Genomic DNA, 58,707 nt, shown 5'->3' with positions numbered 1-58,707 from the left:
TGTCAATTCTCAGAGTATATGAAGTCGTTAAAGCCAGTGTACATCTCAGTTTTCCTTATATTCCCTTCTTTCCCAATTTGGTATCTGAAATATGTTAACACATCAAATATATAAATAAATGACATGAAGTATCTTAAAAAGATTAATCATCCAAGAACTTTTGCAGGGATATACCTAATTCTGGATACTACTTAGCTGAAATTCCAATAAAATTCAAACAAAATAGAGGCAGCAAAGATAAACTTTCCACTTCATCAGAATTCAGGTACTTTTAAAGAAACATGTCTTCTGTAAGTATTTATTTCTAGGTCTTCATATTTCTTTTACTCCCTGAATTGCTTATTTATTTAAACTTCAATCTTGTGAATAAATAAAGGACAAACTAGACTGATTACCTACTATTCATTAAGATATCTGAGATCAGAATTATGATTTGGTCAATTGCTATCCAGGAATAGATATGTAAGCTGAGGAATTAAATAATAGTGGTTCAGGGACAAAAAGAGGGAGAAATTCAGAAGATGAAGTGCTGAACACTATTCACCACTACTACAGTGAGAAGAGTATTGGCTTTGGACTTGAGGATTTAAGTTCATATCTTTTCTCTAATTCTTCCTACCTATGTAACCTTGAATAAGTCATTTAATTTCCATGAGCTTCAGTGTCCTCATCTATAAAATGAAGGGGCTGAACTAGATTGTTTCTGATATTCTTTCCATATCTAGACCTCTGAACCTATGACCCCTTACAGAAAATATTTGGAAATTTAAAAATCTTCTAAGGATGACTCTCCTTTGTCTTCATTGAATTATGAATGGATAAAAGTATTAATAATAACATTACTAACATTATTTTCACGCTTTATAACTGGGAAAGTACATTTCAAATATTCCACCATTTGATCCTCACAAACTTGTGGGATAGATGCTATTATTATTCTCATTTTACAGATTTTGAAACTGAACCAAATAGTAGTCCAGGATCATGTAGCTAGGAAGTTAGACCTTTCAATGAGTCTTCTTTTGGCTCTTCTGAGAATCACTTTTATCCTTTTAAAATGGATCAGTGCTGACTCATTTATTTTCTAGGACTTGCTTATGATTTCCTGGAATAGAACAAATAAAATCACAAATACATATAGTGCCAATGGTGAGATAATAGGGACACAAAGGCCAGAAATTATATATATATGCATAGAACAAAGAATAGAACAAAAATCATTCAATTGCCCAGTTTTACAGAGGTGATAGATTATGATTGGTTACATTGAAGAAATTGGGCATAGTCCCTACATGCTAAGAAAATCTTCTCTTTATATCTCTAAGGAATGTTTTTTTAAAATTTTTTAATAATAGCTTTTTATTTTCAAAATACTAGCAAAGATCTTTGAAAAACCTTGAGTTCCAAATTTTTTCCCTCCCTTCTCTCACCTTCCTTCTCTAGAGAGCAAGTAATCCAATATAGGTTAAACATGTGCAATTCTAAACATATTTCTACATTTATCATGCTGTACAAGAAAAAAATCAGTTTAAAAGGGGGAAATTAGAAAGAAAAAACAACAGGCAATCAAACAACAACCGCAACAACAAAAGTGAAAATACTATGCTGTGGTCCACATTCAATCTTCATAGCTTTCTCTCTGGATGCAATTGGCTCTCTCCATCACAGATCTATTGGAATTGGCCTACATCATCCTCATTGTTGAAAAGAGCCAAGTCCACAACAGTTGATATTCACATAATCTTGTTGCTATGTATAATATTTTCTTGGATATATTCATTTCATTTAGTATAGGTTGATGTAAGTCTCTCCAAGTCTTTCTAAAATCATGCTGCTTATTGTTTCTTACAGAACAATAATATTCCATTATATTTATATACCATATAGTTGTCTGATTATAAGGAATTCTCTTAACTTCTCTCTGCCTCAATTTCCTCATCTAAGAATAAGGATGATAATAATAGCACTTACCATGATCATTGAGAGGATATAATTTACGATATTTGAAAAGCAATGTAAAAGCATTACAACACTATATAAATGTTAGTTGTTATTATTAACAAATAAGCATAATCAAATTAGCTCAATTTAGTAAAACATATCCACACATTGTCCTCTTTCAAAAATGCTTATCTTGATCTGCCACTCTAAGCCTTCAATCTCTCTGTGGGGAGATAGCCTCTCTGGGAATTGGTATTTGGAAGGAGAACCAAAGAGAAAGATATCATAATAATGCTATATCATAGGTGGGAGTGGAAAGAAGAGATAGGAAGATTAGATGTGGAGACAGACAGTGGTTACCATGGAGAAGTGTTAATCTCCACATGGCACCATTCTAGCTCAATAGAGCAAACATTTATAATTTTTCAAATAAAGAAGAGCTTCTTAAACTTTTTCCACTCAAACCCTCTTTCCCCAAGAAATATTTACATGATCCTAAGTATACAGTTATATAAAATATATTTCATCTTACATAATAAAATATAGGTACATAAAATGATAAAATATATGTACATAATTTATTTTAATAAATAAAATAGTATGAATAAGTAAATAATAAACTAAATTAGTAATAATAAATTATAGATATATAAAATATAAGTCAAATATTCACTGATAATAAATTATATTTTTGTGACCCACACACTCAGTTATATGACCTCACAGAGGGCCATAAATTACAGTTTAAGAATCTAGGAAATAAAGCAAACATTTATCATGTATCACATACTTGACAGAAGTTATCATGTTCCTATTAAGACTGAGCTTTTTTATATTGAATATCTGAAATTTCTTTAGTCTATCCTCATGTGGAATAATTTCTAGTCCCTTCACTATCATGATTAATTTCTTTGGAAGTTCTTTTTCAGTTCCTAAAATATGTTAACAGAAACTGAACATAATATACCAGACATGGCTTTCTCAGTAGTGGAAATATTGGCATTATTAACCGTCTTCTTTGGGTCCATATGTTGCATTAATTTCTTTCTGTTAGTTTATGTTGAACTTTTTGTCCTCTATAACCTTCAGATTGTGGGATTTTTCACATTAAAAATTATCTGACCTTTTTTTCCCCTTATCTCCTCACAAATACATTTGCTTTATTGAAGCCAAATATTATGTTGATATTACATTTATTATTATTGAATTTCCTTTTATTAGGTTCAGACCATGATTCAACTTGTTAGATTTGGCTGAGATACAAGTTTTGCCACCTGACAATATAGCTTTCCATCTTAAATAAACGATTAATGGAAAAAACTACCCTGACAAGAAGGTGGGCTATCATGCAAGAAAATAAATTCTCTTTATCACACAAAAACTAACTGTGTGATCCTCACAACTTAACCATTTTGTGTTTTATTTTCCTCATTTATAAAATTGAGATTATTATCTCAATCTCCCTAGCACATAGCATCTATCTCCCAAGGTTGTTATAATGGTAAATTCAAATAATGTTTCAAAATATTTGAAAACATTAAAGAACTATATAAATGTTAGTTATTTCTCATATTAAGTGGCATGGAATCAGCTGAACTGGACCAGAACTGGAGGGCCAAATTCCTTACTTGCCACTGTATTATTCTCTTTTTAATATTTTGTACTATATTTATGCACCATACATTGTGCATACCCTGTGACTAATAAGTCATAAGGGGGAGAAAAATCCTGCCTGAATTTCTGAGTCATGAGTGGAAGTAACTGTTGATATTCCATTCCCATTGGGACTGGTAAGCAGGAGGTATAAATGCTAGTGATACCAAGGTCTTTTGGATACCAGGACGAAATCCAAGCAAGTGAGGTGAGTGATATTCTTCCTTCAGGAAACAGAGAAAGACTAGAACCCTTCATGGGCATAGTAAGTTAATGAAAGGCAAAGAGACAGTGGTAGAGGGTACTTGACTAAAAGGAAGAGATACTGGAAAGACTTAGAAGACAGAATTAGGAAAAGGAAAGTAGCAATGGGGTCTGCAAAAGTAATAGATAATAATAGCATCTATCTCCAAAGGTTGTTATAATGGTAAATTCAAATAATGTTTCAAAATATTTGAAAACATTAAAAATATTTGAAAACTATATAAATATTAGTTATTTCCCTTATTAAATGGCATAGAATACTAGAACTAGAGGGTCAAATCCCTTACTTGCCCTGTATTATCCTTTTTTTCATAATTTGTACTATATTTATGCAATTGAAGAGATCCATAGCATACAGAAATATGTTCTAATAAGTCACAATGGGGAGAAAACTTCTCACTGAATTTCTGAGTCATGAGTGGCAGTAACTGCAACAACTCCATTCCCATTGGAACTGTAAGCTGGAGGTATAAATGCTAGTGATACCAAGGTCTTTTGGACACCAGGACAAAATCCAAGCAAGTGAAGTGAGTTCTATATATTTCTTCAGGAAACAAAGAAAGACTACAATCCTTTATGGTCATAGGAAGTTAATAAAAGGCACAGAGACAGTGGTAGAGGGTACATGGTGACTGGGATAGCATAAGGATGAGAAGACAATGACTGGAAGGAAAAGATACTGAAAAGACTTAGAAAACAGAAGTGGAAAAGGGAAAGTAGCAATGGGGTCTGCAAAAGTAATAAAGATCACAAAAAAAATGATGAAGGTGAGTTCTCAAGAGATTGTCACAACATTAATAAGGAGCAGAACAATTTTTAAACTTGTAGGTTTTGAATCTGAGTTCTGTGCGTTTTTAATTTTATTACCAGCCTTAAACTGTGACAACTTAAAATCTAACTGGTAAATAAGCCTGAGTCCTGTGAAAATCCAAATAAAAATATAATTAGAATGAGTTCATAAGAGTATGAGAGTGACCTTCTCATATAGATTATCTTTCATATATGTCTTCTTGTGCTCTACCATTCTTATTCATGCCTTCCCATATTTCCTTCCAATCAGATTTAGACAATATGCTAAATTCTGTCCTCTAAATTGTTTTTAATAATTTATCATGTTTGTGTAACTCACATCATCTTTCTTTTTAATTTTATCTTTTATTCTAATATTTGACAAGTGTTTTGAAAGTTTAAATATTGACTACTGTTATTACACCTTCCCAGCATTCTTTTCCCCTCATTTATAATGTTTCCAATACCTAAGTAATTTATAATTTCACCACTACAAATATTACCTTTCTAATTTAGGCTGAGCCTCATCTTTGAGAATTGCTGCAGCAAAACATTTCCTAACCTTGCAACCAATATTATATCAAAGTACATTAAGTTGTTTTATTTTGTATATCACATTATCATCGTTACAGGACACCACAGTGATTTTTTTTCTGAGTCAGCATTTGTTTGATTCCATAAGAAATTTGAAAGAATTGTAATTGCTATAGAAGCTAAAGCAGGGACAGAATGGAGAGAGAATACTGTAGCTTGAATCTATGCCCACTGATCTGAGGGCTTGTTTATGGGGTAAGGTGCCGTTCTGTTCAAAAACAAGCAAAAGGTTCTTTGTATTGAAACAAGTACAGAAACAAATTTAACATGTATAAGACTTCTTGCCATCTGGGGGAGGGGGTAGAGGGAGGGAGGGGAAAAGTTGGAACAGAAGTGAGTGCAAGGGATAATGTTGTAAAAAATTACCCTGGCACGGGTTCTATAAATAAAATGATATAATTATTAAAAAAAAAAAAGAAAAGAAAAGAAACAAGTACAGGGAATGTTGAAATTCATGGAAACAGGGAAATAACTGGTTGAAGGAGCAGTCAGAATATGCACATTTATTGATTATTTGCAATATCATATGGACACAGATTATAGTTACCAAAACAATTAGAGTAATAATATCAAATATTGCTGACCATGACCATGATAGCTATAAGAAAGAAAATGATATGAAAAAGATTGAAATATGGTGAGAATTACCAAAATGTGAAACAGGTATGATATGAGCATATACTGTTGGAAAAATGGAAGCAATAGAGTTGTTTGATGAAAAGTTGCCACAAACATTCGGTTTTGTAAAAAAAAAAAAAAAAAAAAAAAAAAGCAATATATGTAATGAGCAATAAAGTAAGGTATACTTATATAAAGGGTCACACTGAAAATTTAACAATTGACTCTCACCATTTGATTTGTATGCCAGCTTCAGCATATAAGAGACCACTGCTGCTTGTTCCCTGGGTCTTAACTCATAATACTCACTAAGTTTGGGAACTTGCTTTATGGCTTTTATCTTGAGAAAGTAGACCTTGGCGATCACTCAAACTCCTTAAATAGATGTATCTTGTCAGTGATGTCACAGAGCAACATGAAGTGAGATATTAATTAAGAAGTTTGTTTCTTAGCTAGATCAAGGGCTATGTAACAAAAGAGAAACTGTAGTCTACTCTGAGTTTTATTTATCTTCTAAATTATTCCTGACTTGCTATTAGAGTCCTTAAAATATTGTGGTTTTTTGTCTATAATAGTTTACATTGACTGACTGCAACAAGACTTTGATTAAGCTTCCCATGACATGATCAAATCCCCTATTTGCAACTATATTATTCAATGTTCAAAAATATTAACTTAATCCTTATGAAACTGATTAGTTACATTTAAAACTTAGTGAAAATACTTAGGGATATTTGATTGAAACCCTCATACAAAATCAGGAGAAACACTCAGTTGTCTCCCATTTGCAGGGGAAGCTAAATTTTTCTAAGTGACACTATCAAATCAGTGGTGTGATACCACATAACAGTTTCCAACATTGCAACTTAGAACTCATTTATTATTTGATATGAATTTATTTCTAACATTATTTAACTTAATAGAAAAATTAAATGTGTCTAAAGCATGATAAAAGATAAGGTTTTAGAGATAAATAATCCAAACTACACACTTATGATGAAGGCTTGAGATATCTGCCATAATCCAAGAAGACTTTATAAATTTGTAGCCCTAGAATATTGGCTCGATGTTTTGGGATAAAACAATTCAACATTATGCCAGGCATATTTTGATGAGTGATGGATGCAACATTTAAACAAAAATGTGAGAAAGAAGTCTATCAAGAAGATTATCTATCAAACTGAAGGGCGTCAGAGCTATTGTACTCACTTCATTGTTGTATGCCTTTGAAGACTACACAATCTACCAGCACCATGTTAGGAAACTGAATTGCTTCCATTTGAATTGTCTTAGGAAGATTTGAAGATCTCCTGGAAAGATAAAATACTGAACCATGAAGTCCTTTCTACAGGTTGAATGCCAACCATTCAAACTCTACAGCAGAAAGTACAACTCTAATGGCTCAGTGGCATTTGATTGTCAAATGTACATTTGCCTAAAATCTATATGGACAACTTAATCTAGGCAAGCACTCATATGGAGTTCAGAGGAAGAAATACAGTGACTTTGTGGAGAACTTTGAAATATATTGCATGACATGGAAGATACTGGCATGCTGACATCAAAGAAGGCTCTATCCTCTATGACTAAAGCAGAATTGTGGTAGCTCATAAGAAACATGAGTTGTAAAATTTTAGAGACATCTATACTTGAAAGTTCATATGTCTGACCTATGATAAAGTCTTCTGAGCTAATATTGGTCTGATCAGTCAGTTAACACACTGTACCTTACCCCAACATAGTCACTTCATATTGGTCTTCTTTGAGAACAAAGAATAATAGTCAATCAAATAGATACAAAGAGGTGGGAAGTTTTGTATATGGAATAGCAAGTAAGAGTTTTACTGGAAGGCTGAGAAGGTGGAATTTGAGTCATATGGTGAAGGGACTTGACTGTCAAACAAAATAGTTTTTATTTTATCTTAGGAGCAATTGGAATATTTTGAACAAGGAAGTACCACAGTTAGATCTGTGTCTTAGGAAAATCAATTTTGAAATTATATTAAAGATGAAATGGATAAGGGAGAAACTTGAAGCAGGTTGACCAATTAAGAAACAATTGTAGTAGTCCAGGTGAAAGGTGATGAGAACCTAAAATACATACTGGCTATATAAATGGAGATGAGGATTTATGGCAGGAATGTTTCAGGAGTAGAATTAATTAGCAATTTCTTTGACACTCATGAGGGGCAAGAATATAGAATAAAGAATCTAGGATGTTGCAAACTTGTATTACCAGAATGTTGGCAATACCTTGGAAAGAAATGGTTACTTTAGAGGAAAGGGGAAGATTTATGGGGAAAATAATAAATTCTATTTTGGATTTACTATGTTTGCGATGAAGATGGAATAGTCATTAAAAACCTCAAGCATAGGCTAGGTTCTCATTTGTTGGTAATATTTTACAAATTAGCTATGGAATGGATTTCATGATTTGTCCTTCTCTTCATGATTTGTTGCAGGAAACAAATTTGCTAATTCCTTGTTGATCTACTATTGCTTTTTAGTGAAGTTCAGTTTTTTATTTATATTATGAATTTATTTTTTCATCATTTTTATTAAAGCTTTTTTTTATTTTTCAAAACACATGCATAGATAATTCTGTAACATTAGCCTTTGCAAAACCTTGTGTTTCAGTTCCCCCTCCCTTTTTCCATCTCCCTCCCCTAGATGGCAAGTACTACAATATATGTTAAACATGGTAGAAATATATATTAAATCCAATATATACTAACATATCTTTACAATTGTTTTGCTGTACAAGAAAAATAATATCAAACCAGAAATGAAAATAATGAAAAAAAAATAAAATGTAAGCAAACAACAATAAAAAGAATGAGAACAAACAACAGAAAGAATGAAAATGCAATGTTGTGGTCCACATTTAGTTCTCACCATCCTCTCTCTAGGTATAGATTGTTCTCTTCATTATTGAACAATTGGAATTGGTCTGAATCAATTCATTGTTGAAGAGAGCCATGTCCAACAGAATTGATCATAGTATAGTCTTGTTGCCATGTACAATGATCTCCTGGTTCTGCTCAACTCCCTTAGCATAAGTTCATGCAAGTCTTTCCAGGCCTCTCTGAAGCAATCCTGCTTATAATTTCTTATAGAATAATAATATTCCATAGCATTCATATACTATAACTTATTCAATTATTCTCCAACTGGTGGGCATCCACTCAGTTTCCAGTTTTTTGCTACTACAAAAAGGGCTGCCATGAACATTTTTGCACATGTGGGTCCCTTTCTCTCCTTTAAGATCTTTTTTGACTATAAGCCCAATAGAAACATAGCTTAGTCAAAAGACATACACAGTTTGATAACTCTTTGGGCATAGTTCCAAATTGCTCTCCAGAATGGTTGGATCTATTCACAGTTCCACCAACAGTGTATTAGTAACTCAGTTTTCCCACATCCCCTCCAACATTCTTCAATATCTTTTCCTGTCATCTTAGCCAATCTGAGAGGTATGTAGTGGTATCTCAGAGTTGTCTTAATTTGCATTTCTCTGATCAATAATGATTTAGAGCATTTTTCATATGACTGGAGATAGTTTCAATTTCTTAATCTGAAAATTGTCTGTTTATAATCTTTGATCATTTGTCAATTGGAGAATGGCTTCAATTCTTATAAATTTGAATCAATTCTCTATATATTTTTGAAATAAGGCCTTTATTAGAACCCTTGAATGTAAAAATATTTTCCCAGTTTATTGTTTCCCTTCTAATCTTGTCTGCATTAGTTTTGTTTGTAAAAAAGCGTTTTTAATGAATATAAACAAAATTATCTATTTTGTGATCAATAATGATCTCCAGTTCTTCTTAGGTTACAAGTTTCTTCCTCCTGCACAGATCTAAGAGGTAATCTATCCTAGGTTCTTCTAATTTGTTTATTATATCATACTTTATGTTTAGATCATGAACTCATTTTTACCTTATCTTGGTATACCGTGTTGGATGTGAGTCAATGCCTAGTTTCTGCCATATTAGTTTCTAATTTTTGCAGAAGTTTTTTGTCAAATAGTGAATTTTTATCTTCGAGGTGTCACATTGAAATATTCCCCTCTCCTTCTATCTACCTTTCGGGAAGGTCTATCCACAGGACCACTGAAGAAAGTTTTCCTATGTTATTTTCTGTAACATTATACTATTAATATCACTTTACAAAAAAAGAGACGACAATAGATGGTTTTTCACCAGTAGAAGTACCAAGGTTTCATGAGTGCTATATAACAATATTTGTAAATAAAAGATTTTTATCATCTTAGGTGAAAAATCCCTGGAGTGAGAAGAATAAGGAAAGGACATCTATTACTTGTCTGCTGTCATGGATAATTTCAATTACACTTTCCACCCAGATGTCATCATTTTGAAGGCCATCCCAGGCCTAGAGAAAATACAGTTTTGGATCTCCATCCCCTTCTGCACTATGTATGTGGTGGCCCTTGGAGGTAACTCCCTGCTGATCATACTTATCTGGATGGAGCACAGTTTACATGAACCCATGTATTTCTTCTTGGCTATGTTGGCTATGACAGACTTCTTGCTCTGCAACACCATCATGCCAAAGATGCTGGCTCTCTTCTGGTTCCAGGCTGAGTCCATTTCTTTTCAGGCCTGCATCACCCAGATGTTTTTTGTCATTTTCATCTTTGTCATGGAGTCAACAATTCTTTTGGCCATGGCATTTGACCGCTATGTGGCCATTTGCTTCCCATTGAGATATACCATGATCCTAACCCCATCTGTGATCAAGAAAATAGCAGGATTTTCTGTGGCCAGAGGTTTGGTCCTCACTTCCCCTTTTGTCTTTCTAGTTGAGCGCTTGCCATTCTGTGGGAACAATATCATTACTGATACATATTGTGAACTAACTAAGATTTCCAGACTGGCCTGTGCAGATATAACTGCCAATAATATCTATACTCTGGTAATGTCATTCTTGTCCACAGGTTTGGATGTGTTTCTCATTTCCATTTCCTACATGTTTATTCTTCGAGCTGTCTTCCGATTGCCATCCCGTAATGCCCAATTGAAGGCTCTCGGTACTTGTACCTCTCATGTTTGTGTCATCCTCATGTTCTACCTTCCGGCCTACTTAACAGTGCTGACCAGCCAACTGGGATGCGGAATCCTGCTGGCCAATCTCCATGTAGTTGTGCCCCCTGCATTGAACCCCATCATATATGGTGTCAAAACCAAGCAGATCCGGGATATTGTTATAATTAGGCTCTCCCGACTGGGCCTGTGGTGTGGTGGGGAAGGAGTTCAGGAAGACCAGACAAATTAAGCTGTTCTATGGGTGATGCTCTGGCTAGAAATGCTACATTACATCCAATTTCTGTGGAGATTGTAGTATCAAAGGTTATTCCTTTCATGTATATAATTGATTGTATAGACAATAATTGTACACAATAATATTCATTATAAGGAGGGAAGTTTTGATAGGAAAAAAAGGATCCTAGGTATAGATGAGAGTTGCATATCCATTAGAATTGATCATCACATTTTTTTGTTGTTGTGCACAATCTTTTCTCGGTTCTACTTATTTCACTTATCATTAGTTCATGAAAGTCTCTCCAGACCTTTCTGCAATCAGACTGCTGAATTGTTTCTTACAAAACAATAATATTCCATTATTTGATATACTATAACTTACTTAGCCATTCCCCAACTGATGAGCATCAATTCTTTGATTTACATAGAACTTGAGGTCTACTAAGAACCATAAGGTCTTTTTCAAATAAATGATTATATAGCTAAATTGTACTGTGCTTTCTAAAGTCCCCACACTGGGGTGCCAAAATATACTGTCTTGTGATAACTGCGTATTTAAAATCAGCCGGAGTCAGGAATTCAGGTTAGGGGAAAATCTTCAGTCTTTATTCTCAGTAGAGGTGAAGAAGGATTGCAATAGCAATATGGCCAGACAGGAAACCAGCTTGCAAAGGAAGATTGGAGGTGAAGGGCAGTCGTGATAGCAATGTGTGCAGCTGTGACAAGCCGCCAGCCAGCAGTCTTTCTTTCTGCTTCCCTTTTCCCTGCCCTGCCTCTACCCACTAAAAACGTCATTTCCTATACAACACATCAGGACTTGAACAAAGAGTGGGCAGGGGCCATTGTTTCTCCAAGCTTATATATTAATAGAGTATGGTCCAATTACTATTTAGCCTCATGTGCTTGGGACCTCAGTGCATCAACTCAAGTCTCAGCCCATTACACTGTCTGAAATAGCTCTCTGGAGGATCTTAGGACCAGCCTGAGTCCTTGGTTTTAGTGGAGGAGTAATGAAGTAGGGATCCCACAAGGATGGTCGAAGATGGTGTCTGTTTATTTCAAGTCCTCTCAGCCCCTAAATACCTTAGTATAATAACATCATCACTGCACACTGCACAAGTGCTAACTATAAGCACCCTGCTATTAATATGCAAATGCCTCTCTTTACTGTAAGTATCCCTGCTTCAAGTACAACACAGGTGGTCATGCCCCTCCTGACTTCTCAGGAAGAGTGAGATGCCCCAAGAGAAGATGAAAGCCAAACCAGATATAATCATCAGATTCTCTCTGGGCTCAAGGATTTTATACCTCACCAAGAGTTCCCTCACTGTCTGTGGCTCTCCATGATAAATTTCTTATTCTGTACTTATATAATTGAATTTCTAGAACCATATTTTCTTAAACAACTCCCTCTTACATAAGTTGTCAATGCCTTTTATGATATAAACTCCTTGAAGACAGAGACCATATTTCTTTTAATATTATATTTCCAGCACCCAGCATCTAAATATCACTTAATAAATGTCTTTTTTTTTAAAATAACTTTTTATTGATAGAACGCATGCCAGGGTAATTTTTTACAGCATTATCCCTTGCATTCACTTCTGTTCCGATTTTTCCCCTCCCTCCCTCCCCCCCCCCCCCCAGATGGCAAGCAGTCCTTTACATGTTGAATGGGTTACAGTATATCCTGGATACAATATATGTATGCAGAACTGAACAGTTTTCTTGTTGCACAGGGAGAATTGGATTCAGAAGGTATAAATAACCCGGGAAGAAAAACAAAAATGCAAGCAGTTTATATTCATTTCCCAGTGTTCTTTCTCTGGGTGATAAATGTCTTTTAATTCATTCACTTATTCATTCATTTGATCTTTTAACATTGTATCATATTGGATTCAGTCCATTGGTATCTTTTGGATCTTCATTCTATTATCCAATGTGTTAACGCTACTAAGTGAATGAATATACAGATAAGAATAATCTTCCCAAACTATAAAATAATTAAATGGCCTGTCTTATTAAACATTGAATTCTTCTTTTTTTAATATTTTAATAGTATTTTATTTTTCCAAATACATGTAAAGAATGTTTTCAACATTCACCTTTGCAAAACCTTGTATTCCAAATTTTTCTCCCTCTTTCCCTCCCCCCTTTCTCCAAGACAACAAGCAATTTTAGTTAAACATGTTAAACATGTGCAATTCTTTTATACATCTTCTAAACAGCATTTCCATATTCGTTATGCTTCACAAGAAAGATCAGATCAAAATGGGAAAAACATAAAAAAGAAAATAAAAGCAAGCAAAGAAGCAAAAACCAACCAAAAAAAAAGAAAATACTATATTTTAATCCATATTCAAACTCCAAAGTTCTCTCTCTGGATGTGCATGGCACTTTCTATCACAAATCTATCGTTTAGGATCACCTCATTTTTGAAAAGAGCCAAATCCATCACTGTTGATCATCAAATAATCTTATTACTGCATACAATATTTTCTTGATTCTGTTCACTTAGCATCAGTTCATGTAAGTATTAGACCTTAAATCTTTTTTTTTTATTATTATAGCTTTTATTGACAGAACATATGCACTGGCAATTTTTCAACAATGACCCTTGCAAACACTTCTGTTCCAACTTTTCCCTTCCTTTCCTCCATCCCCTCCCCTAGATGGCAGCCAGTCCGATTCATGTCAAATATAAACATTGAACTCTTAATCACTGAAAAGGCTTCCAGCAGTGGCCAAAACTTTTTTTTTTTTTATTTTGGAGGGCAACATTCCTGATTCTGTTCTGAAGAGGAAATCTTAATTTCCTGTATTGAAGTTCGATTCTTTTTAAACAATTACATGATAGAATCAGATTGTTAGAGCCTATGACTACTTTCCCTATGGTCCAATTACTTCTGTTTCCAAGAAACCTACTCATTTGATGGAATAGATTGAGAACAATCCCTCATAAGGAAGGAAATGTTAAAAGTTCTGATTTCACTTCTAGCTGAGACAAGAGGTGGCTAATGAAACTTCATCTCCTAATAATGGCGATATTAGCCATGAGATATAAACACTAGAGACACTGAGCTTCATTGTCATTGATAACACTATCAAGAAGATTATCTTGGCTGCCATTAAGGTAAATAAAACACTTGTCTGAAGAGAGAAGAGACAGACTGGAAGCAGAAGGCAGATGAGCCTTTAGCAAATAAAAAAAGAATGGTAAAAGGCTGATGTGGAGAGGATGGTGGTAATGAGAATGAGAGACACTGTTAAAGATCACAATATAATTAAAAGAGTAGAAACACAAAATGGGGCAACTAGATGGTGTAGTGCATAGAGCACTGACCTAGAGTCAGAAGGACCTGAGTTTAAATCCTATCTCAAACACTTATTACTTATTAGTTTTATGATCTTGGGTAAGTCATTTAACTTCAATTTCCTTGCCAGAAAGATATTACTACATAAGGAGAAGGGCCTAATTGAACTAGAAGAACACTGATTCATCTATGGTGATACTAATAGTACTTGAAAGAGACTAAAGGTTTGAAGAGCTCCTGAAAAATTTGTATATGGACTTGCTAGGATTCTTACAAGGTACTAAGTCAGTGGAATTGATAGAAACAATAGTTATCTAATTTATCATGGTTCAGTATGATTGATTTAATCCTACAAGGAGATGTTATGGGCCAGAACTTGAAACAAAGTACTAAGTGGAATTGAGGAGACAATATTAAATCTAGTTTAGCACTGATTTAATCCTACAACAAATAATGGTTTCCTAGTGATATAATGATTGGTGTATACTCAATATGGAACATAAAAGGAGGAGCTGTCAGAGCCAGAAAGGACAGGCGCGCTAGAAGCTCTTGGAGGCTGAGACAGATTCATTCCATCTTCCACTTTTTTGCTGGCTGGAGACTGAAGCACAAACTTTTGAATTCGGTGGCTACATAGCCAATTATTGGGAGGGACATTAGGAGGGAGCTAGAGGCAGAAACTGGCAGAGGCAAAGGACTAGTGGCAGGAGCACTTGGAACCAAGGAGAGAGAGAGGCCTCTAATGTTGGAAGCCACAATCTCTAAGTGATTGGCAAAGACCAGCACTGAGATCAGATGTGCACAGCACTCATGCAGGAACAACATTTCCTTCTATGATTCTCATTAGTGGACTACTATTTCCTATAGTATTTATAATTGCTTTGATTGGAACTAAAACATTATCTAAAAAATCTGGTGATAAGCGAAATTTGGGCAAGTTAAGTAGAAATGATTCCACATGCATATTTCTGTCCTAATAAAACTGATCTCTCATTGAGACAAATGATAAAGGAGAGAACAGTATGGAAAGCATTGTCACTATAGGAGAGAATCCAAAGGTTTAGGAAATAATGGTATTTACCAACTTAGACTCAGAAAAGATCAGTATGTCTAGGAACCAAAAGATCGTTAAAGTATAACTAGGAATTGCCCTAAATGCCTATGTATATGGTTTCAAGTCAGAGGAATCAATCCATGGAATTGAAAAAAAGACATGAATAAACTAACAAAATTCACTGACGTTTAACCTTGTATAACATTTACCTTTCATTATTGGCTGTGTGTAATGTAATTAATAATTAACACAACCATAAAAAAACATACTCAAATATTAGTCAAATGTAGTAACATATAAAGGTCAATAAGTCAGACATATGTTTGAAGACTATGTTGACCTAAAGAAAAGTATATGATCATGATATAGTATAAAATAAAGCCTGAAGGAGCCTGAGAGAAGTGGGAGCATCACGTCCATCAGTTCCTCACTCAAACTACCCCACGACTCCTGTCTTCCTTTGACACTGACCTTATTCCTTCTGGTCAACCCCCTGCACCTCCTGCACAAAATAGTGAGAAGGGCCATTTTCCAAGCATATGCTAATAGAGTATTGTCTAACAAGTAATTAGCCTTAATTGCTCCATTCTCTAAGTGCTCTAAGTGCTCTTACTCAGAATTTCAGCCCTTTACAACCTAAACACCAGGTCCCATACATTGTAATTTTGAAGACGAAAGAATAGATCATTTAATATATAGATCCATGTGTCCAAAAACATAACATTCTACTTAGTAAAGTAACTCCTAACCATGTGAAAAGACAAACAATACTCTGATAGATAATAGAAGGAGTGCTCGTTTCCTTTAGGTGTTTGGGTGTCCATTTATTTTTCTATTCTGCCATAGAATATGTGGCATATGCAAGAGGTAAAAAGCCATTTAATGTATGGTTTTCTAAGTGACTTTCTGTGACAGCACATAGCTGATTTCCTTAGAGAGTAAAAAGGAGGATTAGGGCTGTTTTAGCGCAGTACAAATGCACTAAAATTAGTCTCTACCACTCTGAGTACTTCTCATTAATAGATAATAGTGGTCCATTTGTGATCTTTCTTTTGTCTAAGCTTCTATTGGAAATTATAACAGATCAATGGGCAAGAATTTAGGATAGAAATTCCATTTGGAGGCTATGCTCGATCAGTAATCATGCTAAAACACAGGCCTAGAAGCAATAAAGCCAAAGAGGAAGATGCTCCAAATAATGGAGGAAGGACAGTTGAAAATAGTTATGAAATATTTTTTGAACATTTCTATAGAACTTTGCATTTTCTGCAAATTAAGACAACTCTGAGATACCATTACACACCTGTCAGATTGGCTAGAATGACAGGGAAAGATAATGTGGAATGTTGGAGGGGATGTGGGAAAACAGGGACACTGATACATTGTTGGTGGAATTGTGAACACATCCAGCCATTCTGGAGAGCAATTTGGAACTATGCTCAAAAAGTTATCAAATTGTGCATACCCTTTGATCCAGCAGTGTTTCTACTGGGCTTATACCCCAAAGAGATACTAAAGAAAGGAAAGGGACCTGTATGTGCCAAAATGTTTGTAGCAGGTCTCTTTGTAGTGGCTAGAAGCTGGAAAATGAATGGATGCCCATCAATTGGAGAATGGTTGAGTAAATTGTGGTATATGAATGTTATGGAATATTATTGTTCTGTAAGAAATGACCAGCAGGATGATTTCAGAGAGGACTGGCGAGACTTACATGAACTGATGCTGAGTGAAATGAGCAGAACCAGGAGATCATTATATACCTCAACAATGATACTGTTTGAGGATGTTTTCTGATGGAAGTGGATCTCTTCAATAAAGAGAGCTAATTCAGTTTCAGTTGATCAAGGATGGACAGAAGCAGCTACACCCAAAGAAAGAACACTGGGAGATGAATATAAACTGCTTGCATTTTTGTTTTTCTTCCCTGGTTATTTATACCTTCTGAATCCAATTCTTCCTGTGCAACAAGAACTGTTCGGTTCTGCACCTATATATTGTATCTAGGATATACTGCAACATATTTAACATGTATAGGACTGCTTGCCATCTGAGGGAGGGGGTAGAGGGAGGGAGGGGAAAAATCGGAACAGAAGTGAATGCAAGGGATAATGCTGTAAAAAATTACCCTGGCATGGGTTCTGTCAATAAAAAGTTATTTAAAAAAAAAAAGAACTTTCCATTTTCAAAGGATGCATCTTCACAAGCACACTGTGAGGAATGAAATATATTACCATGATTGTTTTTTTTTTAAGATGAGAAAAAAGATGAGATTGAAAAACTTACCTGAGCTTAATCATTTAAACCTAGCATTAAACAAGCATTTATTAAGCAATTATTATAAGCCCAGAACTCTGCTAAGAACTGGGAATAGAAAGAAAGGCAAAAACATGGTCCCTGTTTTGAATGAGCTCATATTCTAACTGGGAAGACAATGTACCAAAAATCATATATACAAGATATCTACCATATAAATGGGAGGGAATATGTGTGTGTGTATGTGTGTGAGTGTGTGTGTGTGTGTGTATGTATACACACCTATATATAATAAATATAATGTATATTTCATGTATATAGTTTTCAAGTATAAGATTTCTGAATAGTATATAACTCGTCAATCTCTTATTTCTTCATCCTGAATCATTCTCCAAACCTTTGTCCAAATGAAAATGTTCAACATAGAAATTAAGTATATATTTTGTTACTATGCAAACATCTTCCAAATTGTAATTACATTCTCAAAAATGTTATTTATATTCAGTGGAAGCTATAAAATAAAGAAATATAAAGTCTTATAGATAATAGTAAACATCTTGCTAAATTATATCATTCTTACAGAATGAACCACATAAAATGCTTTTAATTTCTTTGTGTTTTGACTTTTTCACATGGAGTTTTTATAATCACTAATAAAATAAAATTATTTTTATGATTTATAATTGTAGTAATTGTAAAGATTTAATGAATAATTCTAAAATGATATTATTAATTAAATTAAGTTTTCCTGGGGATTTAAACAACCTTGTTATTGCAAGATGTTTGAAGAGCAAAAGCTTTGGGAATTACTAAATCATGGAGGAAAATTTAATTAGGGGCTTTCAGAAATTCAGAATGCAATCTCTAAGTGACAAGATGATCCTCTTCTTGGATAGGTTAAAGGAATTCATTCAATCAGGCTGCACTATATTCACTGACCACTAGAGGGTAGCCTCATTAATAGACATACTGACTCAATATCTACCAATAAAGATATGCACATTTATGTATGATTCGTGTTCAACATAAACACACATTTCTCATAACATACACTGTTATTCATTGTATCAGATATATATATAAGGTATATAAACTTTGAAGTCCAATGACATGTCACCTGTACACATGCTTTGCAATCTTGGACACTGACTGAGATAACACTTTATTATTATTATTATTATTTTTTAGATCTCTTAAGGTTTCCTTTTCAGCTGTCTGATACAATCAGAATTGTTCAGGGAATTCTGAACCTTCAGCATTGCCAGTCCTTGAGACTAATTGTGAGTGGAACACCATATCGTTTCCCAAGTGGGGAAAGAGTTAACAAACCTGATTTCATCTTTTCCTGTAGGAACCAGGACTCCAGAGAGCTTGCTTGCTTTGAGATCTCTCTTCTGAGATTTCAGGGAAAGAAATAAAGCATTTTGTCCTTTTGGCTGCAGGTCTTTCTGTGCACTTTCTAACCCCTTTGTCTCCTAGCCAAAGCCCCATGTACATCTCAAAACTAGGGCCTGGTAAGTATTGTCTCTTGGGTGATTAAGGGATATAATCACTGAAAAGAATGATAGCCAGGAGCCCCTGTGTTAAGTTAATGAAAGAAATAGGATCAAATCACTCTCTAGTTATTGGAAACGCCACTCTCTTGGAAAATATCTCCTTTCCCTTCTTAAGTCAATACCTACTAGAAAGAGAATCTAATGACTTTCAAAGAGTGGGAAAGCAGATGAAGGCTAAAGTCTGTGAAGGTCAGGGTTAGAGGTGGATGAGCACAATTGGAGAGTAAGCAAAAGGTAGCAATGGATCCTGTGCTCACAATCTGAATCTGTGTGTGTGTGTGTGTGTGTGTGTGTGTGTACTTAGCATGAACCTTACAAATTATCTCAAAGTTATAATGGCTTTATTAATGGAGCAATATTAAAGTTTTTTTTGAATGGCTTTAAATGGCACACATGTAGAAGCCACATGTTTTTCCTTTTACACTCTTGGAATCACTAGCCTTTTGGCCCTTGAAAATGTAGAGGCATTAGATTAAACACCAATGACAGGAGTTTCATTGGATGGATATTCTTCTGATATCCGTGCTCACTTTTTCATATTTACATACAGACTAAACTAGGAGTCAAAATAATTTCATCCAAATTCCAAGTCAGCTACTACTTCTCTTAAAGGAAATCACTTAACTTCATTGCATTTTTAGATTCATAGATTGTTAGCCCCCCTAAAAAAATAGCAGATATTTTGATGTCCTATCTCTTCATTTTATAGGATAGGAGGAAAAAATGAGGTTTCCAAAGAGTGAACTGACTTTTCTAATGAAGGAACAATTTTTTTGCTACATTCACAAATCAATAGAATCTAAGATTGATTATTTTAGTTATCTCATAAGGATATCCCATAAGGAGGCTAACAGAATAAGGCTGATCTCAATTTTTATATCGTTGGAATTGCAGAAGGATGAAAGAGATAAGAGAATGTTTATTAATTCACTCAGGTAGCTGAGTTCTTTCATTCCGGGATCGCAGAAACTCACACATAGATTGAACTTCAGTTTATCTAATCCATCCTATGTATAGACAAGAATCTTTTCTATAGCAGCTTATCATGTAGACTTCATTTAAAAAAGACCTCTTGGGAAAGAGAACAGACTACTTCCTAAAGCAGCTCTTTCACTTATTCTTTTGAATGGTTCTAATTATTAGGAAATAATTCCTTATATCAAGTTCCAGATTTACTACTTCACAATCCCTACCCATTCCTCCTAGTTCCATGCTTTTAAGCAAGTAGAAATAGGCTAATCTTCTCTCTATATGCTAGCCTACCATGTATTTGAAGATGGCTTTTATATTCTCCCTATATATCACATTTATCTTTTCTGGTTCCAAAGTAAGAAGATGACATTTTCTTATACTGACTCTAAATTTTGGGGACACATTCTACATTGGGTTTCTAAAAATAATTTGTATTTAAGAACAAAATAGAGTATTGTAAACTATCATTTGATTTTGCAGAAATGAACTCTGTAATTCCCAGGTGGGAAGGATTGTTCACTAGTACATGGATGATTATGATGAACATAAGGAAGTATTTGACCCTCTCAGAAATGGAAAAAAAGAAAGAACTCAAAAACACATAGGAATATGGAACATATAAAAGAGTTAGACTTTTTTCCTATTAGGATATAAGTTTGAAACATGTTTGGAAGGTGCTGAGAGAGAATTTTTGAGTCAATATAAAGAAAAATTTCCTAATCACCAGCACTATTTTAAAGAATAATAAAAATGTTGTTAATGGGTTCCCCATGACTGGAATCTGGAGATTTTTGGGCAAAGACTGAATGGGAAGTAGCTACAGGAAATTTTCTTTATATTTTAAGAGATTAGAACTTAAAAACATCAATGTTTGCTAAATGAAGCTGACATTTTCCAGATAATCTGAAAACATACAGGAGACAGGAAGTTAATGTGATTAATTAATCCACGGAACCAAAAAAGATCTACACTCTGAGGCCTTCCTCACAATGTTATTCTGTGAAGACAAAGCAAGATTTAAGCCTCTAAAAAAAGGTATAAATTTGGTTATTCACATCGTGTTCTGAATCTGAATATATTTCTTCTCTATCACCCCTAGTAGTTCATACTATATTTCATCACTCTTTTGATAATTGATTACTCCCATCTAAGAAGGGAAGATGGCTCTCATTCTTATACATGTCAAGACATAACCTCTCTCTTGACTTCTAATTAGAAGAAAGAAGGGAAAGACAGAGGGAGGAAGAGAGGAAGAAAGGAAGGAAGCAAATATTTAAATATTCCCTTAGTGCCAGTCACTGTGTATAGAAGTTTACAAATGTTATTTCAATTGATCTTCCCAACAACCCTGGTGTTACTATTATTTTCATTTTACAGGTGAGGAAACTGAGGCAGAGAGATTAAATAATTTGCTTAGAATAACACAGCTAGTAAGGATATGAGGATAAATTTGAATTCAGATATTCCTGACTATAGGCCCCATGCTACCTATTAATGGACAAAATTCCCTTCACTGACTCCAAATTGTCTACCAAAGGAGAATTATTTCACCAGACTTTCAAGCGTCTCCATCATTGAATTATTCTACTTTCTTCTTTAAAACAAAACATAATGTGATTTTATTTATTTGTTAAATATTTCCCAATCCATTTTAAAAAAGAATTTAACATTCATTTAAAAATTTTAATTTCCAAATTCCCTCCCTCCATCATTCCCTTACCTCTCCAGAAGGTAAACAATATGATATATTCTATCTATTTTCTAATTTAATTAAGTTCCATATAAATACTTAATATCTGGACTAAATTCAACAGTTCAACGATTCTCTAATTTGTCCTGTGCTTTCCCACCTACTTATTCATGTAGACTATCCTCCTCTTCCTGGAAATCATTCACTACATATCCCCTTGTATTAAAACCCTTCTTTCCAGGTCTATCTCATTAATCCTTTCATTCCCAAGTTGCAAATAATCTTTCCATGATCAGATTTCTCAGTGAGCTTTATTTAGATCGTCCTAATTATTGATTACATTTGGTCATATTGTAATTATTTGTATGTATGTCAACCCCCTTACTAAATTACAAATTCCTTGAGGGCAGGAACTATGTGTTTTTCACATGAGATAAAACATGAATGCTATGTATACTTCAAAGTACTTTACAGATAATGCCATTATTTTTCATAAACACATTTATGCTTTCCTCAAAACAATTCAGTGAATTAGGGAAAAAAGATATATTACTTCCATTTTTCAGATAAGAAGTGGGACTGTTTGAGGTTAAGTGTTTTTCAAATGATCATGCTAATCAGTGTCTGAGTTAGTGTTGAAGCTCAGTTCTCTTAACTGCAAACCCACTCATACTGTCTTTTTGTTAGTGTCCTTACATCTTCTTTAGTGTGGCATTTTTTCACATTGTGTAGGTTTATTTAAAAATGAAATCTTGAATTTCATTGGCAGTAACTGGGTCGGTGAAGTCCTAAGTAGAATTAATACAACATGTAGGAATTGCAATTCACAAATCATCTTGCTTGATATTTTAGTAATTAATTTGCCCCCTTTTGTAATTCTGATGAACAAAGCTACAGACACTGTAAAAAGAAGGTATTGAATAATTTTTATACTATCCCCAAAGAAATAAATCTTGTTTTCCTCTTCATATTATCCCCTTTGTTCTCTCCCCCAGTTTCCCTCATTGGTGGGCTTACATAAACCCTACACAGTAATATAACTCCTACATAGTAGAAACAAATCAGAAAGTTCAAAAATGTGTCTTATGTGACTGTGATATGTGAGGGTTCTTAGGCTAAGACTATGTAGATTTCAGTAAGTTATTGCTTGACTGCATGCTAGGATCCTTTCCACACACAGATCTTGAATCCAATATTTTTTTGTTATTTTATTTGTTATTTATTTATTGTTATTGTTTATTGTTAGGCTCCTCCTATCTCCGATGTGATGTTATAGCTAATAATACAAAGTAATAGTTGGATGAGGCTTACTTAACGACCTTACATATTAACTTGGTCTTATCTATGAAAAAATGTTTTACAAGAGCTTAGGTTTGTAAAACCAAGATGAATGCTAAGGGGAGAGCCTGGATTTCCTAGAATCAGTCAAGAGAATTTATTCAGGTAAGTGCTGACTGATTTGATAAGTGGAATACATATAATTTAGGTGGGGGGAAGGCATCTTTGAGAAGAAGAATAGTCACGGAGAATGCTTAGATATGGAAGATTCTCAGTACATGTCAATAATCAGTCATCAATTTGTCCTTAGCACTCAAGAGCCATCTGATCCTAGATGACAATGACCCTATTCAACATAAGCAACTTCAATTCAGCCCCCTTCACCCTGATGGGCATCCCAGGACTGGAAGAGTTCCATATCTGGATTAGTATCCCTTTCTGTATCATCTACCTTGTGGCCATTGCAGGTAATTCCATCCTGCTGTACCTCATCACCATGGAGCGAAGCTTGCATACACCCATGTTCTACTTTCTTGCTATGTTAGCAGTCACTGACCTTGTTTTATCTACCACATGTGTCCCCAAAACCCTCACCATATTCTGGCGTGGCCCTCAGGAAATTGCCTTTCCCAGCTGCCTGACTCAGTTGTTTTTCCTCCACTATAGCTTTGTCCTGGATTCGGCCATCTTGTTGGCAATGGCATTTGACCGCTATGTAGCCATCTGTTCCCCACTGAGATACACAACCATCCTTACCCCTCAAGTCATTGTCAAGATTATGGTGGGCATCTCCTTCAGGAGCTTCTGCGTTTTTGTCCCATGTGTTTTTCTGGTGAAGCGGCTGCCTTTCTGCCGGACACACATTATCCACCACACATATTGCGAGCACATTGGTGTGGCCAGGCTTTCTTGCGCTGACATCTCCATTAATATCTGGTATGGTTTTGCTGTGCCAATTATGACTGTGATTTCAGATGTGGTTCTTATTGCCATCTCTTATACACTTATTCTCAAAGCTGTCTTTCGTCTTCCATCTCATGATGCTCGTCAAAAGGCTCTAGGCACTTGTGGCTCCCATGTCTGTGTCATCCTTATGTTCTACATACCAGCCTTCTTCTCTATCCTTGCCCACCGCTTTGGGCATAATGTACCTCTCACCTTCCATATTATGTTTGCCAACCTGTATGTGGTCATCCCACCTGCCCTCAACCCAATTGTTTATGGAGTGAAAACAAAACAGATAAGAGACAAAGTTTTCCTTTTGTTTTCTATGAAGGGCACAGAGTAACATGGAACTGGAGACAGTAGGGATTGGGGGAAGCAGATGGAATTTTTGTATTAGAGCTTAAAAATCAAATTTTTAATTGGTGAATATAGAATGCATGCTTCCATTCTTCCAGAATCTATAGTGTCATTGATATGGTAACTCTTTCCATTCTTGTAGATCACAGCTCCTTGATAACTTAGCAAATGGTCTTTAACAGTTGCTGTGTCTGATTCATTGCTCTGCCACCAACCTGGTGGTTGAATGATAAGCCTGCCTGAAATCACTTAGGCTGACTTTCAGATAGCAGTTGTATAATCTATCATCAGGACCATTCTAGAAGCCTTTCTCACTTTTTATGAGTTCCCAGAATATGTATATTGCTGCAAGAACTTTCATGATCCATAAATCAGCTTCATATCATAATGTGGCTTCAAAGTAATACTTTAGGGAGCTTCCCAAGGAATAAGAATAGGAATAAAGATAGGACATGTGATTTAAAAATTATAGCTGTCCCATAAAGAATGGGCATCTTCTTGAAAGACATCAAGTCTATCTGCCTTAGTGAGAACTAAGACAACAGAAATGTCAGGAGCTTATCCATTTCACACAATTGGTAATAGCATGGAGAGTTCACCAAGACTCAGAAAGATAAATTTTCACCAAGACTCAGAAAGATGAATTTATCTAACTGTGTGGTTCTAAGGTGCCACCTAATTTCTCTGTGCTATCTTTTCCCCTCCTTAAAGTGAAATACTCTGCACTTGATATCCTGAAAGGCTCCTTTTAGCTTTCAAATTCACCATGTATATGTCTCTGGTATACATGTGGAGAAACCAGGAATTCAGTGAAGACCTGGATATTTCTTCTATTATCAATAGCAAAAGTTTTAGGACTGGATTGTTAGAGGAACCCAATTAAAGGCATTGACTTAATACAAGATGCTATAAGAGACAATTTATTTGGCCATTACAACAAAGTAAATATTTTATATAATTCCTGTCACTACAATGACACAAATATAATTGTTGTTTGTTCTTAATTTCAAAGAGGACCAATGACATCACAGAATGATGTTTTGACTTGCATGTGAGTTGGATTTAAATAAGACAGAATTGCATACAGTTGCCTCATTCTTCCAGAATCATCAAAGTCCAGTGGTGAAGCAAAATGTCATGACGACTGGTGATACCCTGGGATTCAGTGGATGACTCTAATGTGTATAACGCCTGACCAAGGTCTCAGAATTCTGTAGAACCTGCTTAAGTGTGGCTATTGGAACAAATTGATTTTACTCTCTATTCTACTGGGGAAAGTCTTTATATGCTTGGAACAGACATCCCCTAACTCACTATAATACTATTTGGGAAATATGAAGAGAGATAATGTAATACCAGAGAAACTGAGGCAAGATAGAGATTAAAGAGTTTTTAATATTTTATTAATTGGAGAGGTAGGACTGGGTAGGACTCTTGTCTCAAAGTATCCAGTGATGAATATGAGAATCCCAAGTCTTTTTATATCTTTTTCAAAGAAAGAAAGAAAAGAGCAGGAAGTTTTTCAGAACCATTTGGTTCTGTCAGGATTGAGGGAGGCTATAAATTCTTACTAGAAGCCAGAGTCAAGATGTCTGAATAAATAGAAGTAAAGATGTCAATGAAGTATCCAGAATAGTCTATCTTTTGGAATATTTTAGAGGAGGTAGTGTCATAAATTCTTGAGGGCAGAAGGAGTTAGGAGCCAGGAAGTCTGATCTCCCCCTCATCTTGAGTCTCACATTGACAATTTATAACTTTAGAACAAATGATCCTCAGTCTTAATGAACCAGTGGTGAAGTTTCACAACTAAGGGGATTGAAGCAGAACAGTTAAGGAAACTGAGGTAGAACAACTCAGGGAAACTCAGTCAGGACAATAAGGGAAACTAGTGCAGAGAAACTAAGGTAGAATAGTTTGAAGAGACTATGGCATAACAATAGATCTAGGCTTAGAACTATGCTTTTATTTATGTGTACCCCATATTATACTTATAAAATGACTTTTAAAATCCAAATATATGACTTTACATTTGATCTTATCAAATCTAATAACATTAACTTTGACTCAATCTTCTAGCTTGTCTGGGTCACTCCACTAGAGACTTACATAAGGTTGACAAACCCCTTTGAATGACTTACTCTTTTCATTCATCCATTCAATCAATCCATTATATAGGCCAGACCTATCCCTTTTATTTATAAAGATGCATGAGAGACAATGCTTGGCTGAAATCTAGGTAAATATATCAACAACATTTTCCTGTTCTATTAGCCATGTCATAAGAGGAATCAAGGTTAATTTGTCATCACATGTCCTTGATATACTTGATTTGAACAACTTTATTCTCTATTTATCAGTTTCTCTCTGTAACAAAATATCATAGCAAAAATTTCTTTTTGAAGGGAAATGTACAAAGTGACTTGGATGTAAAACAGAATTCACTTTTGTATTTGACTTTTTCTGAGAGATAAGAAGAATGACACACTTTTCATTACATCTCATTATCAAAATATACAGGATTTTTACTCTGAGATCTTGGTCTAGAATGTCTCTTCTACTTATTAACTATATAACCTAATTTTACACAGTCTCAATTCATTCATCAGTAAAATAAGGAAGGTAAGTCAAATGATCTCTAAACTGATTTTGGCTATCCAGCTGCAAATCTATGCATTCTATGAGTGAATAACAATTGCCTAATACAGAATACTTTGCTTTTAAAGTCCAACAAGAATATTCATTTTAACCATTTGCAAAGGCTCTTTCTAGACAATAGAACTATTAAAAGGGATAGGGAGTAAGATGAAGTGAAGCAGTGTTGGGGAACGTTATCTCTGCTTTTCCCTTGCTAAAACTTTCTGGGGTACTCTCTCTCATTACATTAATCTTTGAAAATAAAATCTGGAACCCATTTACAATAAATGACAAGCCTCATTTATTAATCAATTCTGGATTTAATATGGACCTATGTTTCAATAAGTGATATTCACTATTATTATTAATTATTATTATATTTCATATGATTATTATGCAGAATTAAAGTAAAAACTGTAATTATGTTATACAAATGAGATGCAGAGGAAGAATAGACACAGAGTTATTAGAGGAGGGAGGTGGACTCCTGGTTCTGAAAATCTACTCATATCAGGAATGGGTTAAATAGGCAACACTACATATATACTAAGAAGGGTATAGCACCTTCCAAAATCCATAAAAAAATAAGGGGGGGAGAGGAGGAGGGAGATGAGCAGATGGGGAATCAAGGGTGTGGGAAGAAGACAAAGGAGGGCTCCATTGGTGGGGGGAGATTAAGTAAGAGCAAGGCAAGTTAGAAACAGAATTAAAGCAAAAAGTCTGCAGGAATAGGAAAGGTGTGTGTGTGTGTGTGTGTGTGTGTGTGTGTGTATACATCTACATATCTTTACATGATTATATCCTTTCTTAACTATAGCCTGCTTGGGGTGGGGTGGGGATGAAAGGGGCAAAAAAGAATAAAGAAGATGCACTTAAGAGAACAAAAGAATAATTTACAAGGAAATAAAGGACAGATGAACCAAGTTATGGTACAACTGAAAAGAAAGAGCATGTAGAAACTTGATTAGAACCTGGAATCTCTGTTTATTAAACTGTTTCTGTAAGACAAATTATCTTCATAATGAAATGGTGAGATAGTATGTAGGGAATGTTAATTTTATAATCTACATTTTGTAAATAAGAAAAAAATGAAGCCTATATTTTTAAAGTGACTATAGAACAAGTCCCATAACTGAAAGAATAATAACAATAATAGAATGATGATGGTAAGTTTTTTTTTTTTTTTTAAGGTTTGGAGAATGCTTTCATATATTACTTCATTTGACCTTAATGACAATTCTGTGAAGTTCTATCATTAAATCTATTTTGCATATGGGAAAACTGAGGCACAGAGAGGTTAAATAACTTTTCAGTCATTCAGTTTATATCTAAGGTAGGATTAAAAATCAGTTTTAAAAAAGAAAAGAAATTTCTTTTAAAAAAATTAGTTTTTCCTAATCTCAAGAACAACACTCTATTCTCTGTGCCACCTACCTTCCATAGTAGCTAACTATTTTTTGTTTTTAACTCTGGGGCTTCTGATGCAGCCCAGTCTCCCTCATACCACATTAGGTTTTCTCTGTGTCAGCTGAGCTGAGACTTGTGACCGTATAGACACTTGCTACTGGTCCCTGCTTTTAGTAACATTCACCAGGTTGGCATCTTGATCTCTGGCTTCAACTTGGGAAAACTAGTCTCCTTCCATAATTGTCTATGCAAGAGTTCATCTAATTGACAAGCTGTTCTCTCCTCTCTAATCATCATGCCAAAAAGCACCAGGACTTTTTTAATGAGAAAAAAATCCCAATTAATTATCTATATTTATCTGAGAATATAAATAGATATCCAAGGAAAAACTGTGGATGTAATATACTACAATGTTCACTGAGAGTTTGGTTTTTATTCAATCTTAATATCTTTTAAATTATTACTTTTTGTCATAAGGCAAGTTTATGGTCTTTTGTATTTTCTGATGGTATCTAGCAAAATGAAATTGAATAGATAGTTTAATTTGTCCAAATCATGAAAAATTCAGATTATAGTTTTTATTAAATAATTTAATGTGCAATGAAAAAGCATTTGATTTTCTATGAGAGTAGTTGGGCTATTTGGTCATGGTTTAGAAAGAGGAAATGGAAACACAGAATACTAAAAGGAAGAGACTTGAGAGTTCATATAATTTAACTAATAATTGCACAAGGAAGATAAGCAAGATAGAGCACTAGACCTGGAAACAGGAAGACCTGAGCAAGTCACTAACATCTATTTGATTCATTCTCCTTAATTCTCAGATGGAGTTCATAATAACACTTACCTCACAAGGTTGTCGTGAGGATTGAAAGAGATGACCTATCCCTTCAGTCTTGTCTGACAAGTGGTTATCTGCTCATTCGGAAAAAAACTCCATCTATGAGAGGGGTAGACTAAACTCTTCTAATCCTACTTCTTAATTAAACCCATCCAACTTTTGGATAATTCTATTTGTTGGAGAGAAGTACTTCACTTTATTTATTTTTATTTTTTTAAATAACTTCTTATTGATAGAACTCATGCCAGGGTAATTTTTTACAACATTATCCCTTGCATTCACTTCTGTTCCGATTTTTCCCCTCCTTCCCTCCACCCCCTCCCCCAGATGGCAAGCAATTCTTTACATATTGAATAGGTTACAGTATATCCTGGATACAATATACGTGTGCAGAACTGAACAGTTCTCTTGTTGCACAGGGAGAATTGAATTCAGAAGGTATAAATAATCTGGGAAGAAAAACAAAAATGCAAGCAGTTTATATTCATCTCCCAGTGTTCTTTCTTTGGGTGTAGCTGCTTCTGCCCATCTTTGATCAACTGAAAATGAATTAGCTCTCTTTATCGAAGAGATCCAGAGAAGTACTTCACTTTAAGCCTAATTTGTAACTTCTACCCATTTCTCATGGATCTAATCTTTGGTGGTGATACCTAACATACTTAATTCTTCTTACACCTGAAAGACATTCAAATATTTGTTGACAGTTATTGTGCTTCTCTTTTCCCTTATCTCCCAGGTCTGAATAATAAAACAGAGGTGAAACTATTAACTTTTCTGGTTGCAGGTAAGAAATAGTAAAGTTTCATAAACATCAGCATCAGTACTGAAAACATTGTATTTGACCATTTAGAGGGAAATCTATAACCTACCAGTGAAACTTTTCTGGACAAGAAGAGTCAAGATGAGGGAAAGAAAACAAGACTGTCTTCTGAATGAGTTATTAAAAATCCAGGATAGTTAGTCAAGTGCAATGCCATCCCTTTGGGAATAAGTAATTCAAATTATACATTTAAATTGATTGACATGTAAAGATCCAGAAGTTCTTAGGCTTTTTCTCCAGTTAAGACATTTTAAAGATGTATTTCAAAATGTATAGAAATCAGAATAGTGCTGCTCATCATCAAGAAAAAGATTTTACTTTCCCTCTATAGAGTATTCTTCTATGTATGCTAGGCTGGCTCATGGACTTGAACAAAAATATCACGAACCAGAGAGTCCTTAGTAGCTTCTGTCTACTTTGTCTTTGTCTAATCATGGTACAGGCCTGTGAGGAAATAGGATGTAGGATAGCGCAATTTGAATTTTAAGCAGAAGTGTCCTGGGTCTATATAAGAGTAGGGGAAAGGATAGGAAATAAATGTTGATTTAGCACTTTACATGATCCAGAGTTTTTGCTAAATTCTTTACAAATATTGTCTCATTTTCTAACAACAATGTTGGAAGGCAGCTGCTATTATGATCGCAGTTAACTTAACAGTTAAGAAAATAGAGGCAGAAAGAAGGTCTGCACAACTGGGAAGGATTTGAAGATGAATAGGAAATCAAGTTTTTGTGAGTTTAGGAATAATGCACTATCTAATAATGCAACACTTAGCTGCCTTTCAGAAGGGTAGACTTGAGATTAGCCAAAGAAGATTCATGGATGAGAAAAAGAAACAAAAGATGCTAAAATTTTTAAGATTGATGGGAAAAGTAGTATCAAATGTATTTACTTTAGAATTTTTCCAATCACTGACTCTGATCAGAATCATTTCAGAAAGAAGTTTTCTCAGATTATTTTCAGTTTAAGAAGGATATACCAAAATGGTTAGTTGGGCATTGAACTCCAAGATCTCAAGTATGATACCAAAATCCAAGATGGTAATAGAATATGTAATCTTACACTGAATCCAATCACCAGTTCCAAATGAGCTATATCCCTTGATAGTGAGTAGAGTGGAAGATCATTCACCTTTGGTGAATTGAAGAGAACTGGAAAAATGCTGTCAGATTGGAAATGAGAATGTTTTCTCTATTTTTAAAGAATAGCAAGGATTAACAAGTTCAACCTATGTACCAAAAAGTTTGACATTAATTCCCAAAAATATTCAAGAAAATATCATTTATTAAGGGGTGATCATGTAAGGATTTTAGTGTCTAGCCAAGAGAAATAAATGATAACTATTAAAAAGGCCTTGCTACATTTTTATACATGTGGGTCCTTTTCCCTTTTTTTTTTTTTTTTTAACAATTTCTTTGAAAAACAGGCCCAGTAGAGATACTGCTGGATCAGAGGGTATTTTGATAGCCCTTTGGGCATAGTTCCATATTGCTCTCTTGAAAGATTGGATCAGTTCACAATTCCACCAATAATGTATTAATGCCCTGATTTCCCCATATTCCCTCCAGAATTTATCATATTTTCTTATCATTTTAGCCAATCTAAGAATTGTCTTAATTTGCATTTCTCTGATTAGAGCATTTTTTTTATATGACCAAAAATGGTTTCAGTTTCTTCATCTGAAATTGTCTGTTCATAACCTTTGAATATTTATCATTTGGAAAATGGCTTGTATTCTTATAAATTTGAATCCATTCTCTACATATTTGAGAAACAAGGCTTTTATAAGAACCTCTGGATGTAAAAAAAATTTTCCAGTTTTCTCTTTCCCTTCTAATCTTGTCTGCATTGGGTTTGTTTGTTCAAAAACTTTTTAACTTAGTATAATCAAAGTTACCCATTTTGCATTTCATAATGTGCTCTAGTTTTGTTTTTTGTTTTTTTAAACTACAAATTCCTTCCTTTTCCACAGATCTGAGAGGTAGGCTATCCTTTGTTCTTCTAATGTGCTTATAGTATCACTCTTTATGTCTTCTCAGCCCTTAAATACCCTAGTACAATTACATCACTACAGCACACTGAGCATGTACCAACTGTAGAACCATTACATTACCATATTAACTACTAAGTATATGTGAACTAGAAAACCGTTATCTCCTCAGTCACACTGAATAAACACCCTGCTGTAAGTATCCTTGTTTCAAGTATACTTTTCTCAAAGTTCTGTCCTCTACATCTCCAGCTTTCTTTTGTTTTAGAACACATGTAGTCATGCCCTCCCTGACTTCTCAGGAAGAGAGGTGAGCAACAAAGGGAAATGGGAAGTCAAACCAGATATTGTTGGCAGGTTTCTCTGGGCTGAAGGGTCTTACTTGAAACAGGTATATATAAATCCATTAGCATGAGAGGTATTACACAAACCCATTGTAATATAACACAGGTTAATAGTGATGTAACAAACAATATGAATCATGAGAAATTATATATGTCCATAAGTCCTAGAAGCAGGGTATATAAATAACATTCACACATACACCTCCTTTAACAGCCAAGAAGTAGTCCAAAACTTATCTATTGTCTATTACTTCATGTGTCAGGAAATCCAATGATTCCTGTAGGTTTTGAAGTCCTGCAACAGTCTCATTGACAATTTTTGATGTTCATGAGTCAATTTCCATACACATGGGGTTAACAGCCATGCTTTTTTAGTGGCACATGTAGTCAGAGATGGAACCACCAGATGTTTCATGGTCTTTTCCCTCTCTCTCCAATGGACAAGGCAAATATGGCTCATTGGCACTCATCTGATTCCTTCCCTATCTGTAGAGATACAAGCAAACCTTCTCCCCAAAGCAGTTAACCTGTCTGGTCCTTTTCATTCACCACTTTTTGGATTTCTCCACATCACCTGGTGATTAAAGATAGTGGAGCTGCTTGCACTGGACACTGTCCTTCCAGCAGGTTACAAAACCTGTCTGCCAGAGACGGTGAATCTTTATCAAAAATCAAAAAATTAATAGTATAAACAGATAAATTTAAAAGTTCTCTAGGATTACCTATGGTTCCCCTTTCTTTTGTTTTTAGAGGAGCATCTTGATTTCTCTGTTTCTTTTTTCTACTATTGCCTGTCCTTGAGGATTAAAAGGTATGCCAGTAGTGTAAAAAATATGATATTGTTCACAAAAGTGTGAAAAATATTTAGAAGTATATTCAGGTCCATTATCTGTTTTTATTGCTTGTGGCACATCCATAATTGCAAAAGCTTGTATAAGGAATTCAGTGACCACTTGGGCAGTCTCTTTTGCTGCTGGTATTGCAAAAGTTAATCCTGAAAAGGTGTCTACTACAACATAGATAAAAAACAGATGACCAAAAGATTTATAATGGGTCACATTCATTTGCCAAATTTCAATGGGTCTCAAACCATGAAGGTTCTTCCCTGGAGGGAGCGTAGGAACATGGAAAGGAAGGCAAGCTGTACAGGCTTTTACTATGTTGCTAGCTTCCTCTTTTGTTATCCCAAATTGCAAATGTAAAGCTTGAGCAGCCTGATATTGAGAATGAGATTCTTGGGCTGCCTGAAATAAAGAAGTATTGGCAAACATGATTAGAAGACTATCTGCCAAAAAAAAAAAAAAAAAGAAGACTATCTGCCTTTGAATTACCATAAAAAATAGGACCTGGAAGTCCACTATGAGAGTGAACATAAAAAGCTATAAATGGTACCTTGACACCTTCTTACTTGTTCTTGAAGTTCCTTAAAAAGCTGATATATATATATATATATATATATATATCACATATATATATGTATATGTATATGAAGCTACAAATTTTATTTGGCTTGTGGCAATTCTTTGTACCACACCTACTGAATAGGCCAAATCAGATATTATATTTATATCTCCTGGATAATAAGTAAGAGCTGGAATGGTTGCATATAATTCATTCTGCTGAGTGAACTGACAAGGACTTCTGACTACTCTTTAGAGTTAAGTCATAAGAGTATACAGCACAAATGTTATGTTTGGATACATCTATAAAGATAGTTGGTTCTTTAAGAGGAACCATAGAAACCTTTTCTTCAATAATCGATTGCCAATTATGTAATAGCCAGCTTATCTTTAATGGAGATCCGTATGTAAAATTTGGAGCTGTGGCCAATAACATTTGCCACTCTGGGATGGTTTCACAGCATACATTAATCTGTGCATTGGTATAACAAGTGTGTATCTCATCAGGTCTTATCCCAGATAATTGTACTACTTGCTTAAAGGCATTTAATAAAATTCTATTCACAAGCACTGGGTAAGGAGTAAAGCTTTGTTCTGGTTGTGCTGGGAGGTTCACCCACTCTATCACACCATCTCCTTCATGAAGGACTGCTGTGAGTGTCTCTTTCATAGAAAAAACTGATATTTCCAAGGGTTTTTGAGTAACTTTTTCAATCACATTGGATAAAGCCAGTTCAACTTCTCTCAAAGCCTCTTGAGCTTTTTTTGTAAGCTGCCATGGTGAGTTTAAAGTAGTGTCTCCCATGTCATACAATGCTTGTAATTGATAGGTAGTTAAGCCTAACTGGATGTATCCATTGGATATCTCCTATCAATTTCTGAAAATCATTTAAGTATTCAACTTCTCTGTTCTTAAAGAAAGCTTTTGTACTGTAAGCACCTTAGGATTTACTTCATATCCTAAATATTGAAAAAAGGAGCATGTCTTTGAATTTTTTTCTGCAGCTATATTCAATTTGTAGTTCCTTAGTGTTTCTCTGGTCTTTTATAGACATGCTTCTAACATTTGCTCCTCCGGTGCACACCCCAAGTTATCATCCAGGTAATATAATCACATAAGTTTTGGAAATGCTTTTCTTACTGGAGTAAAAGCAGCAGCCACATATATTTGACACATAGTAGGGCTATTTTTCATTCCCTGTGGCAGTCCTTCAACAGTACCCTTGGCTAAAAAGCTGTAGTACTCATTTGTAATCCTAACTGTTTAAAGATGTCTCTTCCCCATAGATTGATGGAGATTTTTTCAACTATAAAAGGAATAAAAACTCCTGTTTCACCTTCAAGTATCCATCTCAAAGGGGTAGCACTAACTTCAGCTGCTATTGATCCTCCTACGTCAGACATGTAGGTGTCTGCCTTAATCTTTGTCCAGTGACTGGGCCAGTAGGCACCTCTAATGACTGTATGATTTGCACCTGTGTCTACCAACCCTTCTATGCCATTTATATAGATAGTGAGCATAGGTTAAGTCAACTGACACAGATGCAGTCCAGAATATTCCTGGATTCTGTTGCTGCAAGTCAAAATCTGGATAAATATCACCAAATTGCCTATTAGGAGTATGTATCAGTACGCCTGATGCTACTACTTCTCCTGGTTGATAAGTCACACACCATCTACCTGTATTAGTGACTGAGATATTATCTACACATTCCCCAGTTTCCCATATCAGTGTATGGATGACCACTGTTCTGTAAACACTCTCAGGTAGTAAAATGGTCAAGCCTTCTGTGCCTGGAGGCAAGGGATCCATAGACTGGACAGGAACCGATTTCACCTCTCCAGGGGATGTCTCAGTAGTCCCAGCTGCATACAACTCTATTGTCCCCAATTGTAATCTCTTTCTCCCATCAGGTTGCTTCCTGGCTGATTGATTACATAATATTTTTCTCCCATCAGATTGCTTCTTGGCTTTTTGGTCATGTCTGAGTCCTGAACTTGTAAAGACTCTCTGGGTGTAGCATCAGCTGCCATCATGCCCCAAATATTTTTGGTTTGGGGCCCTGGGGCTGTGCCCCACATCCCATGTCCCTGAGTCAATTTACATTCTGATGCCCAATGGAAGCCTCTTTGCATTTTGGAAATGGGGTACTGGATCTTGTTCTCTAACCTTGTTTTCTCACTCTATCTTTATGCCAATATTGAGCTTTCAAATGTTCTACTTTACCACACTGAAAGCATTGATGAGTCTCTTTGGAAGTCCTTTGCCAAAAGGGATCCTGTCTTCCCATGTTCAGACCATGAAAAGTCTGCAACCTAGCCTGGGTATAAAAGGTATTTGTGCCCACTGTGGCACAGAGTCTTATGATCTCCTCTAAAGGAACATCCTTGTGTAGTCCTAGTATAATTCTTCTACAAACCTCTTTACCATTTTCTTTAGCAAATTGTCTTATCATAATTTCTGCTGCTGCATTTTCACCAATAGTTCATATGACAGCTGTCTGCAGATGTCCCACAAAATCAGCAAAGGGTTCATTTGGATCTTATGCTATTTTTGTGAAGGCTTCTCCTCTAGCTTGTCTTCCTGGGAGGGTGGCCCATGCTTTGATAGCAGCAGCAGCAATTTGCTCATATGCTGCTATAAGGTAATAAATCTGTGCTAAAGTGTCTGCTTAAGGACCTATACCTTCTAGTTGATCAAAGGTGACTGGTATATTAACTGCAGGTTGCCTAATTCATTGGCTTGTATTCTACAGAGTTCACTATAATCAGAAAGCCACAACAAGTTTTTTCCAGGTTCTAAACATGTGTTTGCTATAGAGTTCTGTAAAGTTCTTCATTCAGTTTTCCTGGGGGTATCTAGGCAGGCTTCCTTTCAGTCAGAGTAATCCCACAAGAATAGCCAGGTATTTAAGTCCAAATCCTTAATTATCTCTTTCAAAGTCTTGTCTTCTTTCCTGGGGCCCAGTTAGTTTTCTTAAAGGCTTTCTGGAGTCTTGTTTTCAGTGGAGAAAATACAAGAGGAGAGCCTGCCATTAAGGTGGTGTGAGATGGAATGAATGAATGTGGCTGTGAGTCCCTGGGCTTGTGCTTCAGCCTCCAGTCCTTTTCTTCTCTAGCTCTCTCTCTGAGCCTCTGAAAGCTTAAGCTCCTGCCTCCAGTTCTCTTGTCTTCTCTGCCTCAACTCTGAATCTAGCTGAGGCTCCTATCTTATATACTCTACATTGAGTATAAATCAATCATTCTATCACTAGGAAACCATTATTTGTTGTAAGATTAAATCAATCATACTGAATTTAAGAGAACTATTAAACATCATGCTAAACTAGATAACCATTGTCTCATCAATTCCAGTTAGTACCTTGCTTCAAGTTCAGAGTTCTGACCCATAACAGATTTCCAATCATTAGGGGTTAAAATTTCATAAGTCAAATTCTCTAATACCATCTTAACATAAGACAATGTAGACCCATAAAGAGTGCAAGACTTTTTCAGATCTTCGATAATTTCCAAATTAAAAGAAGTATATCTCCTTCTTTCTTGACCTGAAAAGTCAAACTCTTCAAACAGGATATGCTTCTATTCTCAAATCAGATGTATCCTGTCCTTCCTCTTTAGCTTTAACTAATATCTTTTGTAATCTTGTCATAGGGGGGTGGACAAAATTGCTGCATGGGTAATGCTGATGGTGTTACTGCCCCTCCCATTCCTTCTCCTCCCTCTGCACAGGAAGGTGAAATTGAGGGAGGAGGGTCAGGAGATGGGGAATGCCCTAAGGGCCTTGGCTCAGGTGTAACTGAACTGTGGAAGTGAGAAGCACCCATGTTCTTTAAGCTTATCAGCACTGTACTTAACCCCTTTCTTGTCCAATTCTCCATGCTTTTCAGCTGCTTTGTCAGTACCATCCTCCTCCTGCTCTTTCTCCTCATACTTCCTTGTCTGACTGTCCACATTAAAATTTTTCTTGTTTTATAATTCATGGGATTCTTTAAAGTCACTTGTATTATGTTGTATATAAGGAATGTTTCCTCAGAAATTGAATCAGGACCCTTATTTTTGTAATATTCAATTAGTTGCTCTCCCACTAGTTTCCACATATCTGTCTCTAATATTTCTTCCTTAGGAACCAAGAAGACATGCACTCTAATATAGTTAAGAGCCCAGTGATCTGCTTCCAAATTACCAACAAATACTGGTTCTTTATTAACTTAATTATGCATGCTATACACTCCCCTCTGGGTGGGGAAGGCTCTTTTCTTAGTATGTGCCCCATTTCAGCTGAAAAAACAAAAGTGACTAGTTTAGCCCTTACCAAAGTTTCCTGCTTGTCTATTTTTGTACTCACCCTATTTCCAGGTCACAGGGATTTCTCCACTGAGTTATGATTGTGTCAGTTGAACTGCTGAGTGTAGGTTCTAGGTCCAGAGCCTTACATATAAGGTGTGAGGAAGGAAAAAGCTAGATAGCTTTTTTTTTTGTTTTTTTTTTTTTAAATAATTTTTTATTGATAGAACACATGTCAGGGTAATTTTTTACAGCATTATCCCTTGCATTCATTTCTGTTCCGATTTTTCCCCTCCCTCCCTCCACCCCTTCCCCCAGATGGCAAGCAGTCCTTTATATGTTGAATGGGTTGCAGTATATCCTAGATACAATATATTTGTGCAGAACCGAACAGTTCTCTTGTTGCACAGGGAGAATTGAATTCAGAAGGTATAAATAACCCGGGAGGAAAAACATAAATGCAAGCAGTTTATATTCATTTCCAGTGTTCTTTCTCTGGGTGTAGCTGCTTCTGTCCATCTTTGATCAATTAAGGCTCTCTTTATCAAAGAGGTCCACTTCCATCAGAATACATCCTCAAACAGTATCATTGTTGAGGTATATAATGATCTCCTGGTTCTGCTCATTTCACTCAGCATCAGTTCATGTAAGTCTCGCCAGTCCTCTCTGTATTCATCCTGCTGGTCATTTCTTACAGAACAATAATATTCCATAACGTTCATATACCACAATTTACTCAACCATTCTCCAATTGATGGACATCCTTTCATTTTCCAGCTTCTAGCCACTACAAACAGGGCTACCACAAACATTTTGGCACATACAGGTCCCTTTCTTTCTTTAGTATCTCTTTGGGGTATAAGCCCAGTAGAAACACTGCTGGATCAAAGGGTATGCACAGTTTGATAACTTTTTGAGCATAGTTCCAAATTGCTCTCCAGAATGGCTGGATGTGTTCACAATTCCACCAACAATGTATCAGTGTCCCTGTTTTCCCACATCCCCTCCAACATTCCCCATTATCTTTCCCTGTCATTCTAGCCAATCTGACAGGTGTGTAGTGGTATCTCAGAGTTGTCTTAATTTGCATTTCTCTGATTAATAATGATTTGGAGCATATTTTCATATGTCTATAAATAGTTTCAATTTCTTCGTCTGAGAATTGTCTGTTCATATCCTTTGACCATTTATCAATTGGAGAATGGTTTGATTTCTTATAGATTAGGGTCAGTTCTCTATATATTTTGGAAATGAGGACTTTTAGATAGCGTTTTTAAGTGCTTCCTAGTTTAATGTGCTGAAAAAGATGGTAAATACTGGGAATTTTAAAAAAAGGAAATAATGCTCTCATAAAACATATATTTTAACAGCAGAAGACAATACTTAAAAGACAAAATATTAAAAGAAAAACAGTATTGTACTCAGGCTGTACAGAGAGCTATTGTGGGGATGCAGTAGACTTAGAAGTACACCAGGAGAGATGTGAACAATGTGTTTGAGACTTCTAATATGGTATTTGTGGGCAAGGAATCATCAATAACTTAGCTCAGAGATCTGAGCTCAGAGAGCATCAATAACAGAGATGCTCAGAGAGGGAAGACAGCAGATGTGCAGTTGGAGCAGACCAGAAAAGGAATAGAGAGGAAATAAAAGTGGTAAGTATTTAAGTTTGTAGGTATATAAATGAGATATTCTTAAAAATAGGTAAGATAAAAGTAGTTTTACAATCAACAATCCAATTTTATATGTATCTTCAAATATGGCCTCGGACTTTTAATACTTCCTAGTTGTGAGACCCTAAGCAAGTTACTTAATCCAAGTTGCCTTGCCAAAAAGAAAAAGAAAAAAAAAGAAAAAAGAAAAAAGAAAGAAAAAGAAAAGAATGAAAAAGAAAGGCACAAACAATATCTAAAGCTTTCTCACCTATCCAGGTATCTCAGGTAGGGCAGAGTCTACACTTCTGAGATCATGATTGTTTCCCTGCATTTTTAAACTTGAGCTAGAGCATAATCAGGTATTTCTCTGTTTCAAAAAAAACCTCCTCATACAAACATTATTGTTAGATTCTGGTTTTTAATCTATTCTGCCATCTACCTCTATTTTATGAGCATTTCATTATAATATCCAGACTAGCTTTCTGGAGGGTCTCTGGATGGGCCTTGGTCTTAGAAGGAGCGTCACCACAAGAATGGTCAGGGATAGAGTCTGGAGTCTGGAGTCTATGAGTCTGAGATTAAGTTCTAGCACACACTTACTCTCACACTCTCCTTCACTCTCTGTCTCTCTCCAGTCTTCTCAGCCCTTAAATATCCTAGTATAATTACATCCCTACAGCACACTGAGCATGTGCCAACTGTAGAACCATTACATCATCATATTAAGTACTAAGTATATGTTAATTAGAAAACCATTATCACATCAATCACAATGAGTAAACATCCTGCTGTAAGTATCCTTGTTTCAAGTATACTTTTCTCAGAGTTCCAGCCTTCTACAGAGCTCTGTTCCTAGGACACAGGGAACAAAGTCCCAAGCTTCCTTTGTAGGGGAACAAGGATTTACTTATGGGGGCTGGAGCTACTGACAGTTTTCTTGATGTGCTGGGATGGCCTTTCATAATCAAGCCTGTGTGGTTTGGGTAATCACTATTTCCTTCTGTGCTAGGGTTAGAGGTCTCAAAGCTGGCATTCTGTTAAGCTAGGAACAGGGGCTACTGCTGCTGATTTGTTTTGTGGCTAACATCCTCCTGCTACATTGCCCATGTCATATCTGTGCTGGGTCATGCTCCCCTTTACCCAAGTGAAACAGACTTTTCCTGATGGCCTTCTAGTTATCTTACGTTATAAAATTTTTTCACTGCATATTTTTTTGGTTTCATAAATCCAGAATTCATTTAGAGGCTTGATTTAGTGTTGCTTCTGAGGGAAAATGGGAAGAGCTCAAGTACCTCCCTGGCTTCTCTCTACCATCCTGGTATCACTCATCTAATTCTTCTGTTTCCTACACAATTTCATTTTATTAGAATTATTATATTCACTTCTACTCCAATCTTTCTTTCAAACTATACAATTACTATTGACAATATTGAATATGTGGTTTTCATTTCCACATATAAAAATAAGTACTTTGCCCTTATTGAATCCCTTGTAATTAGCCTTTGGTATTTACCTTATAGTTTTTCTTGGATCTAATATGTCCAATTTAATATTAAATTCAGCTCTTTTGTAACAAAATCCTGAAAGTCTGACAACTCATTGAATGTTTTTTTTTTCAGGATTATGCTTAATTTTTCTGGGTCCACAATCACAGTTCTTTTTCTCTTTGATAAATACTATTCCAAGATCTATGATCATTTAATGTAATTGCTGGTAGGTGTTTTATAATTCTTATTGTGGCTCTACCATATTTGAATTGTTTATTTCTTGTTGTCCATAATATTTTCTTCTTGACCTGGGGGTTTTAGAATTTGACTATGATGTTCCTAGAGGTTTTCTTTGTGGCATCTCTTTCAAGTGGTAATTGCCATCTGGAAGGACATAACAAATAGGAGACAAGAGTAGCTAGGGAACATGGTCCAGAACTCTTGATGTCATTGCACTGTTCTCTGTTGGACAACTCTATTATTTTCTAGTTTTCTTTGTTGTCATCTGTTATTCTTTCACTATGATATACAACATGGCTTTCAATTTTATCACTTAAATGAAACTTCTTTCTACTAGGTCACTGAAAATTTTTAAATTGACAAATTAGATATTCTTTACTAAATCTAATCCTTCTCAATAGCATATGGCTTGTGTAGACAATAGAATAAGAATTTAGCATAACTTTCATTCAAATTTTGTCTCAGGCACTTACTAGTTGTTGTTTTTTTTTTTTTTTAACTTAAATAAGACATTTAACTTTTATGTCCCTTAATTTCTTTGTCCATAAAAATGAAAAGATGTGGTTAAAAAAGTTTATCCTTTCAGTTCTAAAATTATGATCCTATGAGCCAAGAATTCTTCTGTACAGACTACTCATTCCCTGGATTTGTGGGCTGGTTTCATCCCACTAAGTCATTTATTAGACGATCAGAGTCTAGGAAGCATGGACATTTACCATCTACCATGACACTATTATCTCCACCCCCCAGGAACAGCAATTGTGCAGACCCGTCCACCAATCCAGGGTAGTTTAAATAATAATGGAATTAATACCAACGAGTTTGACCCATTCTTGAGTACCTGATTCAATTGTTCCCTGGTGATGTGACTTTGTTAATGGAGTACAATGAGAGGCAGTGAGAGTGGCTTTAGGAAAGCTCCTTAACACCACTGATATATGGTTGGGTTTGTCATCAGAAAGACCTGAGTTCATATCCATTTCTCAGATATTTACTAGTTATATGATACTGGACAAGTCATGTAACTTCTATTTGCCTCAGCTCTCTTATCTGCAAAATGAAAAATAATGGGAACAAAAAAGGAAAAGAGTAGCATATATATACCAGAGTTGTTGTGAAGATCAAATCAGATAATAATTGTTAAGCCCTTAGTCCAGTGTCCGGTACATAAAAAGCACTATATAAATGTTAGCTGATAGTATTATCATTAGGGTATTCTCATCTAAATGGTTCTGTGAGAGAGCTGAAGTCTTTGATTTAACCATTTCTTTTTTTTTTTTTTTGAGATTAAGAAAGTGTTGCCTCAAATCTTGTGAGTATTGAAAGTTCAGAAGAGGGAGAGCATCTGGGATTCCCAGAATCTGAGTGTTGTAGTCAATTTAAAACCAGTACATAAAAGTGATGTTACGTAATGATCTTTGAGACCCAGCCCAGCCCTGGTTAAGACAAGTACCCATTTAGCAGTGCTTGGTGAGACCAATGTTATGTAGAAACTGAGTTAAGTTCTTTCTCTCTAGAGATATAGGGGAGAATATGTTCCTAACATGTTGGGGGAATTGTTTGTACATCTATTATTTCTATATTTTTAAAGTAAATATCCCTTTGTAAAAGTTGACTGTTTAAATGGAACTGGAATCTGGAAATTAGTCACTGTTTCTCTGTCTCCCTATCTGTCTCTTTTCTAGTCTTTCATTCTCCCTCTATTCACCCCACCACTACTTCACCAACTCTACTGGGAAGACTGAGAGTCCCAAATTTTCATGTCAATATCTAATAGGTGTTAGGGAGGCAGCTGCAGATCAATGTTGCCCGTGGTCTCAACTGTATTACTCCAAAAGGACATGTGGACAAGTGATAACTGTTCCTGTACTCCAGGCTTCAGGAAGAATGGCAAGACCTCCTAAAATTTCTTTTTTGAAGACTGTTCATGGAGATAGTATTGAAGTTTCACATAAGTGATAAGATAATTCAGGTAGTGTTATGACTGGATGCTTAAGAATTTTTCCTCTCATTCTAAGATTATATAATTCTAGATTTCTGCTAGCTGAAGTAGTTAGGGGGAGAGGGTTGTTTCATGAAGGAGGTCAGACTTGAAATTAATCCTAAAGGAGGAATCAGACTTAAGAAAATTGGAAGGCTAGTGAAGACTATTCCAGTTTTGGAGAATAATGTAAGGAAAGTTCTAGAGAAAGGTATGTCTGGTTGAGAGAAAGAGAGACAGACAGCGAGACAAAGAGAGACAGAGACACAGAGACAGGCACAGACACAGACACAGACAAAGAGAGAAAGAGAGAGGGAGAAAGGGAAAAAAGGAAAGAGGGAGAGAGGGAAGAAGGGAGAGAGGAAGAGGGAGAAGGAAAGGGAGAAGGAGAGAGAAAGAGAGAGAGAGAAAGAGAGAGAGAGAGAGAGAGAAGAAGAAGAAGAAGAAGAAGAAGAGAAGAAGAAGAAGAAGAAGAAGAAGAAGAAGAAGAAGAAGAAAAGGAAGAGGAGGAGGAGGAGGAGGAAGAGAAAGAAGAAGGAGGAGGAGGAAAAGGAGAAGGAGGAAGAGGAGGAGGGGGAAGAGGAGGAAGAGGAAGGGAGAGACAAACAGAGACAGAGACAGAGAGAGAGAGAGGAGAGCTGAGTGATGAAAAAATGAGCCCAGAAAGGTAGATTATCCTAGATTTATTAAAATAGAGCCTTCCCCTCTCTCTCTTTCCCTCACTGATGCCTAGGTCAGTTCTCAGGTACTGTTTTTTTCTCCACCTTCTTATAGGATATACTCTGCTAAGTTTGATCTCTATTTTCTGCATATATGTCAGATATTTATGCCCTATTGTCATGCAATCTATCCCCAAACATACTATCATCATTGTATTTCATAATCCCCATGCTCCATTGTAAAGGAAGGAGATGAAAGGGAAGGAGAGAATTTGGAACTCAAAATTTTGAAAAATGAATGTTAAACTTCTGAGGAAGGAATTGATTCTTCCCTCAGCAATGTTCTGGGAGATATGAGAATCAATACAAGTTTGTGCTTTCTTCTGGAACCCCAAATAAAAGTTAAGTATTTCAAAAAATATAACAGGCACTCTTTTCATTGAAGAAAAGATGATTAAAGTTGTCAAAACATTAGTATGAATTTGAAAAAAATGTTAAAAACTCTTTCTGCAAACAATTGAAAAAATATTATTCAAAAATGAGTATTGTACAAGATGTCAGTGCAAGATCCACATCCTTAACTTTTCTGGACACCTTTTCTAATAATAATTGAAGACCCAACATTCTCTTGAAATCTGAGAATAAATCAAAGCATTTGGTAAGCACCCACTTATTGGTGGGTAAACTATTTTCTCAGAATCTCAGTATCATGATAAGTTCTAGGCCAACCAATATCTCTCAGCAACCCAGTTATTTTTACCCTTTGGTTCCCTTGAGAAATAATACATGCAGAATGATGCAAATTTTTTAGTCAATGAAATGGTTAATTTTTCTGATTTGATGTGGCCTGAATTGCCAGAGTTGTCAAGGGACATGAATAGCTTTGTACTAACATATCTATCCTAACTTCCAAGGGAATGAGGAAGGATAAATAGAACTGTATGTGTCTGTTTCTTGAAGTATACCTTTATGCTCCATTTGTATTCCTATTTTTTGAGCTTGTATCCAGATTAGGACCAGGTGGGTAAGTACTATTAGGCAGTGGGAAAATCTAAAATGAGAGAAACAACAGTATTGTTTTAATAATTGTGGGATTAATGATACTACTACTAATAATAATAATTGTAGGACTAAATCATTTTCATGACTATAAATATCAAAATTATCTACTATAAGACACTAATAGACACTATTTGTGTCCAGAAAAGGAACTGTTAAATAGAAGTATGTATATAGTGATTTTATATATAAAATATGTATTTTTATCTAAGGGTACTTGTCTACCTCTGGACGGGGGGAGGAACAAAGGAAAAAGGGGGAAAATGAGGGGAGAGAAAATAAATCATAAAGGAAGAATCAGACTTAGGAAAATTGGAAGGCTAGTGAAGACTATCCCAGTTTTGGAGAATAATGTAAGGAAAGTTCTAGAGAAAGGTATGTCTGGTTGAGAGAAAGAGAGACAGACAGACAGAAAGAGAGCGACAGAGAGAGACAAAGAGAGACAGAGACACAGAGACACACACACACACACAGACACACACACAACAACAACAACAACAACAACAACTTATATATTTAAAAGAAATAGCAAACTGTACAAAATAGATTTGCAGTTTCATGTGCAATCTTTTTTTCTGTTCTACAATGTTGTGGATATGCTTGTTTGATTTCTAAAGTTCAGAATAAATAAATAAATTCTAAAAAAGCAGGGCTAGCATTCAGGCTAGTTCTGGCCAAGGTCCTGAGGAGATGAGAGGGAAATGAGAGGAGATACATTCATCCTTCAATATCTATCAACAATTAAGATCTTTGATCTTGGTTTCTACTTCAGACCAATATTATAGAGAAATGTCTGTGGCATGAGCAATAATAGAGAAAACAAAAGAGACCAGGAAATTTCCATTTGAGAGATATTCAGACTCTCAGATACACTCTAAAAAGGAGCAAATGATGAGCAGGCTAGTTTAGGACAAAGGCTATTGGCTTTAATTAATATAAGAGGGTTGATATCCTTGCTCTTTCACTAGTTCCCTACTTGACTTTGGACAAATTCCATCTATCAAATGAAGTAACTGAATTATAACTTGGAGATTTCTTCTAGTGCTGTGTTAATTTCTCCTTCCTAAATCTTCTGGTAGTGGTCTTAGGTAAGCTCTTAGTGTGTGTGTGTGTGTGTGTGTGTGTGTGTGTGTGTGTGTGTGTGTGTGTGTTTGTGTGTAACTACAAATGTACTTTAAAATGGATTTTTAAATTGCCTTGAAGGACTTTTCCCACTTTTTTGTAGATTAAACGAGTGTTCCTTGGTATTGAGATAAAAAATGATGTCTGCCATTATATTTTCTAGCTCCAATGTCTTTCTCTGTCTCTATTTCTGTCTGGATGTCTCTATTTCTCTATTTCTGTCTCCATCTCTCTATCTCTATTACTCTTTCTATTTTTCTCTCCCTCATATTTAATACAGGAAATGCCTTTTGAGAAAACAAAATTTGGTAAAGAGTGTGGTATTAATGAAGGTAATAGAAAAGGAAATATCCAGTAATTGAACACAGTATTTTTTTTCAGAATTCAACTCCTATATGGGTTGAAATTGAAGGTAAATTTAGAGGAATTGGAGTTAAGAAAAATCCATATGGTTCTAATGATTGGTGATCATGCTTGTATCTAGGACTTCCAGGATATCCAAAACAAAATCACAATGGTCACATATAACTGGAGTAACTTCAATCCAGACATATTCATACTGGTGGGGATCCCAGGACTAGAGCAGTTCCACGTCTGGATTGGCATTCCTTTCTGTGTTATTTACCTTGTGGCTATAGTGGGAAACTCAATCTTAGTGTATCTTATCGTCATGGAGCGTAGTCTCCATGAGCCCATGTTCTTCTTCCTCTCTCTGCTGGCTTCCACTGATGTGGTGCTGTCCACAGCTGGTGTTCCCAAAACCCTCAGCATCTTCTGGCTTGGAGCCAGAGAAATCACTTTCACCGGCTGCCTCACTCAGATGTTTTTCATCCACTACAGCTTTGTTTTAGACTCAGCCATTCTGTTGGCCATGGCATTTGATCGCTATGTGGCCATCTGCTCTCCACTGAGATATAACACCACCCTGACTAATCAAGTCATCATTAAAATCATAGTAGGAATCTGCTTTCGCAGTTTCTGTGTCATTTTCCCACTTGTTTTCTTGTTGAAGCGCCTACCCTTTTGCCAGACACATATAATCCCACACACATATTGTGAGCATATTGGTGTGGCCCGCCTCTCCTGTGCTAATATTGCCATCAACATCTGGTTTGGTTTTGCTGTGCCCATGATGACTGTAATTTCAGACATAGTATTGATTGCTGTCTCTTACATACTTATCCTCCATGCTGTGTTCCGTCTCCCATCTCAGGATGCCCGTCAAAAGGCACTAGGTACCTGTGGTTCCCATGTCTGTGTAATCCTTATGTTCTACATACCAGCCTTTTTCTCCATCCTTACCCATCGATTTGGACATAATGTTTCTCGAACTTTTCACATCATGTTTGCCAACCTCTACTTAGTCATCCCACCAGCCCTCAATCCCATCATCTATGGAGTTAAGACAAAGCAAATAAGGCACAAAGTCATCATCTTGTTTTCTCAGAAGGCAATCCAATGACATGGTAGTGTGAATAAGGAAAAATGTATAAGAAGCTGACAGTATGCAATTTTGATGCAGAATAACTATTTGTTTGTTAGATCCTGCCTGTGCATATCAACTTTCAGTTAGGGAATATTTAAATCTTTACTGTAGACTGCAAGTTCCCTAAAAGAAGGTATTCCATCCAATCCAATTCAGTTGGATTCAAAAACCATCTTTTATTCATGTAGCTATCTGCTTCAAAGAACAGGACAAGTACATTGTAAAGATTCAGTAAATTATGCATCAAATACTTCTGGAATCACTAAATAAATGTTATTAACTGAATTGTGGAACTTCAGAAATGCAAAATCCATTTTATTGGGATTTCAAATTCCAATTTATTGAGTGGCACAAATGACTGCAAATAATCTGTAACTAGCAAAACCTGACAAGTGAAGAATAACTTGGCTCCTTCTTGGGCTCTGTTTCTTCCTCTTCGATGTGGCCAATTTTTAGTCTTGGGTTTTTCTCTTTAAATTATATCACCATATACATTATCCTCCTTGTCACTTAAATTCACCTTTCTATGAATACCTCTTTATCTTTAACTCATTGAGTTAATAATGTGAGGTAAAATTTCATGATTGCTTTTTAAATCAATGTTTCTTTTACCAATTTTGACATGGACAATTTTTCTCAATGGTTTTCAATGACTGCAATGCAATTCTTATTTGAGAACTTTTTTCATAACTTTTGATCACTTATGTATCGGGGAAAAACTTTTAGAAATGTATATATACACATATATACATGTATATTTATATGAATATATATGTATGTATAAGACTTTTATGTTAAAAATATAAAAACACTAAAAGAAATAAAAATTATCTTTCAGTATGGAAAAGTTAAATAATGTCTATGAGAAACCATAAAACACAGAACTAAATTGAAATTTTTTTTTCTATGAAAGGGGGAAGTGGAAATTCTTCAGAAGAAATATCTTATTTCATCCTGTAAAATGATTATATTTTGATATCCATGCCCCATTATCCATCCTCTTTCATCCTCAATTGTTTCGGTACCTATCTTTAAGGAATTGAGTTAGTTTGTAAATTCTCTGTTTATTTACATTGGTCTCTGAACAATTCCCATTTTTCCTTAACAGAAATTTCCTTCCTCCCCCCTCCCCAGAATTTTATTTTTGAGAGTTTCTTCCCCCTTGTAATTTAAACTTCCATACAAAATTCTAGTCTATGTGATTCTACCTCCCCTTCCCTAAAAATTTTGAAATATGCTCTCCCCAAATCTAAACTGCCTTTCAGAACATGTCTGATTTTCTTCTCCTTCTTTATCACAAACTTTAGGAGCACTATGGTCACTTCATCACAAGTTTCTCATCATTTCCATTCAGAATTCACTTTTTCCCTTGTTTGGGACAATCTAATACAGTGCAAAATTTGATTATTGATTTCTCCATTTTTGAAGGATGAAATTATTGCACTAAGAGAATATTAACTGGTCCACTTTGTAAAAGTAATTTTAATTTTTATCTCTTATTTTCATTTCACTAGAATTTTTTTTCCTAAAATTCTTCCTCCTTCCTCTCTCAGAAGTATATGAAATCTACATTTCATATAATAAATGCATTTAAAGTAAAGTAGAAAAAGAAAAGAGAATGAAGAAAAAAATCAATAAAACCAATCAATACATCAAATAAAGTCTCAAAATATGTGCAACACACCACACCTCTGAAACTCTCATTTTTGCAAAGGAATGAAGTGATGGTGTATTCTCATATTTCTTTTTTAGGGCTTTGTTGATTTTTTGTAATTTTGAAAAATTCAACTTTGTTTTTTTGTGGTTTTCTTTTCATTTACATTTTTATAGTCATTATGAAAGTTTTTCCTTGATTCTGCCCACTTCACTGTATATCATGTCAATATTCCCAAATTTCTCTTTTTTCAACACTTGTTCTTTCTTTTTCACAGCACAGTGATATTCTATTATATTCAAGAACTACAATTTCTTTAGCCATTTTCTAAACAATGGATATAGAATTTGTTTGCAATTCTTCCCTACCAGAAAAAAAGTATTGTTACAAATGTTTTGGTATATGTAGGGACATTCTTACCAATGGCTGTATGGAGTATAATTTTATTAATGGAATCTCAAGGTCAAAAGATGTTGACATTTTAATCACTTTATACAAACTGTTTCCCAAAGTGGTTGTACTGATTCATACTTCTACTAGTATCCCTGAATTCCCATAACCCCATTAAAACTGAGAATTCCACATTTCTTTTTTTTTTTTTTTTTTTTGACAATTTGCTGGGTATAAGATGAAATATCAGGACTGTTTTGATATGCATTTCTCTTAATATTAGTGACAGAGCATTTAATACCTAATTATTAAATGGAATGTAATTCAAGAAGACTAAGATATGTTTTCAGAGAATTTTTAGATATTTGAGTCCCTCATTCATCTGTTCCCAACCCATTCATTTCAACCTTCTATTGTTTTCATTTAAGACTTTTTTATTTCCAGTCCATTTTCATATCCATTATAGCAAAATTTGTATATATTTATGCTCTATTAAATTTTTTGTGCCATTTGTGCTGTTTGGATTTTTGGATCGCTTCATTTTATCTCTTTCAGTTATTAGGAGAGAAAAAGAATCATACAGATCACTTATTACCATTTAGTGGTTTAAAAACTCTATAAATATTCTTAGAGATGGTTCAAAGAAAGGATTTGTACCAATTTTTAATGCCTTCTTAATTAGTATATTACTGTCCAATTACAAAGAAATATATTTTTTCCTCTATGAAAATAGGAATTAATATGTTCAAAGCATTATAGATTTATTTTGTTGGTGTTTCCAAGCCATCATGATCTTGTATACAACGATTTTGGCATTCATGCAGTTATTATATCAATGTCTACTATTGATTGTGTACATGTTCTTGCATTTTCTCTGCAATATATTATCAGATTGTTTCCATATTGTGACAAGTTTATGATAAGCTACATTTAAGCACTAACTTATTTCTGACGGCTGATCAGACACTTGTGCATTCTCTCATTTGTATTCAGTACACTGTACCAGTGTAGTTTCCTCATTCCTCTCTGTTATGTCATAATCAATTGTATGATAATATGATCAAATCATTATCAACATTTGTGTTCTTGTAAGGTGGTACAATATCTAGAGTGTTGGACCTTAAATGGGAAGACTCATTTTGATTTTGAAACTGGTCTCAGACAGAGTCAGATACAAGTGAAACAACTGACTAACAATAATAGCACAAAATTAGAGGCTGTTTGAAAACATAATCACTGAGTATGTCCATTACAAAGTAACTTGATGCCATAACAGACCATCAAAAACATTTTTCAGAAACATTTTATATTTCCACTCCTTGCAGCATTAAACTTGCAAAACTTTTAAATTTAAATTTATAATCTACTAATACTACTATTTTTCAACTTTATTGATTTTCAAATGAACTGGATAGTGACATTAATCAGTCAATCAGTAGATTTAGAATTTCTGTGAGAATTTGACTGGTGAGCCATTGATAGAAGACACACCTGAAGAGATCCTTTTTTTTTACAAAGTTAGTTCCCATATAAGCACTATTTAAAAAATAAGCAAATTGGAGTTTAAATACATTTATCATTTTAAATACAGTGTTAGACATTAACTAGCTCTGTGACCATGGACAAGTCACTTAATTCTATTTGCCTCAGTTTTCTCATATGTAAAATAAACTGGAAAAGAAAATTACAAATTGCTCAAGTATCTTTGCCAAGAAAACCCTAACTGGATTTATGAAGAGTCTGGCATAACTGAAAATACTGAAAAACAACAATAATTTAATATAGTACTCTTAGCCAATGAAAAAACAAAATACCTTATAACTACATCAATTGGTTAGGTGGCAAATTATTTTTTAAAAAAATAATGTTTCATTTGTAAAATTCTACCATTTTCTACCTTTGTGTAAATAAATATTATAGTTTTATTCTTATTTTAAGTCAAAATACAGAAATGAACTCAATGAAAATCCAAATTAAAGGCTATTTGGTTTTCAATCAACTATTGCAAATCTTTGTTCAAATTAAAGCATTCAAAATAAAAGTTGCTTTATGTCATTATTCTATTACATAAACATCTTCCAACTTTTAACTTATTTAATTTAAAATGTTTTTATATTCAACAGAATCTGTAAGATAAATTTAATATGAATTCTAGATAACTAAACATGTCTTGCTGAATTACTTCTTTTCATTCTTGCAAAATGGACCACATAAAATATTTGTAATTACTTTTTTGACCTTATAATTTTGCATAGGGAATTTTTATAATCAGAAATAAAATTATTTTTTTAAATTATATAATTTAAATCTTATCAAACTTTGGGGGGCAAAATTTATAATTGTAGTTATTGTCAACTTTTAAGAAATATATTGAAATATATTCTGGAGATTCAAACAATTTCTATTGTTTCAAGGTGCTTGAAGAACAAAAGCTTTGGAAACTACTGAGTCATTGAAGAAAATTCAATCAGTGGTTTTCAAAATTCAGAATGCAATATCTCAGTCACAAAGTTGCCCTCGACTTGGGCAGGTCCCTTTGTAACATAATTCAACATTTCATCAGACTGCACTATCTTAACTGACCACTAGAGGATGTCCTCATTTATGTACATACCAACTCAATACCTATAAAGACATGCACATTTATGTATGATTCACATTCAGTATAAACACACAAATCTCATAAGATATACTATTATTCACTTTCTTAGATACCTACAAGGTATATAAACTTTGAAGTCCAATATCTGTACACACACTCTGCAATCTTAAACAATGTCTGAGACAACACTTTATTTTTTAGGTCTCCTAAGTTTTCCTTTTCAGTTATCTGGTACAATCACAATAGTTCAGGGAATCCTTCACCCTCAGCATTGCCCATTCTTGAGACTAATTGTGTGTGGAATACCTGGGCAGGAAAAGAGTTAATAAAACTGATTTCATCTTTTCCTCTAGGAACAAACACCCCAGAAATCTTGCTTATTTTGAGATCTTCCTCCTGAGAGTCCAGAGAAAGAAATAAAGTGTTTTGTCTTTGGATGCAGGTCTTTTTGTGCAGTTTTTAACCCTTTTGTCTTCTAGCCATAACCCCAAGCCCATCTGAGAATCAGGGTTAGGTAAGTATTGACTTCTGGGTGAGTAAGGGGTAGAGACACTGGAAAAAATGGTAGTGGCCTTGAGACCCCAGCTCTTGCATAGAGGTGCCTCATGTTGAGATAGTGAAAAAAATAGGACCAAATTACTCTCTAGGCATTGTTTTTACCAATTTCCTGGAGAAAATCTCATTTAGGGTTACTCTGGAAAGAGGATCTAATGAACAGACTTTCAAAGAGTGGGAATTTTAGAAAGATGGTGCAGTAGGTCAGAAAATTCCAAGTTCTCCAGATTTCCCTCAGAAACAAAACAAAATTGTGCCTCAGAGTGAACATAGACAAGTTAAAAACAAATAATACTTGGGGCAGAATAGAGGTCCTCCTGAACAATTGGAAAAGACCCAAAGCAAAACCCCAAGGCAAAAGTTTAACCCATGTGAAAGGTAAATATCTTCAAGCCAGCTCTATTGAAGCATCAAGTCAGGAACTCTGGGGCTAGCTGGATCCAGAGATAGCTTCATCCCTAACCACAGAAACTTTCACCTCTCCGACATCGTAGAGATTTGAAAAAAGATTGAGGGAACCTCTACTGTTGAAGGATGCCAACCAAGCCCAACTAACCTGAAAAAAGGCCTGGGGTGAGAAGATATCAGCAGCAGACCAGGGAAGCTGCTGGCTGAGGGCATTTATGAGGGGACTGAGTTTTTCATTTGGGGTTCCAAATCAGAGGGAAGAACTGCAGTGAAACTAGAACCATCATCCCCTTCCCCTCCCCAGAACTAGAGTTGATTACATTAATTTTGAATGAGCTTGCAAAAGAGAAAGAACTCAACCATAGAAACTTATCATTGGAAAAGGGAAGAACAGGGTTCATGTTCAGAGAAGGAAACTGAAGTACAAAAAGCATCTCCTACCCCAAATAATAATGACAGATAACTATCTGATCAAAAATAATTTATAGAAGAACTCAAAAGAACTTTAAAAGTCAAATGAGAGAGAATGAGGGAAAATTAAAAAATAAAAAAATAAGAATCATACAAAAAATAAGATTATGAAAGTAAACCATTTAGAAAAGGAGATACAGATTCTTAAAGCAGAAAATGACTCTGAAAATTGGAATTGAGCAAGAGTTGGGCAGTGAAGTTATAAGAGATTAAGAACTAATCAAACAAAATATGAAGAATGAAAAAATAGAAAATATGAAATATAAGATAAATAACATATATGAGAAACATATCAAGAAGAGAAAACCTAAAAGTAATTGGACTACCTGAAAGCTATGACCAAAAGAAAAAAGAATCTTGACACAATAAAAATAGAAATAATAAAGAAAATTGTCCTGAAGTGATAGAAAAAGATGGCAATGTATAAATAAAAAAATAAACCCATCCATCAGACCTCAAAGAAATCCTACAAGGAAAACATATGAGAACATTACTACTAAATTTTGAAATCTGGCAGACCAAAGAAAGCATTTTACAAAAAAGCAACAACAAAAATAATTCAAATATGCTGAAACTAAATTTGACTTGCATAGGATTTATCAGGGGCTATAATAAAAGTCTACAGGTCCTGGAATACCATATATCAACAATGAAAAGAACCAAAGTTGCAGCTGAAAATATTATATCCAAAAAATTAAAACCTGGACTCAATAGATAACAACATCTAAGAGGGAACATCACAGACTAATTTCAAGAAATTCAATAAGAACAAATTGTTTGTGTTTTATACATGGAAATATAAACCATAAGTCTAGGACTGACATTGGAAATTGGGTAGTCAAAAAAAAAAAAAAAGAGCTGAGTTTTATGTGACTCTAAAAAAGCAAAACTGTCTAGGAAAAGATAGAAATAGCAATTATAGGAATGAGGTGGAGGTGCAAGAACAAGATCTATTAAGAAATAAAGGGAAAGGGAATAGAATAAGGTGGGGTATAGAAGGGTGTGTAGATTAATGGGAAAGAGATAAAAGGGGAGAAAAGGGGAGAGAGAAGATAAGAGAGGGATTCATGAGTCGGGAGAAGACTAAGTAATAGCAAGGCAAGTTAAGAATAAAATAGAAGAATTAGCAGGAATAGGAAATGAGATATACACAAACACAATAATAATGATCAGGAGTAGAATTTATTAGAAAAAAAAGGTAGGCTAGTAATCACTAATCTCACATAAAGGCAAGTTTAAAAAAGATTCAATCAAGAAAGAAATCTAGACTATATATCACATACACATATGTGCTTAACTGTAGACTGCTTAGGGGAAATGGGAGAGGAAATGGAAAAAATAATAAAGTACATAGAGTACAAAAGAAAACTTACAAAGAAGCAAAGAAAAGATGGACAATTATGAAAAACAGAAAAGAAAAAAATATGTTGTTTAAAGTTTAACTTATTTACACTCTTTATAGGAAAACTATCACTCTGGTCTACTGGTCACTCTTGAGAACTGTATCTTTGTAAGGACAGTTAGAAGAGGTATACATAAGAGAAACAGTGCAGGCATGGATTAACTTTGATGTAATGATATAAAAAAGAAATTAGGGAGTGGAAAAAAAGATTGTACTGGGAGTAAAAAGGAGTAGGTAAAATGTGGTAAATTACATCACATAAAGAGGCAAAAGATCTACTACAATAAAGGGAAAGAAGAATAATGGGTATTGTTTTAACCTTAAACTAATTAGATTTGGCTCAAAGAGAGAATAACATACATATTTCATGGAGTTCATGGAGTATAGAAATTTATCTTTCCTATATGAAAGTAGGAGAGAAAGGGGGAAAGAAAAAGAAAGAGGAAAAGTAATAGAAAGGAGGACAGAAATGAAAAGGGAAAGGGATAAAAAAGGGGGAGGCTGAGAGGAGGGAGAGAAGATTGAGAGAGATATGGATCAGAAACAAAATGCTGGTGAGAAGGGTGAAAAGAGAGAAAAAAAGTATAAATGTAGAAAAATAGAATGGGGTAAATTACAAAGATAGTAATCATAACTGTAAATGTAAGTGGGATGTATTCTCCCCAAAAATGGAAGTGGATAGCAGAGTAGATTAAAAGTCAGATTGCTGCAATATGTCATTTATAAGAAACATATATGAAGTAGAGAAATACACCCAATATATAGGCAAAATGCTTAAGCACAATATATTTGCTTTACCTGAAGTAAAAAAAAAAAAAAAAAAAGAGTGGTGGTAATCATGATCTCAGACAAAATAAAAGCAGAAATATATCTAATTAAAAGAGATAAGGAAGAAAATTAGATCTTGCTAAAGGGTAGCATAGATAATGAAGTAATGTCAACACCAAACATATGCACAAAATGGTAGATATAGCATCTAAATTCTTAGAGGAGAAGTTAAGTGAATTACAGGAAGAAATAAACAATAAAGCTATAGTAGTGGAGGATCTCAAACTCATTCTTTCAGAACTTGATAAATCTGAACATAAAACACAAAATAAAGAAGTTAAAGATGTATGTAAGGTTTTAGAAAATTTAGTTATGATTGGCCTCTGGAGAAAATTGAATGAATATAGGAAAGAATTTACCAATATGACACCTACAAAAAAGTTGACCATATATTAGAACATAAAAACCTCACAATCAATGGAGAAAGGCATATTAAATGCATCATTTTTCAGATCATGATGTAATTAAAATTTACATGTTATAAAAGGTTGTGGAAAAATAGACCAAAAATTAATTGGAAAGTAAATAATCTAATCCTATCGATCAAACAACAAATAATAGAAACAATCAATAATTTCATCCAAGAAAATTATAATTATGAGACAATATACATAAACTTATAGGATGCAGTCCTTCTTGCCTGAACTCCTTCTAAATTTTCTTATCTGGGAAATTGTTTCACTCTATCATTTTTGTGAGTTCTATCATTCCAGAATCAATTTAGAGATTTGATGTAGCATGATTTCCAAGGGAAACTGGGAGAGTTCAGGCAACTTCTTTGCTTCTCTCTGACATCTTTGGCATCCCTGCATCTAATTCCTCTGTGTTTCCTACATGGTTTTACTTTTTAGAATCATATACTCATTTCTACATCTTTCTTTCCAACTACCCAATTAGTAATGGTAATCTTAAACTTAAGAGTTTATATTTTCATATATAAAACATAAACAGTTTAGCTTTGAGTCCCTTGTAATTAAGTTTTTATGTTTACATTATATTTATCTTGGATAATATATGTCAAATTTTCTATTAATTTTAGGTCTTTTGCAACAAAATCCTCAAAGTCTGGGAATTCATTGAATCTCTTTTTTTTTTTTTTAATTTCAGGATAATGCTTAACTTTGCTGGGGCCACAACTTCAATTCTTTTGCAATTTTTTAATGTAGCTGCTGATAGGTCTTGTGTGAACCTAATTTTGACTACTACATTTTAATTAGTTTTTAATTGTTGTTGTTTTTGCTTAAAATATTTCCTCCTTGACTTTGGTGTCACAGAATTTGACTATGATGTTTCTGCAGGTATTCTTTGTAAAATCTCTTTCATGTGGTAATTGCTGGTTTAATCTTTTAGCTTGTTAACATATTTTAAAGCTTCAGATTTGACCTGATATGATAGCCATCTCTCCCAACTTTGTTTCATGTGAAATTTGGATAATGATGCATTTATAATAACATCATCTAAGCCAATGATTAAACAATTAAACAAAGCCATACTTCTTAACTTCTTACAGTCATTTATAACAATAGCTTGAAAGGCACTGTGAAAATATTTGACTGTAATCTAGGTAAGTACATCTATAGCTTTTTCCTGTTCTACTACTCCAGTAACTACATCTGAAGAGGAATCAAGGTTGATCTGTCATGATTTGATTTTGATATTTTTTTATTTGAACTTCAGTCTTCTGACTCTGAATACAGTGCTCTTTTCATCATGTTACATTAGTTCTTACTACTTTGTTCTCTACTTAGCAATTTTCTTTGCAACAACAGGCCACAGGGAAAACTTCTGCATTAAGGGAAATATACAGTTACTTGTTTGTAAGTCAGAACTGTCTTTTCTCTTTAAGAGAGAAAGAAAAATGACACACTTTTCATTATGCATCATTATCAAAATGATGGGATTTGGTCTCTGAGACCTTGGTGTTGAATTTTTCCTTTACTTATTATTTATGTAACCTAATTTCTTACAGCCTGAATTTATTCATTAATAAAAGGAAGATGAACAAATCAGTCTATAATGATTTTGGCTTTCCAGTTGTAAATTGATGCATCCTATGAATGAATGACAACATTCTGGAACAGAATTTTTTGCTTTTAAAATCCAACAAGTATATTGATTTTAACGATTTACAATGATTAATTCTAAAAGACAACTGTTGTAAAGGATTGAGGATGAAGTGCAGTAAAGGAGTGTTGGAGAAAGTTAACTCTGCTTTTTTTCTTGCTGAAACTTACTGAACTTACTATCTTCCATTATATTAATCTGGTTTAAAAACAAAATCTTTTAGAACCTAGCTACAAAAAATGATAAACATTATTTATTACTCAACTCTGGATTTAATATAGACCTAGGTTCCAATTAGGAATATCCATATGATTGTAACTTCAGCACCACCTTTTACAAGAGTTCTTAGAAAGCCGCCTCAGAT

The 58,707-nt window shown here is 34.7% G+C and overlaps 3 protein-coding genes across 3 annotated transcripts; all 3 read left to right on the top strand.

The window, feature by feature from the left end:
- The first annotated feature begins 10,191 nt into the window (after nt 1-10,191).
- On the top strand, nt 10,192-11,154 carry LOC127557482 (olfactory receptor 52Z1P-like). The gene has a single exon (XM_051990794.1). The coding sequence runs from the start codon at nt 10,192-10,194 to the stop codon at nt 11,152-11,154; it is 963 nt and encodes a 320-aa protein (XP_051846754.1).
- A 12,438-nt stretch (nt 11,155-23,592) lies between these two features.
- LOC127555346 (olfactory receptor 52H1-like) lies at nt 23,593-24,546 on the top strand. The gene has a single exon (XM_051987577.1). It carries the CDS (start codon nt 23,593-23,595, stop codon nt 24,544-24,546), a length of 954 nt encoding a protein of 317 aa, XP_051843537.1.
- Nucleotides 24,547-46,985: 22,439 nt separating this feature from the next.
- LOC127555362 (olfactory receptor 52H1-like) lies at nt 46,986-47,945 on the top strand. The gene has a single exon (XM_051987594.1). The coding sequence runs from the start codon at nt 46,998-47,000 to the stop codon at nt 47,943-47,945; it is 948 nt and encodes a 315-aa protein (XP_051843554.1). The 5' UTR covers nt 46,986-46,997.
- The last annotated feature ends 10,762 nt before the right edge of the window (nt 47,946-58,707 follow it).

Source organism: Antechinus flavipes, chromosome 3, assembly GCF_016432865.1.
Source record: "Antechinus flavipes isolate AdamAnt ecotype Samford, QLD, Australia chromosome 3, AdamAnt_v2, whole genome shotgun sequence".
Lineage (NCBI taxonomy): Eukaryota > Metazoa > Chordata > Mammalia > Dasyuromorphia > Dasyuridae > Antechinus > Antechinus flavipes.
The sequence above is the reverse complement of the archived record's forward strand: the minus strand, read 5'-3'. Positions and strand labels throughout refer to the sequence as shown.

Excerpts from the sequence above, each read along its gene's own strand:
- LOC127555346 (XM_051987577.1), top strand. The coding sequence starts at position 23,593 with ATGACAATGACCCTATTCAACATAAGCAACTTCAATTCAGCCCCCTTC.
- LOC127555362 (XM_051987594.1), top strand. The coding sequence starts at position 46,998 with ATGGTCACATATAACTGGAGTAACTTCAATCCAGACATATTCATACTG.
- LOC127557482 (XM_051990794.1), top strand. The coding sequence starts at position 10,192 with ATGGATAATTTCAATTACACTTTCCACCCAGATGTCATCATTTTGAAG.